The sequence below is a fragment of the Vicia villosa genome, linkage group LG5, assembly GCF_029867415.1.
Source record: "Vicia villosa cultivar HV-30 ecotype Madison, WI linkage group LG5, Vvil1.0, whole genome shotgun sequence".
NCBI classification, from domain to species: domain Eukaryota; kingdom Viridiplantae; phylum Streptophyta; class Magnoliopsida; order Fabales; family Fabaceae; genus Vicia; species Vicia villosa.
In genome coordinates, this window is record NC_081184.1 from 11,169,245 (window position 1) to 11,241,333 (window position 72,089).

Genomic DNA, 72,089 nt, shown 5'->3' on the forward strand with positions numbered 1-72,089 from the left:
GTTATTTTCAAGTTCCTCAAAATAAAAATTAGAAAAGTTTGTCAATGTAACATTATTGAACGAAAAATAGCTTTGTTTATAGACATTAACAAGCTTATTTGTTACAAAGTAAAAATAGTTTAGGTCGGAAAAAAATCATTTTTGAACATAAAACATTAGTGGTTAAGCTTCAAATCATATGTTATGATGACATTAAAGGTCTTTCTTAGGCCTATAATTTTTTTGTTGTCTACTTATCACAACATAGAAATCGGGAGCCATACAACCAAGGGCATCGTCAAACTCCATGTAAATCATTACAACCTTCGTCTACAACTTTAAAATCGCTTATCTAACTTATTTATTGAAATTGTTAGAGCTGCATGGTCAAAAAATGTTTACTCTCTTAAACTTTCATGTTTCTTTAGTATTTCAATAATCAACCAAGACATCAAAAATAATTTAGATCATCAATTACTTCATATTCATGTGCATACAAAGCAGGGTCGGTCCTGGCTTTTTAGAGACCCGGGGCTAATAATAAAAATAGACCATAAACAATTAACCTTGAATTCTAGTCATATAATTATTTTTAAATATTTTATTGTAAAAATAAATATTATCTAAAATTTACATTAAAGGTTAATGATTAAAAAATAATTATATATATATATATATATATATATATATATATATATATATATATATATATATATATATATAAAAGCTCATAGGAAGAAATTTCTACCATTTATAAAAAAAAATAGTTATTTGAATATTTTCTGTAATGTTAAAAAAAATGTTGTAATTAATAAATAAAATTTAAGTCATAAAATAATTAAACCTCGCGACCATTTGTTTTTATAAATTACACAAATTATAAGTGTAATTATAACTGTGTGTCAATTTATATTGATAAAGTAATATAAATATTAAAATATTTATATTATGCAAATATACTTTAAATTATAAGACCCTCAAAATTTTGAGACATTGTGATAATAGTCTCGAAATTATCTAAAGTTTAAAGTAGTATAAAAAATTGAATTAATTAAAAAAATTATAAAACTTTTATAAATAATATTATGTTAATTTTATTTATTATATATTTAATCATAAATATTCTATTAAAATAAACACTATATTATCTCTCTTCTATAGTTAAAATTTTAATATTACTATATTAAAATTAAACAATATATCTTTTTATTTAAAAATAATAGATAAAACCATATGTAATAAGGTGTTATATTTAATCATAAATTTTTTAAACATTAATTTAAAAAATTTAATATTTTTAAAATTTACTAAAAAAAGAAAATAAAGTTGAATAAGTTAAAAATATATTATTTAACAATAAAATATTTGATGATTAAAAATTTGGTGCATGTATTATAAACTAACTTTCATTGCCTGCAATTAATTTTGACCGTTTTTGAAATGCATTTGCATGATTATTTCTAACCATTTTTTAAAAGAAAAAAGGCTGCTATTAATTTTGACCGTTTTTTAAATGCATTTGCATGATTATTTCTAACCATTTTTGAAAAGAAAAAAACTAATATGAATAAAACATAAAATAATACATGACATCAGGATTCGAACACACAAAGCTGCTATTCCAAAATAAACAAGTTGTCGTTGCGCTTCAGTTGAAATTGTTAGTATTTTCAATATATGAAATATATATAATAATTTTATATTTAATTTATAAAATCCACACATTAAAAATATGAGGCCCCCATAGTTTTGAGGCCCTGGGCTGTGGGCCTGCTTGCCTTGGCCCAGGGCCGGCCCTGATACAAAGCAACATAATGTAGATCAATTACTTTTATTTATTTAAATAATTGATATATTGATTTTTATTGTTGGACAACTTTTAGGATGTTTAAATGAACTTAATACTTTTACAGCTTAACTAAACGAGTCGTTATTTTATAACCTCAATAAGAAACAATTGGAGGGTAGAAGTTTTTTATATGTTTTGTTTCTAAAGAACAAACATATAGTCTTATTGTATTCTAACACTACTAAACAAGCATATAAGAGTCTATAATATTGTCTCTGAAAAATAATCATATTGTCTACTTGCATCTTAAGACCAAGTAGTCAATGTTGAAATATTTTACTTATTGGTTTATTAAATAAAACATTCATTAATATTTGTGGGTGTGTGTATAAATTAATTATATAGATATTTAGAGAGTCTTAATTGTTTTAGGGGTCAAATTATGCAATAAGCCCAAATATATTTGTATTTGGATTGTTTATTATTTATTCAGTTAATTGATAAGGCCCAAAAATATAGACGGATGTTTGATGGCTTATTTTGAGATAACTGGAATCGTAGGGTCATCACCTATATATAAGTTATGGTTTCCAATACACGGGTATCATAATCAATTCACTTTTCCATCTAAATAGGATTAAAGCATCAAGAGTATTCGTTGATCAACCGTCAAAAGCTGACTAGTGTTCATTATTCGATGCTAACTAGTGTTCATTATTCGATTGCATCTCTCTTTTTATTTTAGGATTAGTGCTTGAGACTTTTAGCAGTGGATCTAGTTATTCCTTAATTCCTCTCTTTCAATCTTTGATAGATCAACATGTTGTACATCCTAAACTCACATGCATCGCCACACTAAATAGTTATTATGTTAATTCTTCTGAGTGGTATCTGAGTGGATATTCATGTTTGGTTTATTGGGATTGATAATACTTAACGTGAAAATTAGGCAATTTGTTTATGTTCGATTTGATGAAAGGGATGAGGCACGACTTGACTTTTTTTACTGCACAAAATCATTATAATTCTGGTGAAATCAATTTTTAATTCATTATAATCTTGAATGTTTCATTTGTTCACGAGTTTGTAGGAAAAACATTAAATTTAAATAGAAATAAAGTTTCATTTTGAATTTAAATATTTGCAATATATATTTGTTTAATTTGATCTTATTTAAATTCATTATTCATGTATATGTGAATGAGTAGCAACTTGAATGTTATAATTATAATATTTCAATCATGCAACTTGAATAAATGCATGCAATACTATGTAAGTTTGATCATTCAATAATATATTGTTGTTTTTAATCATACATTTTTGATAAACTCATGCAATATTATGCTTTGTTTGTAAGTTTAATCATGCTTGAATAAATTCATGCAATACTGTATTTTGTTTGTAAGTTTAATCATGCAATTTGAATATATTCATACAATACTATATTTTTGTGTAAGTTTAATATATGCAATTTGGATAAATTCATGCAATAGTATGTTTTGCTTGTAAGTTTGTTCATGCAATTGTATTTATATGTAGTGCCTTTTAAATTGCATATTCATATTAATAATGATTCTTCAGTTGCTTCCGTATTATTTATTTAAACATTGTGACACCATAAAAAAATGTATATATTATGGCGGTTAAGAAAGTACTATTAGGCGGTTTTAACCGTCATAATTGATGAAAATGTCTTTTTTTTTATTGTATATAATAGTGTTTTTAACGGCCACAAGTTTCATCTTCTATTAAAAACAAATAAATTTTGAAAGTTAAAATTGCCACAATTTACATTTTTATTAAAAAAACAAAACAAAACAATATTTTTTTCCCTTTTTACACATTAACTCCCATTTTTTAGCATTATAATAAATAGAATAACTAGGCTCCGATAAATTGAACTAAATATATAAAAGTTAAGCATTGACCAAATCAACCTACCTAAGGAAAAACATACCGGAAGAAAAGAAAAATAGAAGCTATTGCTACTAAAAAATTAGTAGTAGTGTGCAAAAAGCTTATGAAAAAACCAATCTCTGCTCCATACACCTAAAGCCAACGAGATAGAAGACACAAACTATGTTCAATAGAGTAGCTACTACTTCTAAAAAAAATAGCAATATAATGATATAAAACAAAGAAGAAAGCTTTTAAATAAAACATGTCTCGCGTCCACAACCTATGAAACTTTCGTTAGTGTTGGTTGGAGGAGCTTTCGGATATGCTATTTCAAAAGGGGTTACATTATACAAAATTTATACACCTCGTCTGGTATTAATTTCCCAAAAATAATTTATTTTTGGTAAATTAAATACATCCAACAACTTACATGCAATATTAATCGATATCTAATATCTTGTTAATACTAATAGTAGCTGGAAAACTTTTTAAAATATCATAAATGATAAAAATAATAATAAAGAGGAATTTTAGAAATCACTTCTTAAATCGGTTTAACAAGATAATCTTCTACATTTCTTAGCATTCATTTGTATTCTCTATTAGTCGGATATTGGGGTGACATCACTAAAAAAACTATGAAAAAAACACAAGTTTTAGTTAAACTATTAATTAAATGGAAATCGTATAAGAAATAGAAAATGTACATGCTTATTACAGTGACACTTTTCTATATATCATGTTCCATAATTACTGTGAGAAGTGACGAGTGAAAAAAGGTTTAATTAGGTAGTAATTATTAGATTTACATATAAAATTATCCATCACAAGTTATATTGTCTCTGTCATAAGTGGTTGTACCGTATGGAGATATTGAATAATGATGAAATCTAGTATTTCAAACACATGACAGACTAAATTGGTGAAAAAATATTAAACAACTATAGACCATGGTAACTAAACTATCACAAAGTCCTATCTAACTATTTGTTTTTGCTCTCTACAAAATAGAGATGTCCTAACATTATTGGTCACTATTTATCTTAAGATATTCAAATAGGATTTTTATCCCAAGTGATACATGCATTTGACTATTTCTAATAAAAAGAAAATTAGGCTCTACTTCTCTTGCCCTCTATCATTGAAGTTAATTTTGTAGCTTATTATACATTTAAAGAAAATGTACTTTTCTACTTTTAATACATTTAAAAATTTTAATGACATTGTTACCCACGTTGAAAGTTTAAAAGTACCTATTAGACATTTTTTTTATCAAGATGTAACTACGCTTTATTATGACTTATTACACGTTTTTGCATCAAGTTAAACAAGTCATTTTAGTGGTTAAATAGACCGGTCCATGGATTCTAATCCATACATCCACCTTTATGAATACCATGTATATTTGAACTTTAATCAAATACTTTTTGATCTTGCAAAATATGAAAAGCGTGGAGAGATGGTACAATATCAATTATAATTAAGTTCACGAAGAAGAGTCAGACCCTAGTTTCCTCTAATTCACTATACCAATATCCTTTTTTTAATGATGGAGGGCCTAAGCCCCCCAAAAAAAGAAACTACAAAACAACCACTCTGGTAGTATCACTACTACACAGGTCTTTTTGGAGATACGATTTTAAGAACTCAGGAGCCTCTGCAAAGTACTTGAGGCCATTCTTTGACTTCGTCCCTAGCTTTTCTTGATATTCTGCAATAGTGTTTGTATCTCTGACGACTTGCACAATCTCCACAATCTAATGCTTAGCCATTAACAGACTAATTTACTGAATCAAAGCCAACTCAGAGCGATTATTCTTTTCTTTAAGATTGATGACATCAACAACTCGCTTGAAGTTAATATTAATAACAACCTTCACAAAACCTCTTGAAGACGAAAGTGTGAGACCTTCGAAAACTCCCCAAACTTCTGCCAAAAAGACACTGCACCTACCTATGAATTTGGAGAAACCACAATTCCAATTACCATGGTTATCACGAATGACCCCATCGCAACTAGCAAGGTTCCCGTTACCACAAGCACCATCCACATTTAGCTTAACAAAATCGTCTTTGGGAGGGGACCATTTCACTAACTCAACAGACTGCTTCCTCCCCATAGATACATTATGCAAAATAGTTGAATTAGCATATTCTTTCACTCTATCCGTGATATTATTTCCAGGTTTAAAAGGCCTTCCAAATTATTCCACATGAATCTCTTTATTCCTCCACGTCCAGTTAGCGTGACATCTTGTAGCCCATGTGTTTCCCCACTCGAATTCATAACCATGCACATTCAAGTTCATGTTAATCCATTCCTGCAAGTTTACAATAAAAAACTGCTAAGAATCTGGGTTGGAATAAGCTTTTCCCAAGCTTTCTTTACCCTAGGGTAATCTCTAATAGCATGAAGAGTACTTTCAGACACACTCCCACACAACTGGAAAGAAGCCTCACCTATACCACACAATTTTTCCTCATGTTAGTCATCAACCTATCATGTTTAAGAAGCCAAATAAAAGTTTTCACATGTTCCATAACCTACAACCTCCACACGTGTTTCCACATTTCATCCCTATCAACATCCACTTCCACATGCAGAACAGGAGGTAGGAAAACTTCCATGGAGAAACGAAGGTTATCCGAAATTCCGCTCTCTATTAAAGACCAATTCCGGTCGCCCTCCTCATCCATCACATTACACACTCTTGCATTTAGGATCTTACTAGGAATATTCAAGTTATACTCAGCAATATCCTTTTTATGATTGTGAAGAAAATATATTTTTCTACTTTTAATACATTTAAATAGTTTAATGACATTGGCACCCACATTCAAAGTTTAAAATGACTTATTAGGAATACAAAAAAAAAAAGACTTATTAGAATTTTAGTACCAAGATGTAAACGCGCTCTATTATGACTTATTACCATTTTTGTATCAAGAGTCCTATATGAATGTCAAACTTATTAGGCTAATCAACTTGATTTCTTAACACTAACATTGTGATAACTATATTCTGGAGGCATTGATAAACATGTTGGCAAGGATATTGTAGAATTTTACTATCAAAATTCTAACAGAGTGTAGTAAATAAGAAACACATAAATTTCATGCAAAATTGACGAATCCTATGTGTTGAATTCATTAAATTGAAAATGTAGGCACATAGTTGTTATTTCTATGAAATTATGATTGACATGAACTTTGGTAAAACTAACTTGGTAGCAACATGTTGAAAAAGATATTGCAACTTCCAGACTGAACATCTCGAATGCGATGTCCTAACCAGAAGTATATAACATCTGGTCTGTTACAGTTTACAGTTTGGATGCAGTTGCTTATTTACAGATTATTGAATACTCTATGAATATTACATAATAGATCCTATGTGGTGTCCAAGATTGATGAATCGAAGAACTTGTTGGTTTGTTTTATTTTCTAAATGTTGAGACATTTTAGGAAACATGTGAGTTTGTTCATAATTTTATGCAGAAAATTCTGTAGATTTTGTGCAAAAGTCCAGGTTGGATCTGTTGTGCTTTTTAAGCCTAATCCCATGTTATTCTAAGACTATTTAAAGGAAGACTCTCAACCTAAGAAGGGTACGGGACGCATATGTAAAAGTGTCAATTATTAAGGCTTCGCCTGTTCTTTGTTTATTGTGAGCCGCTCTTGCATCGGTTGATGCTAGGGCTGGACTATTAGTTGAGTTGTAATTGTGAATCACTCATAAGCTTTTAAGCAATAAGGGATTGTGTGTCCTTGAAGTGTGTCTTCTAAATTATTTGAAATGATAATTACGGTTGTGATTGATGGGGATTGAGTAGGGTCTCATACCTAGGTGAGTCTTAGGTAGAAGTATAACACGGGTAGTGATTAAGTGAGAAGGCAGTAAACCATAAGTTGTTTACATAGGACTTTGAATTGATACTATCATAGTGGACTTATCCCTGACTTAGTAGCCTCTAGATGTAGGTGTTGTATACACCAAAATGGGTGAACAAATTTATGTGTTCATTTACTTTTCAGCACCTTTAAATTGTATTTACCTTGTCATTGTATGTTGTTCAGAGATCAGTATTTCGACATCTCTTAACACATATGAGATATGAATTCCAGAATTTCAATTGGTATTAGAGTAGGCATACTGCTCTGTAATTGGGTGAGATTGAGAGAAGATACTTTCTGGTATAATGGACATGGAAGGAGGATTTTGCTACTACTAAGGGGGAGAACCTTCTGATTTTTTTTAGGTTTATCTTAGTAGATTTTGAGGGGGAGTTCCTGTTCAAGAACTTTTGCTGTAGTGAGAAGAGATGTCAGGCAAGATGTCTTGATATAAATCTGTTTGAGAATTTACTTTTCTCTGTGTTGTTATGTTGAGTAGCTGCCACTAACTATTACTCTGATTTTATTCCTGCTGTTGATATCTCTGATGATGAGTTTTTGTTGTCGTGCCTTTTATGTGTGTGTTTGATTTTTTTTCAAACCTTTGATTATGACGTTTTAGTGCAAAAGTGTTTTAGTTTGTTTTAATCAAAATTTTCTAAAGGGGAGATTGTTATTTCTCTGAAATTATGATTTGCATGAATTTAGGTAAAACTAACTTGGTAGCAACATGTTGAAAAAGATATTTCAACATGCAGACTCAACATGTTGAATACGATCTCCTAACCAGAAGTATAGAACATCTGGTATGTTATAGTTTACAGTTTGGATGCAGTTGCTTATTCACGGATGATTGAATATTCTATGAATATTAATATATCCTATGTGGCGTCCAAGACTAATGAATCAGATACCTTGTTGGTTTATGCTATTTTCTAAATGTTGGGACATTTTAGGAAACACGTGAGTTTGTTCCTAATTTTATGAAGAAAGTTTTGTAGATTTTGTGCAACAGTCCAGATTGGATCTGCTGCGTTTTTGAAGCCTAAGCGCATGCTATTCTAAGGCTATTTAAAGGAATACTCTAAACCTAATAAGGATACGAGCCACATATGTAAAAGTGTCAATTATTAGGGCTTCGTCTGTTCTTTGTTTATTGTAAGCCACTCTTGTATCGGTTGATGCTAGGGTTGGATTGTTAGTTGAGTTGTAATTATGAATCACTCATAAGCTTTTAAGCAAGAGTGAATTGTGTGTCCTTGTAGCGTGTCTTCTAAAGTATTTGAACTGATAAGAGAATATAAAAATAAAAATAAAATAAAATAAAACCCAAAAGAAGATAATGTCTTGCAATCTTCAATCTTCTTTAGATAGAAACCAAAAAAAAAAAAATGAAAGCTCACAAATCCAATGCTTAAGTTCTTATCATCTTCATAACATCACAACATGGCAACCCAATTGAACAATTCATTCAGAACTTCAATTCTATATCACAAAGATCACCCTTTCACTACAACCACACATAAAGCCACAAGATTTCATGTTATCACCAATGCTACATCCAAAACCAACAGTTTCAAAGAACTCATAGAATCTGGCACAGTTAGAACTGTACTACCAAAAGATGCTTCAACAGTTATGAACTCAGAAGGGTTCATTCTCCTTGATGTTAGACCCAATTGGGAGAGAGAGAAAGCACACGTGAGAGGCTCTTTGCACGTGCCAATGTTTGTTGAAGATAAGGATAATGGTCCTTTAACTTTGCTTAAGAAATGGGTGCATTTTGGTTATATTGGTGCTTGGACTGGTCAATATCTTACTACTTTTAACTCAGAGTTTGTTAGTCAAGTTGAGGATGTTGTTCCTGGTAAAGACACTAAGGTTCTTGTGGCATGTGGAGAAGGATTAAGGTAAGAATAAAAATGTTTTTTTGTTACAAAATTTAGTTGTTTAGTATATGTTTTGTTCCCCTTTTAGTTCTTAAAATCTATGTAATATCTAGTCAGGCAACAAAATCCATATCCGCGGTATCCACCCGAATCCGCCTCGAAATTAACGGAAAAAACCCACTTTGACTAGATTTAGATTATGATTTGAGTTTTTATAGATTATAAAATATAGGGACGAGTCGGGTAATATAGAAACTAGTATATATCTACCCCGTTTATTTCATTATGTATTTTCTTATTAATTTTTGATAATTTAGAGTATTAAATAAGTGGATTTTGATATTTTGATTTGTATTTATTATTTAAATTTTTTTAAATGTATGTATGAAATTGTTTTATTTTATTATTTATAATATAATTTGATTTTGAAAAAATAAATATTTTTATTAAAAAAAATTTGATTTCACTAAATAGATGGTGGCGGAGCGGAGATACCCGGACTCATTTGGGTTGAGTTTGGGTATTAAATCTCCATCTTCGTTTGGGTTTGAAGTGGAGAACGGGGATTGTTTGGAAACTTGAGTTTGGATTTGGGGAGGTAATAACCGTCCCCGGCCCGCCCTGCCATCCCTATTAGTATTCACGTCTCGAAAAAAAATGCGTGTTCATTTCCTTGTTAGTGTCAGACACTAGACAATAATACTGATATGACACCAACACTTGTGATTTAGGATTGGTGTCTTGTCATATGTCTATGTTTGTGTCTGGCGTGTTTATGTCCATGTTAGTGTCAAATATTGATACTGACATTATTGGTATTGGTGTCTCATCGGATGTGTCTGTGTTCGTGTTTGATAGGTTAAAATTGATTTTATGGTGTTTTTTTTGGTGAGTGACTTATTAGGTCAATGACAGCAACTTCAAAGCTGTATAAGGGAGGTTATAGAAATCTTGGATGGTTGGTTGGAGGGTTTAATCGTTCACAAGACAAAGATTTCTTAGATGTTGAAGGAAAAGAGAAGTTGAAGTATGCTACAATTGGAGGAGCTTCTTATATTTTTCTGCAGTTGCTCATTCTTCTACAAACCGTTAGTAAATAAAAAGTCATGAGTGTGTGTATCTATCTTATTGAACATGTAATGGTCTTGTTAGAGAACATTGATTGCTTAATTTTTTTTTTTTATATTTAATTTGAGTTTGCAATTTTGTACTAGTTATTTCTTGAACTTGTTATTTCCAAAAATAGTGTAACAAGCCCCACGAACACTAATTGAGCCACTCACAATGGAACTTCTAGAAACACATACACTAAGTACAGCGACGCACAGAATCTTCTAACAAACAAATCGAAAGCATTACTATTCAATTTGTTACAATGAACAAAAAATCATGCATTGTATATGACAAACTTAATTCGAGGTATAGCAAAGCAAATTAAGTAGAATTTGTGTCATTCTAAAGAGAAACATTTTTTAATAGAGATTATTGGTGCATTATCAAAATATGTCGAATTCAAGGTCTTATGCTATTCTTAGATGTGATTCAAAGGAAAATGAAAATAAGAAAATATGGAGATTATCAAAATGATTTTTAAGCAAGATTGGATGGATGTTTGTAGGTTGTAAGGGAGTATTTTACAAGATTTGAATTCACCTCCACTTTTAGATTGTTACAAAACTAGATTCATTTCCAATTCAACCTCTCTTTTAAGTAGGCCTTAGAGCTAGAAGATGGTGTAAGAAGTGAAGGGTCTTAACATTAGGGAAAACATGGCAAGAGTTTGAAGAAGGAAGCATTAGTTGAGTTGGAAGACAGATGGATAAGATCAAACACTACAAGACAAACATGCAAAAGCTGTTGGACGCTGAAGTTTACGTGATGCTTATCTATCTGCGCATCAGGCTTGTCACAAGACGTGTAGTCCATTGCACGCTGAAATGTACTACCTAGTACTTATACGAGAGGACAAGAAGAAGGAATATGTCGATTTTTATGGGCTAAATCAATGGATAATCACAAAGCACATGATCCAATGATTAAAGAAAATCCTAAAAGCTATGAGGATATAAAGAACCACCTTGAAGAAATGAAAGAAGGTTCAAAAATTGAGAGGCTTGAGAAATAACTTAGAAAAATATCTCATTTGGAGAACAAAAAGTCTTAAGCAGAAGTGAAGAGATTCTTTCATCCCCTTCTCTTCTCTTGAGGAAATGTTGAGCTGTTAAACATGACAGAACTCACCTCTTATTAATTGAAAGATTGCAAAGATTAGAAATATTATACTTAGGTTTTCATTTTCTTTTCATTTATGTTTAGAAATGTTAATTTTGAGAAGTTGTGTTGCCCCATTTCTTTTTCTCACCATGAGCTAAACACTTTATGTTGAGGAATGTGAAATTTAGTAAAAAAAAATATTATTTTGTGTTAAATAATGTGATTTTAAGTGATGCATTTTATCTTGTAAAATAATGTTATACATCTGTTCCTCTACTTGATCACCTTAGAAATAGGTAAAAGCTGGTTGATGATTGAGATATCTATTAGTTAGTGGAACTCATGGTAAATATGATTGAAAATACTAGGATAAACATATCCACTAGATTAGTCACTTTAGACATAAAGGAATATAATAATAGGGGAAATCATAAGTTATGCAAGATATGTTTTAATGCTATTACGAGATCTAGAGATTTGCTTCCGTAACTTAATTCATATGCATTGATGTTGTAGACATACACCACTAGATCACTTTCAGTCCCATTTGGCATGACATATCTCATCAGACACCCACAATATATGAAACTCATTATATGAATCATTGCCTAACACGTCTCTCGCTATTGACTTAACTTGTTTATTCTTAAGAATCACTAGTCAACCTAAATTTGTGACAACCAACAATTATTATTATCTTTTGATCACGACTATTCATAAAGTTGTACACTGAGAATCAACTTAAATTATTACAATCTCTGTGGGATCAATACTCTTACTTTTACATCACTTGCTACTATTTGATTGTGTATTACTTTCACATATAAATGACTCATCAAATATTATTTCTATCTTCTAATAATTTAGTATACTCTTTAAAATCAACAATTTTATTCTCCAATTTATCATTAAATTTACTGAGCTTAATATTAAGCTTAAACACTTGATCATAAGTTGAAGAAGTTATCTCAATGTTGTCTTCTCTTGAAGCTTTGCAGCACTTATGATTTTCTTTATCAAAGTCTCTTCTTTGAGAATATGCTTTATAAGATCTTTCCCATGTATCGTCAGGTATATCTCTAAATACATTTGAAACTTTTGATATTAATCTTATTGATTTTTCATCTTCTTTCTGTGATAATGAATCTCCAAGTTTTTCTTCTTATGTTGATCTTTTAAAAATTATTCTTGTTGAGGCTTCTTCCAGTATTCTACTTGATGAAGCTTCTCCCTTAAAGATTCATCTAGATGAGGTTTCTTTATCATTTCCATTAGACGATGATTCTTTGAATGATCGTTTATCTATTGAGATCATTTGTTCAAAAGCTTCTACTAACATTGATCTTTCACTTTCATCTTTGAGTATTCCTTTTTCTGATAATAATGATGATGATGATGATGATGATGAGAAGGAGAAGGATGAAGATCTTTCAAGCGTGTTTGATCTTTCTTCTTCCTTGAGTAAATGAATAAACTCCTTACGTTTCCTAATGATTTCATTCTTTCCATATTCTTCCCGAAACTCAACAAATGCACTACAATCTTTTGAATGGAGGATTATATCAAATTTCTGTTTCATACTCTTGATTCTTAGATAGTTGTTAGATACAAAATTCCAATATAACCTGAAAGAGTTCCAATGGTTGAATACCATTTGTTAGAATTTCTCTCATATTCATTTGGCATTCCAACTGCATAAATTTGTATGTTCATTATCTATTGTTTGATGTTTGGAGAAACTTCGTGAATTACCTCAAGAGTGTCTCATAATTCCTTTGCCGAATCACAATTAAAGACATAACAAAATTCTTAGAATTTAAAGCACTTATTTAAGGACGTTACCAAGATTTACTTTATCACCATAATAAAAAGTAAGAATAAATTGACCATTGATTAAAACATGCCACATTTCAAAATCATTTTCATTTATAAAAACTTCAAATATCGCTTTCCACGATTCGAACCTTTCACCGTCAAATGTTAGAGGTGTGTCCCAGAAAAGACCTTTTATTAAAAGTATAAGACCTTTATTAAAAACAAAAATCTTTTAGATATGACTTTGAAGATAGACATCAAAAAAGCCTTTGATACTTTAGATTTCCAATATCTTATTAAAATTCTTGTTCAATCTGTCTTTTATCAAAAGTTTTGTGATTGAATTCTTACCATTCTCCATTCAGCCAGACTATTAATCACGATAAATGAAAAATATGGAAGATTTTTTCTTGCCCTAAAGGAGTGAGGCAAAGAGATCATCTATCTCCCTTGCTCTTATACATTATTGAAGAGACACTTAGTAGACAGTTATCAATGTTAGTGGATCAAAGTAAATTGACATGCATATCAATTGCCTTGTCGACATCAAATATCGACCTCCTCTTGCACTTAAAATCACACAAGTTAACTTGCACTTTCCTAGTCATAACTGAATTAATTGCAACACAAATGGATCTTCAAAAGAAAATGTTGAAATATCAACTTGTGGTGACATATTTAAGGATAATTTAAGAACATTCATGGAAGATTTCTTAGTTAAGATTGAAATTTGCATCTCATTTAAAGCCGAATTGCATGGAGTCATGCTTGTTATCGAATATGCTAACATAAATAATTGGAGAAATCTTAGACTTGAAATTGACTTAATGCCGACCATTCGTGCATTTTCTAATGTAAATATTACCCCTAGGCACCTTTTAATTTACACATTACTCACTCTTTTAGAGTCAAAATATCTCACATTTTCAAAGAGAAAAATGAATGGACATATAGATTAGTCAATACAATTTTTTTTGTTAATTATAACACTTGATGAGATTCAATTTTTATTTATGCTTTTCAATTTTTTTGAAGGATAAATTGAACATGTGCAACTATCATTTTTTTCCCGCTATTTGATGAGTTAGATTTCATGTCTCTCATCCTTTTTATTTATTTTTTATTATTCAATAATTTATCTTTATTAAAAAAATATTATATTTCTTAAAAAATATTGTAAGAGAAAAAGAAATGACTTAAACATTATTAAAAATGTTTAATAAACATTTTTATTAAACAGCATAATGGATAAGGAAAGCTAATAAACACTAACACAAACCAGGAAACAGTTTATACAACACATATCTCACATAAACACGTCTTGAGGTTGTTATTGCCAAAAATAGAATAAAACCCCAACAATCACTAATTGAACCATAATACACAATAGAACTTCTAGAAACACGTACACTAAATACAGCAACACGTAGAATCTTGTAACAAACAAATGCAAAACATTAATATACAATTTGTTATAAACAAAAAATCATGCATTATATATGACAAACTTAATTTGAGGTATAGATCAAAGCAAATTAAGAAGAATTTGTGTCATTCTAAAGAGAAACAATAATTAATAGAGATTATTGGTGCATTATCAAAAAATGTCGAATTCAATGTCTTATGCTATTCTAAGATGTGATTCAAAGGAAAATGATAATAAGAAAATATGGAGACTATTGAGCCTAAGATTTTTAAGCAAGATTGGATGGATGTTTGTAGGGTATTGTAAGAGAGTATGGTACAAGATTCGAATTCACTTCCACTTTTAAATTGCTACAAAACCAGATTCATCGTATGATTAATTCTGGATTCTGATGTATTTATTTATTCTATTCTATTCATTTATTTATTTATATATAATTTATTATTCATTTTAGTACTTTGTACCAATTTATTTATTCCAATATGATCTTTACATGTTCAATCATCTCCAAATGTGATACCATTTTCTTACCATAAACCAAATTGAATATGAGAATGGGGAATTAGGAGAAAAGGTGATTAGTTTTTCAACATTTGATTGATAAAATGGACATAAACATTCATTCAAGTTAAGGATAATATCCTCTATGATGCATTGTCTCCCTTAATAATAATAAGTCGTCTCTTGAAAATGAAAGGTATAGTTGGAAAATGGAATAATAGACTAAAAATTGGTAAGAAATAACATGAGTAAGAGATAGTGTTTGAAAATATAAATTTAAAAAAAGTTTCTTAAAGTTCTATATTAGAGGATATAATATAGGTACACAATTTTGTGAAGGAGATAGAATGCACCACCATAAACCATCACACACGCGCCAACCAGTTCTGTTGGGGATTGAGTGATCTATTATTTTTAGTATTCAGAACGGAAAATATTAATAAATAATGTTACTTTTTTAAATGTGTTTATCAACGTTTATTGTTTTTGGCAACACTTTTTAATGCAACAAGTAAGAATTGTTGCCTAAAAATAATTTCTGGCAACGTTTTATACTTGATGCCAATAATATTTTTGCAACAATGTATAAGTGTTCCCTAAAATATGAATGGGGACGATTTTAATGCGTAACACATGCTTAGCTTTAGCAATATTTAATAAATGACCCCTTAGATACTTGTGGGGACAATTTTTAATTGTTAGTTTTTAAGTGTTGCGTCAAAGAAACCTTGCCTTAAACATACAAAATCATTTATTATATTTATTAATTTTTTTAAAAATTGTTTGATTAATAATTTAAGTATTTCATAATAATTTATATCAGCAATACATATTAAATTCTATGCACTAACTGTGCAAAAAATTAAACGTGCATTCAATTATAAATTATGTTAAAAATATTTATTAAATATTTTTGAAATTAATCTTAAAAAATTATTATAAAGTGATTACATACAAACGTAGAAAAAAATTACACTTTTAATATATATAAATATTAATGTCAATTACTATTATATCAATTTTATTTAACAAAATATTTCAAATAAAATCATGCTATCTTTATTGAGATATTTTTTAAGCTAATCTTAATAAGTGATAGGTGAATTTATTTAATTAGATGAAATTATAAAAAAAAATCACACTTTTTAATTTATTTAAAATTCTTGAACAAAACACCGTTGAAATAATAAAATTGAATTTTTTTATTTTAAAAAATATTTTTTTACAACAAACTATAAGAAATATATCCTAATTTTTTTCCCTATATATGCACGGCAGTAATCAATTTATTTTCCTTATTTTTTACTAAAATCCTTTTTTAAAAGAAAAACCCCAAAAACTCTGCGTCTCTCTGGTTTCATTATTTTCCCTTTCCCTTTTGTCTAAAACCCTAATCCCTGATTGTCTCTCTCGTTTTGTTCATTACGGCTTCTTATTTGCTGATGTTTCTTCTTTTCTAGTTGTTCTCCAATTCTCTCTTCTCACTGTTTCTAGATTCGATAACACAAAGAAGACGAAGCCAACAATGATCTTGTCTTCTATCTGTACGAAAATGATTCCACATGATTCAGGTAATTTCTCTATTAACGTCTTTGCTCTCATTTTTATTCAATTTGTTGATGCTGAAACTGTTTCGGAATCACAGGAAATCTTCAACAGTCTACGTAGAGCCATTGCATAGAGATAAAGAATCATGAAGTTTCTATTGGAAGCCAAAACAGGGAAGAAAACTTTAGATTTGTATCTTCTTCTAATTCTTTTTTATATGTTTTTGGCTATGAATATTCCTGAAATTGATCTAAATCAAATTTTGAAACTTAGTAGTAGTGAATGATGCAAATGATGTTGAACTCATGTACTGTTTATGCAGCTTAATTGTGTAATTTATTAAATTTGTAAGTTTCTATTGTAAAAGAATATGTTACATTATTTCAGGTGACAATTGGATGGAATTAGGTTTTAAGACATGTTGAAATAGATCCAAAATATATAGTTATTGAGGTAATATTCTAATTGTTCAAATCCTTCTTAAATATGTTGTTGTCATATTTACAATCCTAATTATTGAATGTTGTTAAATCATGGAATCCTCCTAAAAAAGAGGTTAAAATGGAGGTTAACGAGTATGGTGAGTTTAGCTTTTATTGTATCTCAATCAAATGGTTAGCATAATTTTCATTACTCGAACACTGAACTCAAAACACATATACTGATTTAGTGTTATTTCAATTTCCATATGGTTAATTATAGTAAGGTGATTAGGATGATTTTTTTATAGAATTTGTTGTTTATGATGGTAAACTCAATTTTACATATAATGATGTTAAGTTTATGTGGAATTTATCTTGTTAGTTTAGGTGGAATTTATCTTCTTAGTTTATGTTAATCAAATTTTATTTTTCATTACTAAGAAAGTTGAAAAAAAATTCATGAAACAGAGATGAGTTGTTTTTGTGAAAATATGGGCTGGTAGTGATGAAATTGAGGAAGAAAAGTGAAATGACTTTTTCTGAAATTTTCTTGTTTGTAGTTCATTTTTATTTTTATTTTCTTGTTGATTTTTATGTGTAGGATTTTTTTTTATAAGCAATAGAATATATTTCATTTCAGAGTACTATGGGTACTCTAACCCGATGTACAAAAATCACCGATTCACCATCTCAGCCTATGCCGCCAATATTACAAAAAATCCAACGGGTATTTACACCATTCATAGAAATTACAATGTAGTCTATTGGTATCTATTTGGAGCCACCACCAAGAATACATCTTGATTTTTTGGTTTGAACCAATAATATTTATGACTTGTGAAATTTTGTTTTGATTTTTTATGTAGAGTGATATCTCAACCAAGAAGATGAAAATGATGATGTAGAGGATTATTTATTTTCTGAGGATGACTTCGACGATGAATTTTGAGATTACAATGTTGGACATGAATCTCATGGGAAAGACATATATGTTGATGAATTACAAGACAAACTTAAATGAGTTGGTTGGAAGGCTTTTATTGGCAAATTCTTTTGTAGGATTGTATTCAACATTAAAGTTTCAAAAAATTATATATTTTATCATTTAATTTAGAAATATGTATTTCAATTAATGTATAAATTTAACTCTATTAGTAAAACTTTTGTAATAAAATTTTTATTTGATTATAATTGATTATATTACAAAATAAAAAATAGTGGCTATATTATATAAGTATAGTAAAATATTTGTATATACATAAATGTTAAAAAAAGAACATGCTAAAAAAGATTTCTATACAGAAACATTTTTAATTTTTGCTTTAAAAGTTGGATAATTATAGACAACGTTTAGTGATTGTCCCTAAATATAACAACAATTAAAAAGCGTTGCCTTAAATACAATACAAAATCGTCCCCTTTTCTTCTTATTTTAGGCGACGCTTGTTAATAGTGTGCCCAAAAAGCAAAATAAGCGTTGCTTCTGACAATAGGCAACGCTCGCATAAAAGACACTTGAAAAACGTTCCCTATTTTTTTAGGCAACACTTTTTGCATTTTTGGCTACAATTTTCGAGTGTTCCCAGAAGCAATAAATGTTGTAGAGCCACCTTCAATTGTTACTTGGAAGAATTAGTCGGTTCAACTCCGCCCCCATCTCATTTTCTCCACTCCAGATTTTTACATTAATCAAAATCTTTCTCCCCTCTCTCGTCTCCGCTTCATCTCTATACTTTTCTTTTTTGTTTAATTTTCAAGTCGTTGCTTTGCGCCATATATGATTGTTATTCATATCAATAGTCATTAATGTTTCATCTGAGGGTGTATTTCGTTTTATTACCTACCGTGTAGTAGTAATCATACAATTAAGAACTAAAATATTTTATTTTAGAAATGTCGTGGTTTATTGTGTATCTGTGTGCCTTGCAATTTTTTTTTTTGGACAGTGCTGCAAAATATCTTAAAGGGAGCGACATAGTCCGTGACTCGATCCAACAATTTCTTTTGTGGCATATTTTAAAAAACTGTAGCATAACAATTTTTGGATGTTTCAAAATGCCAAGACTACTAAAAAAATTATTATTACTTTTGTTGCTTTCTCTGACAATCTGTTCAACTTAGAGGGAAGTCATTTTAAACATTGGCAATAAAAATTGAAAATTTTCTTAACCTTAAAAAGGATTGCCAATTTTTTGATTGATAACATTTATATTGTTCCTTTTGATCAAACAAGCAAAATAACGATAATAAATCTTTGGAATTAGATAGAATGGTTAATTATGATGAATCTGAATCTGCTGCACATTAAAGAAAATGATTTACAGTTGAGGAAAGAATTCACCTTATGAAAAGTAAATGATTATTTATAAAAGAAAATCATATTTTAAATGACCTTGTGGATGATCTACTTGGTTATTATAGTAGTTGTAATACTGCAAAACAAGTTTGAGAAGCTTTAAAAAAGAAGTATGACATCGAAGCGGCTAGAGCAAATAAGTATGTTGTTAGTCGTTACTTGAGTATCAGAGGGAAGATAAAAGGTAAGTAGAGGTTCAATGTCATGAACTTCAAAAGATTTCTCACGAGATAATCATTGAGAGTATTCCCTTAGATGAACAATTTCAAGTTGCTATTATTATTGACATACTGCCCATAGTTGGAAAGATGTCAAAACCCACTTTGCCACAAGACAAAAAAAAGTCTCAACCTGAGAGTTTGATTACTCGCCTTCGAATTGAAGAAGAATCTCGGAGAAAATACCAGAAAGATGAAATATTAGTTGTTTCAAACAACAAAATAAACTCGGTGCAGTTCTGAAGTCATCCGATGGTTGGTGGATAGAAACGATATGGGAAAAACCTATGCCAGTTGTATTGATCCATTGTGATAGTACCACGACTATTGCAAAATTGAGAATATTTATTATAATGGTAATAGACGTCAAATAAGAATAAAGCACAACATTGTTATAGAATATATATCTAAAGGAGATATAAAAGTATATCATGCAAGCAATGGTGAAAACTTAGCAGATATTTTGAAGAAATGGCTAGCTAAAGAGAAAGTCCATAATACATCCAATACGATGAGACTAATGCCTATAGATAAGTGAGTTTCTTATGATGGTATCCCGACCTAAAAGACAAGATATCCCAAGAATTACCTTAAAAGGGTAATAACAAGTTGTGAGAAATACGAGATGATCATACTAGTATAAATAAGAGACGCATGAATCCTGAAGGAATAAGAGGATGAGATAATAGAAAATGTTAATAAAATATGTACTATGTATAAGTGGAATACCAAGCAATAAGAGTAATCTTGATAGACTCACTCGTGTGACCGTGGAACTTAGGCTAATTTCTATGTAATTTCGAGATAGAATTTCTAGAGCCTTCACTAAATTGAAATAGAAGTGCATAGCCATTAAAGCATGTACTTATAGAATACACCCTCAACAAGGTTTGTGTGGAGGTTTGATATCTGAAATAGAGTTCAAGACAATGCATCACTCTTGTTGAATCAAAATCCTACTTGTTATGCAAAGGTTCAAGCCTTAGACACAATTGTTTATGCATAATTTTAGAACCAATTGATGTTACTCATGAAACATTTTTTTTTATAAAAAATTTAAGCGGGGGATTGTTTGAAATGGAAGGTATATTTGATAAATGGAAGGAATAGTTGGATTGAAGTAATAAATAAGCATGAGTAAGAGCTAATGTATGAAAATGTGAATTTGAAAAAAAGTTTCTTAAAGTCCCACATTGGAGGGATACCACACTTTGGTACTACTTATATAATGCAGGTTGACCTTTTGGGATATGCCCTAGAGATACTCAATTTTGTGAAAAGGAGAGAACACGCCACCATAATCCATCACAAGAGCGCCCACCGTCGTCTGTCCGTCCAGTTTGGTTCGATCGGGCCGGACTTGGGATTAGGTTATCCATTATATTTTGGTACCTGAAATGAAAAATTTAATTAATATTATTTTTTAAATGTGTTATTCTTAAATGTTTTTGCTGACCAAGTGTTTCCATGTCTTTCTTGTTGACCAAGCATTCCTATATTTTCTTTGCTGACCAATCCACCTTCAACGGTTATTTGAAAGAATTGGTCACTTCCACTATGTCCCACTTTTTTTCTCTTTTTTTCAGGTTGATAATTCATCTATAAATAGAGGTTTTTGTAACTCATTTTCTCTACTCCAGATTTATGCATTAACCAAAATTTTCACCTTCCTTTCGTCTCTGTGGTGGTGTTGTCGGGCAGGTGGGAGGTCTAGTCTAGGCGGTTCTTGGGTATCAAATACTATAAGATACTCTAAATTACAAAGAGATACTCTAAGATACAAAAATTAATATAAAAGAATATTATAAGATTTTTATAATTTTTTTATTCTAAAAATTAATGGATTGTGTTTTGGTTGTGTTAAGGATCTGTCAAATTTCAACAATTATAAACATGTATCTCTATCAATTTGGTCTTAAAAATCTATAGAATATGGTATGAAATATAGAGGGAGGAAACTTCAACCCTAGGGAAACTTAGAGAGACATGAGTATAAATTTCTATGGTTATGTTCCGTGAGTTTGAGTAATATTTGAAAGTATCTAAGAGGATTGGGAAAAAACAATTTGAATGTTAACACCTATACGGACAAATTTGGGGTATGATAATTGGTAGCGAAGAGATTTTTGCAACGTGAAGGTATAAACTTTGAGGAAGTGTTTGCACCTGTGGCTAGGCTTGAGACCATCCGATTAGGTGTTGGTATTGCTAACAACAACGATTGGGGGATTTATCAAATGGACGTCAAATTTACGTTTTTAAACGGTCTACTCGATGGAGAGGTTTATGTAGAGCAGCCCCAGATTTGTAGTGAAGAATCAAGAGATGAGGTACTACTAATGGCCTAAAGCATTATATGGTTTGAAACAAGCTCCAAGGGCTTGGAACAAACACATTGATGGTTTCTTATTGATATTGATTTCAAGTGGCGTGTGTCCGAACATGGTATTTATGTGAGACCAGATATAAATGATGGTGTGATAATTTTTTTGCCTATATGTAGATGATATTTTGATTATCGACAACTGTGAGAAGACTATCTCAAGGTCAAGAGTGAACTCATGAATGATTTCAAGATGAAGGACTTGGGATCATGACATATTTCCTTGGCATAGAGTTTCAAAGGTAAGAAACGGGACTGCTCATGCACCAAAGGAGGTATGCACTTGAAGTCTTAAAGAGGTGTGAAATGGAGTATTGCAATGTGGCCACTATACCGTGTGAAGTAATGCTATAGGTGTCTAAGAGTGAAGATGAGCAAGATATGGATCCAACTCAATATCGAAGATTGATTGGATCATTGCAGTATTTGTACAATACGCGACTGGAGTTGGTGTTTAGTGTCGGTATTGCTAGTAGGTTCATGGAGAGACTGAAGGTGTCTAACTTGACGGAGGTCAAGAGGATCCTTAGATATGTCAAAGAAACTCCTGGGTGTGGAATTCTTTTTCCGGCATCAGATACGGGCCAAAAACGTGATTTACTTGGTTTCACCGATTCCAATTGGTGTGGGGATAAGGATGATAGAAAGTCAACGACTAGATACATCTTTATGTTTGGTAGGACACCAATCTCTTGGTATTTGGGAACCGGTGGTAGCACTATCGTCTTGTGAGGCCGAGTATATTGCGGTGTCGTTGTGTGCATGTCAAGCCATGTGGCTCATGAATCTATTGAAGGAGTTGGGTAGCAATGAGGGTGAGGCTACTACTTTTTTTATTGATAATGTTGCCGCGATTAACCTTGCGAAGAATCCGATTGCACACGGAAGGAGCAAGCATATAGAGATGCAGTTTCATTATTTAAGGGAGCTTGTGAGTGATGGAAAGTTACGATTAGGGTATTGTCGAAGAGAGTATCAAGTAGTGGATTTGTTGACCAATGAGGTAACAAATAAGGTGTTCAAGAGGTTGAAGATGAGCTTGAGCATGCTCGATTTGGACCAACGGAAATGAGGTGGTGTGTTAAAAAGTAATTTTTTACCATTTCAGTTGGTGTAACCAGTTACTGGGTATGGGGTAACAAGTTACCCTATTTTACACAGAAACAGAAGCGAAATTGGTTTGGGTGTAACCGATTACCCTATATGCGGTAACAAGTTACAGTTGTTAATTTCAATTTTTTTGGTTCAATTTTAATTTGTGTTTAGCTTCTTAATCACTTTGTAACTTGATGTATATAAGGTATTCAATACTTTCTATTGTTGTTAATGTCAATTTTAATTCTCATCATCTCTCAATTCTCAAAATTTCATCTTCTCGAATTGAACCAAATTCTCTACTGATTCACCTTAATTGATTTTGTATGTTGTAACAAGTGCTCAACTAAAATCTAATTTATGATATATTAGTATAATATTGCCATAATTTGCCACAACAAATATTTGCAACATATGTTTTCTACATAACACACGTTTTTTTTATCGACTTATATAATTTATCCTCACTCAAACTCATCCCAGAAGTCCTCGAATTCAAGTATATTTAATCAAGAACAAGTCCTCCAAATCAATAATATTTAATTAAGAACTTCTTATGTTTTGAACTATGTAAAAAACACAAGCATCTTATAATATAAGTAATATCAATTAACTATTTAAAGTTAACCATTATGTCTCTTTGTTTAGAAACATGCCAAGAGCCACTAATTAAACATTACTTGTACCCAACAATCTCTCCACCCCTTGTCATTCTGAGATGTCACAATACCCCCTTCTCATCTTCTCTATAATTATCTTATGAAAAATGTTTTTTTTTTTAATTTAAAATTTAAAATAGTGACTTTTCACATAAATTAGTTTTACAAAAACATCTAATTTTGAAACAAAAAGTGTACATGATTCACCTACCTAATTAATATACAAACTACATTCATGTTAGGCTGAGAAGTCATGAAATAAACGAAATTAAAGGCTAACCATAGAAACAAAAACCCTATGAGGACTTGGTCAAACATGTGTCATAATAGGTTAGAATTATCAACCATGCAAAACACCATATAAATACAACATGTAGCATTCATATATCAATGCTGCTCATTAATCAATAAGCTGCACCTGCTTGACAAAAAAAAAATCTCCCTTGAATTCATCTTTTGAATTCAAGAAAATGGGAGATTTTGGAGTAAAAGTAAAGGTGACGGCAAAGAAAGCTACTGTTAAGGCAAAGAAAGCCAAGACATCCATTGTTAAACATAGTGTGAAGGCTGCTGGTGCATGCAAGAAAGGTTGGGCCAAACTTGTGAGAAGCATTAAGGATTACAAGGAAAAGAATAAGAGAACCGAATATTTAGGCGATCGCCATTAGATCGAATTCAAATGTTCTTGATGATGTTTATGTATGCGATTATTCTCGAGGCTTGATCTCTAATCTTAATTTGGCTATGTATTGATTATTATATTATGCAGCTTGCATGTATGGTTGTATTAATGTTTCATTCCTATAGACTAATTCAATGGGAAAATTGAAATTTTATTATATGCGATTTTATTAAAATTAATACAAACACAGAACGATATTAAATTCTCTTTACGAAGAACTTTGTTGTTTACATTTTTTAAATGAGTTTCTATTAATTTTTTTATTGAGAGTTTTACCATTTATTGTAATTATTTTGTTTATGTAATAAGTATTTACAATTACACGCATAGAATATTTAGTTTATATAAAAAATATAAGAACGCTTAAAATCCGTTACAAAAATCCCAATATTTAAAGATAAATTTTAACAAACAAACAAGCATTATCATCTATCTTAATTATGGTCAGAACATAAAACATCCTTTTAATTTGATTTGATACTAAAGAAAAAAATTCAAGTGGCTCTTGATTTTTATTTTTGATCTTAACCTATCAATTTTCAAGAGAATTAAATAAGAGCTTATAATACATTATTTTATTTTGAGAGGCATGTAAATTTTAGCTAATGATTTTAGCTAATGAGTTAATAACATTATTTTCTTTGAAGAATTTCAATGTATTGTAAATACAGTTGTAATTTTTTTTTACGAACAACAAAAATGATAAAAAATGTGTAAGTGAGTAAATAACAATAAATATATAGAAAATAGTCCCACGTAGACAGTGGTATCCACATTGAAAGTCTTTATAAATAGTTAAAGTTATTAACTCAGCAAATGAGGTAAAGAGGATAAAGTGCCACATGAACAAAGTGTGATGGTCTCAAGTATTGTGCCATTTGTCTCATTCAAACACCCTCTCGCCGATGACACCGCCTCCGGGTCTAAGAGCGTGGGAGTAGAGGCACTGTGGCGGCTTGTAGGCGACACTTGAGAACTTATGCACGACGCATCGGAGCAATTAGGCTAATAGTAGCGCCGATGGGTGCTCTGACCACCATGTGACAGCAAGCCGCCACATATGGCTACTAGTCGTTGCTCTTGTTTGAATTTTGAATCTGAAAATACACTACACTTTGTGAAGTGTTGTAGAATGAAAATAGGCAATGTTTGAAAAGTGTTGCTATAGGCGAAACAATACAACTTACGGTAAATATGTTACTCAAAGGGTGTTATTTCATCATGAGTTGCAACCTTGTGAAACAACACTAGTTTGACCTATAAATTAGTCATTTCAAATTCAAAAATCATATAGCAAAAACCTGCATCCTCTTCACTAAAATTACAGATTCTCTTCCGTACATTCGGGTTTTTATCAGTCTTGTGCAAACTTGATTATAGGTTGAATTATAAGCACTGCACAATGCTCTTGTCAAACCTTTTTCTTTCACCTCTAAAGTTGGCTTGACCACCATTTTTGTTGCAGTTGCTCTCACCCTTGTGATAAGTCGAATTCTTGAAATTTTGGGATTCTCTTTCACCAAAATTTTGAAAAATCCCTCTACTTTTTAAGGACCATTTTCCCTTCGACTTCTTGTCTTTCTCATTGAAACGAGCTTGCAAATCGATCTCCGCCTTTTCCTTGTAAGATTTTCTCTCTTCCATTCTTTGTTCACGTGCCTCAAGAGAGCTTTGAAACTCGTCTTTGCTCATGGTCTTAAGATCTTTCGAATATTCAATCGCAATGATCATGGTATCAAATCTTGGCGTTAAAGAATGCAAGATTTTTGCAACACCATACTACTCTGTTATCGTTTCTCCACATTCCTTTACTTGGTTTACAAACTGAGTAATTCTCGCTGTGAAATCGTTGATGGTCTCATTCTCCTCCACTTGAATCAACTCAAGATTTCTTTTGTGAGTTTTTAACCTCACAACCTTCGCCTTATCAGCCCCTGTATGCGCCTTTGCAAGAATTCCCATGCTTGCTTGGATGATTCACAATCATCCACTTTTTTAAAATTATCCACATTAACGCATTGGTGGATTAAAAATAGTATTGTGTAACCTTTCTTCTTTTCTTCTTTATGTGTTGCTTGTTATGCATCTGTTGCACCTTCGACAAGAGGAGTAACACTGATATTGATCAGTTAAAGATCATCTTGATAGCTAAACAACACATTCGTTTGCTTGCACCATTTGTCGTAATTTTTTGCATCAAGAATGTGTAAATTTGCAAGAATTCTTTCATTGGAGACTGAATTCATGTTGCACAGTGGGTGTTTGATGGATCGAACTAGGATCTTGATGTCAAATGTTAGAACTTGGAATCACAAGGTTGATAAAAATGGAGAAAAATTGAATGTGGAGAGGGAGAGAGGATAGAGATTAAATGAGAGTATAATTAAGGGTGAAAATGCACAATGTCATTAACTTTGATTAGGGTACCACTAAGGTACTTATACATCAAGTGGATTAGGACACATAGTTACAACATTCAAATAATAGAAACACAAAATTCTCGGAACTGTAACCCTGGTTACAACTCTGCTAAAAACAGAAAAATAACAAATAAATGTAATTGGTTATTGCAAATACGTAACCGGCTATACCAAATCCATAATCACTTATTTCCAGCTTATTTAATATTTTGGCATGTCTGTAACCGGTTACGTCTCTGTGTTAACCAGATACACACTTGAATTATTGGATTATCATGTACCTGGAAAAGCAGCATCGGAAAAGGATTTAACAAATTTAAGAACTAACCAACTTGTTCTATGCTCCGTCACTGTGTGTAATTAGGGTTAGGCTAAAGCTACCACACTGATGTCTTATCTATCACTATTGTTGCCACACCCGCGGCCTACATTCACGATCAAACTGGTTTCTTCCATTTTAATCAACAAATTAATACGAGAGGTATTCTTCACTTTCGTCCATGTATTTTCATTTTGGGGAATGTCCTAACATTAAAACAAACAAAAGACTTTTTATATTTTTAAAATCCGAAAACCTAATAGTTCGAAAACCTAATAGTCGAAGAAAGTTAAAATCCCTTCACATTTAGCATCCTTTGCTTATCAAAAAAAAAAGTTAAATCTGACAAACAAACCAAATGTAAAAAACTGAAACCCATAGAAAAAAACTTAATTTTGTGAAGCCTATAAAAAACAAACAAAATTAACAATAGAAGGCATTTGGCACATTGATAGTTTTCGACAATTTTCATGAATTTTGATTAATTTATTTTAATTTTCGACAATTATGTATTTATTAATATCAACTATATTAATATCCGCGTCATTTAAATATCAGTCGTTCTGCTTCCCGCTCTCGTTCTTTCATTTTAAAAGATAGTTGCGCTATCCGTGATTGATAAGACAGGAATTTATCAAGAGGTTGTTGTATTGTCACAACCAAAGGACTTGTGACAGTGTGTTTGGCATCAAACCAAACTATACAATAACGTAAGAATATTAACAGTAAAGTTAATAAAATTGGAGAAATAAAAAAATGAAATGTATTTCTCCAATTTTTTCTGTGTCTTCATACAAAATTATAATTGGCAAACAAGTAATATATGAAAAATGATCCAAACTCCACTTCATAATTTTTCTGCAAACCTAAAAAATAAATAGGAGTAACATGGTGAACAAAGTTTACTCAAAGAAAGAACAATCTACTTCATATTTCAGGATGTATAAAACACCAACCAAAGACACTGCCCACTTTTCTAGGATTCGGAGGCACAATGCATTTCTCCGATTTTTTATCCCAATCATAAACCGTACAATTGGGATTTTTGATACGGACAGAATTATAGACTTTATACACAGAGTTGCTCTCATAGCCCCATTTGTTCGGGTTAATCAATGCCTTACAGCTTCTAAAGGCAACATAAAATAACGCAATGTCCCCCAAAGTTTCGAGTTCTACATAAGTCATGGTTGACAAGTCTATCTTGTAAGCTTTTCTCTCTGGCGGAGGGTCACCACGCATAATCAGAGGATGGAGGCTTGGATTTAATCGAACCAGTAAAAGTTCTTCATCACATTTAACCAAGTTAAAGAATGATAAGTTAGAATCTAAGCCAGGAGAATTGTTCATTCGGAAATATTCAATTTTTGGTGAATCCAAACGGAGTACCCCTATCTTGGGCTCGTCGGTAACAACATATATTATATTGTTCAAAGCTGCAAAGTCAACAACGGCATCGTCATCGTCCTCGGTGCAATATGTAACCCAACCATTATTTCGATAGACATGCAAACCGTTACAGTCACTGAATAAAAATAAGGGTTAAATACGTTTTTAGTCCCTATAAATATGCGACTCTGCATTTTTAGTCCCTATAAATATTTCCTTCAATGAATGGTCCTTATAAAATTATTATGCACCTAGTTTCCGTCCCTATTGTCAAACCAATGTCTATTTTAGAATGATTATTTTGCAGACATGTTCATAATGTTTTAAAAAGTTCTTGGAAAAAAAAGAAACTCAAAATTTAATTTCTAAGTTGAGATTTTCATTACTTTTATCATTATTTTTTGAAATTTGAAAAATTCATATTTAATTTTTCTCGTTTCAAAAAATTGTATAACTTGGTAAATATACATTTTACAGTATTCTAAACATATATAAAAAAAATTTAAAGGGTAATTAAACAGTTTTTAAAATTTTAGAAAATAGGGACTGAAATTGCATGCATACAAATTTTAGAAGGACCATTTATTGAAGGAAAATTTTATAGGGACTAAAACTGCAGGGTCGCATATTTATAGGGACTAAAAACGTATTTAACCCTAAAAATAATAATACAAATTCATCTGAACATTTGTCAAAAGTAAGTAACGCCCGGTATGTATGTTGAGAGGAGGAACTAAATTCAAAGGTGGACGGACAGATTACCTCTTCTTTTTTCGTGTAAATGGATTGATGAGCAGAAACGAAGAACTATCCGCAATCATAACGAAATAACCACTCGAATAGGTAACATAGATAGGGAAGGAGCGATCGGAAGAACTCCACAGGTTCATCATCATCTTCTTCAAGGGATAAACTTTTTGATTGGGTAGGCTAGTAAAGGAATATGGCATCTTATAAGGAAAAATCAGAAACTCGAGGAGTAGTGGTTCTTTGGATGTCAAGAATTTAGATTTATCTATTGATTTATGAAAAACTCTCCAGTTCGTGCAGACACGAGAAAATTGAAAGAGGTCGGCGAAATCGAGCTTTCGGGAAATAACATCAAGCACATCAAAAGGAAGGTCATCCCAACGAGGAAGTGTGACGTGAATCTTTCTTTTCCCGTAACCATCATAATCGTTGTCTTGTAAAACAACTTTTACTGCTTTAGAAGACTCTGATGGTTTTATTTCCCTTACAAATCCTAATGCCTCAGGGTGCTTCATGGTGGGTGAAAATCGGTCGTAGAAACTGTTGGTAAAGCCCTAGCTGGTGAGTGAGAGAAGCGATCAAAGATATTTATATATATAGGTTAGAGAAGAACTGGATATGGACACAACTTTTTTTTTTTTTATTGGGCTTTTATTTTTGATAAATTCTTTTGTGTAATTCTGAAGCTTATTAATTACACTTATGCATTACTATTCAAAGGTTATAGTTATAACTTATAAATTACGTATTATTACTGTACAATTTTACCACGTAACTATTGTGATTATAAATTATTAATTTAGTTTTTTTATTTTTAATAAACAAATGAATTCATTCAATGAGAGCACAAGAGGTACTCACACCCGTCAAAACAAACACTAAAAGAACACCTTAATAAGGCGATAACAAATGCACATAGTACCATTCAAAATAATTACTACAATAAGGAGAAGAAAATCTACCCAAATTGATCCATTTCCAAGAGGAGAATTTGATTAAAGAGAGACATTCTTCAAAGTTGATATCCTTTTCTTTAAAGATCACAGCATTCATAAGTAACCATATGAACCAAGAAACTGTCAACCAAATGACATATACCACCTCTCTAACATCCTTCTTCTTGATGTTATGAAAACAATTAGGAAAATCCACCAAGTCGTTCATCGTAATCTGCTGTAAACTACCCAACCACAGATGGACAACTGACCAAATTCTTCTGCTAATCCTCCTTCTTCCTTCGGCTTACATGCGTTCCAGCTAATCCAATGGATTGATCGAGTACTTTCATTTCCCTTCCACAAAAAGCCGCTTTGAGTACTTCTTAACTCTTTCAATACCTTGATCGGCATTTTATAAAAGGAAAGAGCATAGAGCGGGATAGCATTCAAAACTGAGTTGATCAACACTACCCTTCCGCCCAATAAAGAAATCTACCTCTCCAAGCAGCAAGCTTCCTCCTACAATTTCTAATTATGTCTTTCCACATACAACATATACTAGGACTATCACCCGCCATCACGCCTATAAATTTAAAAGGCAGCTTTCTTATATTGCACGACATAAAGGATGAAGCCACTTCTAGATTCCACTCACCCATATAATTACAAATAATTGAAATGTAAACGAGTAAATAAAGTATTTAAGTAAGGAGAAAATTTAGCTACAATTTCTTAGGTGTGGTTTATATTATTTGTCAATGAAAATATAACAAGTGTATTTTAACATCATTTAAAAAATAAAAATAGGGGGAAATTGTATATGTGTAACAGAAAATTATTCTATGATTCTCATTCTCTTTTAACCTCATCATTATTCTCATTCTCATTTTTTTCACCTTCAATCACCACTTTCTTTTTACGAAAAAATCCCTTCACTTTGTTCTTTTTATCTTATTATTGGTCACTCATCATAATAATGTCATGCAAAAAAATGTTACAAAATCCAAGAAGAAAAAGATAACTAGAAGACATGACAATTTATATTCTAATAAAATCTAATCATTGGGTTGTAAATGTCACTACAAAGAAATGATACAATTATTATGGAGAAAAATTCGCTTATGGATGAGGCTATACAATTTTTTTGATGATATATACCGGGGGATGAATACAAGTTCCTATATTATATTTATGTCAAGATGTTGAAAAATGACTATCATGAGATGGAAGAGCATTAAAAAGTACTTAAATTGCCTCAAGAAAGTGAGATTCATAATTCTCAAACAGCTACAAATTTAGCGAATAATCAAGAAATGGAAAAAATAGAGGGAAAAAAAATACAATAGTACAATTAAAGTTGTTTATAATTGGTCTAACCTTAAAAATAAGAGGTGTGTGTCGCGGGTCAAAAAATCATCGCCACGAAATTTGTATCGAACAGAGTCGCCACCAAATTTTATTTATTCCAATGGGAAAGGGAAAATATTGATAAAACCCACAAATTAAATGTAATGGACAAAGATGGTCATCGCAACCAAATTTGGGTTCGGGAGTCGGTTAAGCAAGGGGAAGGTATTAGCACCCCTTACCTCCATCGTACTCGATGGGACCCATTTAGTTAATCTTGTGATTGATTGTTAGCTTATTATCTACTTGCGTTCTAATTATTATATGGACAAGAAAGAAACGGGATTTGGGTTTTTTATTATTGTGCTCGCCAAGACATTTGAGTCTTGTGCCTACATATCTTCAATGGAAGAATCAGAGCGAATGTAGTTCGGAAGAACTACGAGTTTGTTGATTGATTTTAATGGGTCTAATCGCACTTGGGCGGGAAGACGAGTTTTTGAATGTGGTTCGCACTTGGGCGAGATTTGCACTTGGGCAAAGAAAAGATGAGTTTGGAATAGGTGTTTTATGAAAAAGGTGGAATTCAAACATTCAAACAATGGCTTAACGGCCATCGCCTAAAATACTTGAAAGAGCATTTGCTAAATTAAGCTTGATGAAGTCTTTAATGGGAAACAAGCATTCAAACAAAGGCTTAACGGCCATCGCCTAAATGCTTGGAAGAGCAACTTGTACAAGTACGTACAAACCCCTCTTAGGTGATGAAAGAGATTGAAACAACTCGAGTTTTTGAGGAGTCCTCAATGAGATACAAACATTCAAACAAAGGCTTAACGGCCATCGCCTAAATGTTTTAGAAAAAACTTGTACAAGTACGTACAAACCCTTCTAATTTCATCCATTGTGGACTCAACTCAATTCTATTGTAAAAAGAATTTTGATTGAAAAAAAAAGAAGACGAACTTGGTATAGACCAAGGTTTGTTATGAAAATATTCGCACTTGGGCGATGAAAGGGATGATTTGATGAATTGAAATTATTTTTAGTGTTTTTGTAAAAGATATAGGCGAATCGAGTTTGAATGAGTCCTTCATGGAATCTAAGCATTCAAACAAAGGCTTAACGGCCATCGCCTAAATGCTTTAGAACAACTTGTACAAATACGTACAAATCCTTCTTTTCATCCATTATTGACAAAATTCAATTTAATTATTAAAAGCATTTTTGAAGTTTTTGATTGTGACAAAAGAAGTTTGAAAAAGATACTTGGTATTGACCAAGATTTATTGTGAAATTATTTGAAGTGGACTCGACGTTGGATCGAGAAGTTTATTTGAATGAAAATCATATAAAAAAAGATTGATTTTGTTATGGTATTATCTTAACTAACCAATTGAAATTATGTTTGTTTAAATTAATTAAAACCAACTAACATTATTAATTAACTTAATTAACAATATAATTAAAAAAATAACTAAGAATAATAATTAACTAATTAGCGAAAGAAAGAAAAAATGAGTATGCATAATTTTTGTGGAAAAAGAATTCTAATGGGCCAAGGGGTGAAATCCGGATGGGGTAAGGCCCATAAAGAAGGATTGTAAAACAAAAGAGATGGATTAATGGGCTGGACCGGATACGACCCGGATCCGTAGCCCTCCTAATTTTTCTAAACCGGGTTCCACAAAAAAGAACCCTAACAAAGTCCAGCGCTTCTTTCGCTCACTCGTTTCTCTCGCATACGCTTCTTCACCATGACAACAACAACAACGAAAGTCACTCTCTGATTTCTCTCAATCTCTCAGCTCCTTCACGATACTCATCACTCTGCTATGAAAAAGAAGAAAATGAAACCAAACAACAAAGAATCGAACGACCTCATCTCTCTCGGTTATGGCTTCCCTCTCGCGATGTTCTCGCTTCTCTCACGCTCATACTCTTTCAATCGCAGAAAACAAATCGCAAATACCAAATACCCTATCCCCAACATGAACCCTTAAAACCCCAATCCAATGATTCTGAGATTTACATGGTGAAAGAAACAGACAAGATAACAATGGAAAACGAAATACACAAGATGAAAGTATAGCATAAAAACCAGGTATGTTCTTTTGAATCTCAGGCACTTGCTTTTTTATTCCGACTCTCTTTGCTCCGGTCTCTGAGTTTTCTTCTAATCCTTCTTTATGCGAACTCTTCTGCCCTGTTATTTTTATTGTTGTTCTGCTGGTCTGAGTTGTGGATGAGTGATTGAAGGGAGTATGGATTTGTGGTCAGTGATTGTGTTTGGTCTGAGTGTATGGCTGTGTTATGTTGGGCATGAGAGTGGTTCGATTGACTCAGTTTATGAGGTTGAGTTTTCAGATGTTTGTTATTGTGAGGGAGTTGACCGAATAGGGTTAGTATGTCAGGAGAGGTTTTGAAGAAGTGAGGTTGAAGGTTGTTAGGTTAGAGTCAGAGGTTTTTGTTGTGAAAATCGTTTGGTATTTATGAGGGTTGAGGGAAATTGAGCAGAGGTTCAGTAGAGTGATTGTTGTTTCTTTTTTCCCCCCCTTTTTCAATCGTGAAAGCATGCTCTTTATAGGTGAACTGAGAGATGTTTTGGGGGGAAAATCAAAGGGTTTTGAACATTTGTGGTAGTCTGATTATTGCTTTTCTGATGCAGGTTTATGGTATGGCCATATTGATGCAAGGTTTGGACAGATTGGAACAGGGTCTGATTGCAGGGGTTTGTTGCTTTGTGCAAGGCTAGTGGAGCAGCAACAGCAAATGGCAGCAACTTTGGACAGATGTGTTTGGAGCTGTATGAAGATGGCACCCATTATTTGTTTTAATTTGTACAGGGACCGTTATTTACCATTAACAAATGAAAAGAAAAACTGTTTTTTTTTTATCATATATTCTATGTCTTTTTTTTTTTTGTTTTTAGTGGTATATATAAAAAGACAATAAGAAAAAGACTGGTTTTTTTTGTAACAACAAAATTTAAAACAAGTTTAATTATTAATTAAATACCAATCATAATTAATAATCAAATTTAATTTTAACATTCAATTATTAATAAAAGATTATATTTATTAACAATTAACTAAAAGATAAAAATAAAAATAAAAATAAAAATAAAGAAATATGAACTTAAAAAGTGAAAAAAGATGCAAAATATGATTAAGACTTTAATGCAAAAAACTTATTCAATGACTAATGCGTCATGCTAACAAATGAGATAGTATCTTTCAAAGTACAAATGATTAATACAAAAGTCTATTTTATTTTAGGTGTAGATGATGCAAAGAACATGATTCAAATTATAATCTAAGAAATGAATAAAAATAAAAAAAAAACTAGGGGCAAAATTAGGGTATGACAGTGTGCTATCTGTACACTATATTACGTACATCGTATCTGTACACCGTAATTTTTTTCAAACATTTCAGAAGTGGCACGGAAACCTAGGCAATGAAAAAATAATTAAAAAGCAAAAAGTATATGAAATAGTATATAGTTACGGTGTAGTGTCATTTTAAGGTGTAACTCTATCATTTCTCTAAAAATAATTAAGTGTTAATTAGCATATATTGTTAAAGTTGTTTCAATTGTGATGATATGCAATTTCTGTTAGTGTGCGTGTTCTAGAAATGTTTTAGTTATTCCAGTAATCATTTGATACAACATGTATGATACATCATGTTTACCAAAAATAGAAAAAAAGAATACTAACCAACACTAATGGAACATCTCGAAACTAATACATTAAAAACAGCAACACGTAGAATACTCCAACAAACAGATCATCAAGAACAATATTACAATTCTATCTCTTACATACAATCATGCATCATAAAAGACAAACTTATAATTGGATTTAGAGCAGAGCAAATTAAGAAGAATTTGTGTTATTTCCACCAAGTTAAGGAGAAAAAAAATATTTAAATCACGGTCTGCAACTGCAATTTTACATCAACAAGATATATCAAATAGCGCCGGCCGCACAATGCCGGAGACATTGTCAAATGATGTTGTTAGATGTGATTCAAAGGAAAAGGAAGATAAAAATATGAGATCTAAAGTCATAAGATGTTTGATCAAGAATGGATGGACGTTTGTAGGGTGTTGTAAGAGAGGATGGTACAAAATCAGAGTGCATGTTCCACTTTAGCTAAAATTAGCTATAGAAAACTAGATTCAGAAGATTTCTGGATTTTGATCAAATTATGTATATATTATGTATATTCTTATATTCAAAATAATCAAAGTTATGCTATCAACTTTTTGGGTGTAAATTTTTGTTTAGATAAAGTTTGGGTTGAGATATTGCATGTTTGAATTTGGCATAAAACATTGATTTTTCATGTTTGAATTTGACATAAAACTGGCTTTTGCATTATTTATTTTTGTTTTTTATTTTTTATTTTTTGCATATTTGATCATGTGTTTCAATGCTTCAAATTAATTCAATATTTAATACTATTTCTTAATTATTCTTGTTTCTTCGGCTAAATAGACAATACAATCTTTTTATTGGTCAAGAATTATTTTGTTTGAAAAACACTGTATATTTCAGTTTGTTTAGATTTACTTTTATAAATTCTTCAATATAGTTATAAACATAACTTATTGCATATATATTTATATATATATATATATATATATATATATATATATAAAAGAATAATTAAAATTTATTTTATCATTTATTATAAAAATAGTTTATGCAAGTTTATTCACAAGCATTTATTTATTTTAATCAAGATATAATATAGATAGAACCAAAAGTTCTAGAACAAGATTACAAAAGGGCGAGACAAAACTCGAAAAGAAAGAAAATCACACTCCAAATACAACCTAAGATAAATAAAACAAAGAGGATTTGTTAAATTCATAAAAGTTATAGTTGGTATGGAAATTTTCCCTATGAACGACCAACACCAAACAAGCGCCTTAATGCTCCAAACAGTATCGATGATATTTCACGAATCATTTCAAAACCGTTCCTAAGCTTCCAAATAGTCCAACAAATTGCCAACCATATACTCCATTCCCTACCCGATTTCACCTTGTTAAATTTTCAAAAAAAGTTCCATCTCAAATAACTACACATGATGCAATCGGATTCATCTGCAACAATATATAAAGAGGATAGGTGTTTTTGGTCTGCCCATTTTTTCTTTCAAAATTACCCTTGCAATAACTTGCAATTTTTCCTTTAAAAAATTGAACTAGAACAAAACAGTTAAGTACTTATTTCATCCTTTTACTAAAAGAAAACCAAAAGAATTATTAATGGTGGTTAAAAAATGTCGAGTATAAAAATTAGAATAAATTGGAGAACAGTTACACGTACATAGCTGTTAAATAAGTAGAAGGTTTATAAGCAGTTAAGAAGCCACTTCCAATTTATTCTTTTTCTATAGGCAATGAAACAATCAAGAGAGTAAAAGGGATATTTCACCCAGAACAAAAATGGAAAGCCCCTACGTCCTAAAACAAAGGAGCGGTAGGATATTCCAAGTGAAAAAGTTACAAGAGTTTTGAATCTTACAATTAGAATTTAGCCACATCCACACATTACCAACTATCTCTGACGAACAATCATCAAAGCTAAATGGCTCACCTTTAAAAATGACCGCGTTACGCTTCAACCAAATACTCCACGCCGTCGATAACCAAATAACCGCCACAATCGATCTTTTAGAAAAAACACTTCTCCTTATCGCAATGAAAAAAGAAACTTTCGAATTCCGTCAACGATAGCTCCTTGATCGATCCTATCCATTAGAAAACTTTCCTCCAAAACGACACTATCGAATAAAGACCCCAAAGACGCGGAACAGATTCCTCCTCTGTCAAACACAACACACAAGATAAATCAATACTATCCAACAAAATACCCCTCTTCTTTAATTGATCCTTTCTCGCGATTCTATTGACAATAATTCTCCAACCGAAGACATGCCATTTGGGCGGCACTTTTTCCTTCCATAAGTGATTCGCTGCAGTAACAGTTTCCGCCGGAAGCAAAGGAACGGCTAAAAAAGTACTGAACTAGCGGAAGCACGACTGCAGCGTGAAATACCGTCCAAACATCTCGACCACGAGAAATTGTCGAGCACACCTTCTCCATTCATAATAGTATCCGAAACCATGACAGAAAAGTCATCCCACAGCTGCGCCTGAATTCTGCTGCGATTGGTAACTAGAGCCGTTAAATTCCAGGACCACCCTTGTTTTGACCCTGAGCCCGCGGCTCCTATTCTAGACTGAGCTTGTGGCTGGCCCACCGTCGGGAAGGGCACAATCTAGCGAAGCTACTATGAAGATACAACGGAACGATCCACATGATTATAACCGTTGGGAGCTTCACATCCACGTGCCCCTCTAAGAGCACATGGTCAACTTCCCACTGAAAGAATCAACCCTCCTCCTCCTAGTCCCACAGGCAGTTTTTCAAGGATGAGGGTTATGTGTTGACCTTGCCCTACAACGTAGGATCTTGACAGTCTCCTATTTTGGGCCTGCACAATTCAGCCCAAAACAACAGACTTTGGCCCATTTGGAGCACTATAAATACCCTTTTTCATAAGGGTCAGGTAATGCACTTTCATTCTACTACATACTTGCTTTCTCACTTTGAACCTTACTTTGGCATCGGAGTGTGTTGCAGGTACTTCCTCCTCTTCTTTGGATCGACCAGAATCAAGTTCACAGGCCACGATGATCGTCTGGTCCTAGTAAGATAAAGGATAATAATAGTTTTGTTATATATGGATAATTTTATTTATATTAAAAATAATATAATTATTTAATTTAATAAAATAAAATAAATTGTAGGAAAATAAATATTTACTTACATAAATATAAAGTAGATTCAAATGAATTCCAAAAATAATTCTTCGGATTTATATATATTGTCACCAATATACAAAGTTTCTAGGTTCGTCCCTGTCTATATCGAAGGAATGATCCAAGGGCTTTGGATCCACATGATGGATACGCCCTATAATCTTATTAGATCGAGGTTGGCTAAGCATGTTTGGACAATTAGATCAAGTATATGGATAAACAAATGTCAAGCCTATAAGGCACATGACAACAAAAAAGGTTCTAATACTATGTCGTGTTGAGATTCACATGCACTAAAAGTACACTTGATCAAAGCGAGCACAACTCTAAAGATTGTGAAATCGTACTTCTATGGATCCTCATACACATGTGCTCCAAGAGAGGCATATCAAACGAAAGACCCTAAGTAATTGAAAATCATTGGACCGGTAATCATTGGAATTGGAACTTAGGGGTTGTTTGTGATTTAGCAGATCCGTCGAACCAACCTTTTATCAACGATATGCTGGATTTGCTGTCAGATTTTAACATGTGTAGGAACACTAAAGATTGCTTTGAATGGTCGTTGACGAAAGATGGCGGCTACTCGGTTCAATCTTGTTATGACAAGCTGTTGTCTGTGGAAAACTCGGGCCATGTGTGTCATGTGGGGACTGTGAAGGCGCTGAGTTTCCTGTGGAAGGTTGAGGCTCCACCAAACTTGCTTTTCTTTGGTTGGAAAGTCCTTCTTAATAGGATAGCTACTAGAGACCATTTGCTCAAATGCAACATTATATTGGATCAAAACGGTTCTCTTTGTGTTTTCTGTATGGGTTATGAAGAATCTGTTGATCATTTATTCGATTCTTGTTCCTTTACGGACAAGATATGGCGGAGAGTGCTATGTTGGTTAGGACCTTCTCAAGTGTTGTCCTTGGAATAGCTCAAATCTTTTTTCTATAATGTGGAGAAAGTGAAGAATGTGTTGAATAGAAAAATCTTAGCAGTAATTTGGCTTGTTTTGATTTGGAGTATTTGGCTCTTGAGGAATGATGTCATTTTTAACCAAAAGGTTCCTAATTTCGATGATTGTATGACAGCTATCGTCTTTAGATCATGGACATGGCTCTCTTATTCTTGTTCTCTTTTAGACGGTTGTAACTTTTATTCTTGGCATACTCTCCCTCTTCTCTCTATTAGGAGATAGAGTTTGTCATCTTTGTTCTTTGGTTGAGTACCCTTCTACCACTACTAGAAATACACGTATTTCCTGCGGAATTACCTGCGGATTTTTGTTAAATTTCCGCAGGAAACGTGTTTCCTGCGGATTTATGTCCCCAGCTAAAACCTTCGTGGGTAATATTTTTCGCAGGTAATTCCGCAGGTAAATCCGCAGGAAACAGTTCGCAGGTAAATCCGCAGGTAAATCCGCATCAAATTCCGCAGGTAAATCCGCAGGAAATGTCTATCCGCAGGTAAATTCGCAGGAAATTTCTTTTGAAATTAAATAATTTTTTTATTTTAATAAACTTTTGAACCATTATATATATTTAACTATAATATAAAATAAAACTATAATTTTCAATTTAAATTAAACTTGAATTCATAGAACATAATTGGTAAGTACTTACATTGTCATTACTAAAAATATTCAAAAAATCAAGTTCTTACTAATCATTTGTTTGACAAGTTCAAAAGATAATACAATCCAAAAACTAAGTCAAAATGAAAAAAAGTACAAATCAAAATTCATTACTAAGGTCTTCTTCATCTGTTTCATCGACGACATCTTCATTTGCGTGATCACTTTCATTAGTGGGTTGTGGTGGATGAGAAGAAGAACCAACAAATCCTAAATGATTCATTAAAAATGAAATTTTATTATTCGCTTCGGCCATCTTTTCTTCTTGTCGATGCAATTGTTGCCTCATCACCATCTTCTCTTGTTCTTGTCTTTGCAACGATGCATTTAAGGCGTGGACTTGACTTCTCAAAACATCAACCTCTTGAGAGTCACTTGAAAGACTTGAGGGTTTCTTTGATACAGAAACCAAAGTCTTAGATGCGGTTCCAAGACCAAATACCCTATTCCCTTTCTTCTTTCCAACCGACTCTACCCATATATCCAAATCAGGTGGAATTTCATTAGTTGGTTGACTATCAGCTTCGTCCTCTCCTGGAATAGTTGGATTCTGAGAAGAAATCTCCAACTTTTTCTGTTCAAATTTATCCTAAAAGAAAATTGAAAAAATAGTAAGGAATTAAATTCAATAAAAGTGATATTTTCCAAAAGACTTGTGTGCAGATTTGAAATTCAATCAAATTAACACTTCCCGAAATACTTACATATGCAGATTCAGCATGAACTCCAACCCAACTTTGATCCTTTTTCCGATGTGTGCGAAAATAGAACTCGGTCAATGATGGATCTGCACCCTTTTCCTTTCTCTACAAATTACAAAAGAAATAGAACTCAATAATTTTATCTATCAAAGTATATGATATTGGTATAGTGAGACTTAACATGTGAAACTATGATGATGTCAAATTAAGGAAGTCAACAAACAATATTGGCCTTCAAACTATTCTGACAACACTAGTGTTTAATCAATGACACAGGCCAGACTCATAAAATAAGCCCAGAATTTATTAAGGAATTGACAGCACTGGACATTCTTCAAAAGATTAAACATTTGAAGTAAAATAGCCATGGACTTTGCATTATAAAACAAAAGGACATGTACAGCTCACTTAGAAAAACTTTAATAGTTTCTAACATACAAATACATTTGATTTGCAAAACAAAATAGTTGATGTTAAGTTTGTATAACATAACTTACCAACAATATTGGCCTTCAAACTATTCTGACAACACTAGTGTTTAATCAATGAATTGAAGTAAATTAAAATAACACCACTATAAAATAGTGATGCTATATGGTGAACCAAAGAAGAGAAGTAATGAAAAACATAATGAACTTCAAAACATAATGAAAAACATATAATATATACCATTCTTTTCCAATGCAAACGATGAGGAATAGACCCTCCAGTGTGAAGAGATGCGCCATCCATAGAAGACCGGTTTCTTTTATTCGTCTCAGATGTTTTTTTAAACTTTAACGAATTCCAATGTTCCAATAATTGCTGCCACACATCAGCTCCCATCCAACCCGGTCTATACTCCAAGTCTTTGCGAACATCTTGTAGTAGCTGAGACATCTTTGCTGCACCTCTTCTTTCAAAGTTACGTCGCACCGTAACCTTGTGTTCCGGTGGCCATGAAAACTTTTTCTGTATTAAAAAAACCATGTATTGTGAGCATTGTTTTTGTTTAGTGATCATTCTTATAATTTTTATCAAACCTTGTTCATTGCGTTTATCATCAGATACAGAGACAGAAAACCATAAAAGAATCTTATAGAACTTATGTGAGAGTGTTTGCAGCTGATACTCATGGACAAATCTCAAGACAAACATAATCCACAAAAACTTCAAATAATTTTGCTAGCTGAAAGTATAACAATAACCTATGGAAAGATGATTAACCATCACCCGATCAGTAAAACTGAGCCATTAAACCCTGCTTCCTCCACAAAAACAGAATTCAAAACGGACATGGAATTACCAAGACCAATCTGCACTAATCTATTTTCAAGCAAAGTTGTTCCAGCATTATGAATACAAAGTTCTCAAAAAAAATTCTCGATAGATAAACATCTTCCGTAAAATAGAAAGTTTCACAGATGGATAAAATAAGACACTACCATGAATTGTGGTGAAAGTAAAATTTTCAAACCATGAATGGTATCAGAATTTTTTTGCAGCTTTACATTTTCACCTTTATTCTACAATGTAGAACAAGTTTAAATAAACTCAAGCAACGAGTCAACGACCATAACAAGGCATAGTCGTAAATAAGTGTTTAAATCCAAATAACCAAGGTCGATGAATGTTGATGACAGTTTAAAACAAACATACTATAATTTATGAACATATAACAGAATCAATAGCAAACATGTAAAATTAGATACAAAATATAGCTGAACAATAAACTCATCTTCATTGAAACAAGTAGTTACATCACATAACAATCATGAAAAGTAAACTACCTATCACATAATAAACAAAATACAACAATACTTCTAATCATACCCTGAAAAACACCACCTACAATCCAACCCAAATACCATGCCAAACTTATGTGAAAACCATAAATCTATCACATACCTCATTTGCTGCATATATCATCAATTAGTTAGACTTTATTATATGTGAAAATTAATAGATTTTAGACTCATTTTCTAAATTAATGCTAACATCAACAATCATGATGATACTCTTGAACAAACTCTTTCATTCTGTATAATCTTTTTTTAGGCAATGAACAAGGTTTAGGCAATGTTTAGGCAATCCTAACCTAACTCAAATGTTTCTTATTAAGAGATTAATCAATCCTAACCTAACTCAAATGTTTAGGCAATGTTTAGATTACCTGAAATAAGTCAAAGAAAGAATCTCTTTGATTAGATGATAATTTCTTCCATGATGGTTTTCCCTCACTCAAATGAGTGCGTATGATGTGGGAAATTTCTGCAACTACCAATTTATGATGATCAAACCTGAAAAAAAGACATTTTAAGCACGAATATTGACTTAAAGTGGTGAAAATAATGCGAGTGAGAGACTCACCCATCACCTTCCGGAAGTATTGGGATTTTAGTTCCAACGGTGTCTCCACTAACATGGCTAGATGAAGATGGGGCTTCAATGACCATAATTTGAGAAGGGATGGGTCGAGATGGATGTTGAGAATGAGGTTGAGGTTGAGAAGGGATAGCTCGAGATTGATGTTGACTAGGATGTGGTTGAGAAGGGATAGCTCGAGATTGATGTTGACTAGGATGTGGTTGAGAAGGGATAGGTCGAGATTGATGTTGACTAGAATGTGGTTGAGAAGGGATAGGTCGAGATTGAGAATTTTATATTAAACATGAAGAATTTGAAGAAATTTAGCTTAAGATCTATAAACATATTCAACTATCAAATAATAAAAAAGAACAATCTATAAACACAGACAACAGTTTAACATACCACAACCTTTAATAATGTCAAATCAAAGTTCCTACAAAAGAAACTAAACACTTCAATTCTACATAATGTAAGTATATTATTGTTAGGATTCAAATGGGCTTCAACAGAAACGTGTAACATGTCAGCTGAGTACGGGTTCAATTCATCATGCTAGAGTTATTATCAATTTCTCATCTTATAAGTAACATAAGCACTAAAATTTCCATTTATAGTCACTAGCCATCTAAAATAAGTATAGAGCTTGTTTGATTCATTTCATGAAACCTGGTTTTTAAAAACTCAAAAATTGAAAAGCTTATTAGATTAACTTCTTACTAAAACTGTTTTACAAAACAAATCATTTAAAAAAAATGGAACCTCTAGCATAGTATAGACACCTAAAGATTGATTTTAAACCTTTGTTAACAGGGTACTATGGTTTCCAAAACAACCTTAATGAAGGCCAAAGAAAAATTCAAGAATAGTTATAGAGAATAGACATCGGTATTTCACAGGCAGCATCTAAGTTGTTCACCCATGAAAAAGAGATTATCAATGTTCCTTGTCCTTGTATATCGACATCGGATTATAATAAAAAACCACAGACAGTTATGGTTAAAAGTTAACAATGTTAATTTCAATCATTCTTTCTTTCCGAAATATTATATCAAAGGTAACGAAACGACAGAGAATCACTTCTGTACCCTTTACATTTACAATGGGGTACACCTTGGACTAAGGCATATTTTCACATATAGGTATCTAAGAGAGACTCATTTAGATTTGAGTCAATTTAATTGAATCAGACAGGTTTTTTTCATATGTATTGCAGAGGATGCTTTGCCTGGACCCAAACAAGAGGATATCAGCAGAAGCTGCTCTAAAGCACCCTTACTTTTATGACTTGGTTCAGGTATACCTTCTATATATTTCGGTTTATTAGTGCTGCAGGGTGTAAGACCAATGCAATGTAACAGACATAAAAAGCAGTGTTAAGATACTGATTACTACCTCATTCCCTAAATATAGGAAAAACCTTATTGGTACTCTCATGAACTCATTGCTTATAATAGAAAGCCTGAAGCTGTTATATGCCATTCATAAGATAGTCGACTCGAATTCAGTTTAACCATGATGATAGTGGTTCCCTAAAATATTTTGTAGCACATAACATCTTTGATGCATTATCTAAAATGCTTCAATTGGAGTAGGGTACTATAAGAAACTAATTTGTGTCCTTAAGTATGGAGATTTATGGTTTAATTGTTCAATTTAATAGTCTTAGACTGTCCACCACACTTATGAACACACTCTCACCTATGTGAAACGTTTTTAATTTTCAATATCTCCCCTCAAATCTAAATGAGTCTCTCTTTGATTCTTAATAAAGGTGTGGTTACTGTTTAGTCTTTCTAGAACATCAAAATAAAACCAAAACCAATTCAAAGTTCACTCCTTTCTTATGTAAACCCAATAACTTCGATTAACACTCATGTTAAGGACTTACAATTCGGATAAACAATGGTAAAAGATATCATGTTAAGGATCTACAATTAGAATGAACGGTGGAAAAAGATATCATGTTAAGGATCTACAATTAGGATAAATGGTTACCTGGAGTCTGATGATAGTCAAATAAATGTACTCTGTGCTCTCTTCATTTGCATGAGAAACAGACCACACAAGCTCCTAGAACACACAACATTAAACACTGAGTTTTGTTAACTGAGTTTTCACAAGCTCCTATTAACTGAGTTTTCACAAAAAGTATAAGGAAATAGTTATGGATTCTTATTTCACAAAAATGCATACATTAAACACTGCTTATTGTTACAGTAGTGTAAAATGGGACTCTATAAACCTCGAACACCCTTCAACACTTGAAACCCTAGCTATGGAAACTGAAACTCTTATAACATTCACGATTTCAATTGATTTTTAGGTTAAACCATAACTTGAGAGAGGACCAATCTGAAGATTTCTATAATGAGGAAGAAGTGTATCTAATGTCGAGAGAATACCTGGGTTGAAATGTGAAGATGAAGAAGACGACGGCGAAATCGTGCTCCGGCGAGGTTGCGGCAACAAAACACCGGCGAAAATGCGGTGATGGGCCGGCTACGACTATGGCGAGGTTGCGGCGAAGAACGTTGAGTTTTGAGGTTTAGGTTTTTGAGTTTTACGTTTTTGAACAGTAACAAGGTTTTGAGTCATAACGTTTTTTAGTCTTAGTTTTCATCAATTATAATTTCTTTCCAATTTTTTTTAGTTTTTAATTTTATTTTTAAAAAACTTTGATACCTATTGTTTTTATATAGTTTTTTTTATTTTATTTTTTAAAAACTATTATACATATTATTAAAAATTTGCATACCATTTATATATTTTATTAAAAATTAAGATTAAAATTAAGATTAAAATTAAAATTAAAAATTAACTAAAATACATTATAAAAATAATCAATAACATAGAAAAAATTATGATTAAAAATAAAAATTAAACTAAATAAAAAAATACCATAAAAATAATTAATAAAAGAGAAAAAATAATAATTAATTTTTTTATAAATTAAAATATTGAAATATGTTAAATCCGCAGGTAAATTCGCAGGAACATTTTCTGCGGATTTACCTGCGGATTTTGTGTTACAGTTGCGTTTTATTAAAATTGATATTCGCAGGAAATTCCGCAGGTAACTTTCCTGCGAAATTACCTGCGGAATTTATATTTTTGTTAGATATTTTGTTTAAAATATATATTTCGCAGGAAAATCCGCAGGTATACCTGCGGAATTTGCTGCCAATGCTGGATCCGCAGGAAACTTCTTTTATTTAGGAAAATCCCAGAAAATTCCGCAGGTATACCTGCGGAATATTTTCCGCAGGAAATTCCGCAGGTAATACGTGTATTTCTAGTAGTGTACTCCCTTTAATAGATCTCTTGCCTATTAAAAAAAATTGAAAATCATATTTTATACTATAAAAGTCATAAGAAGAATCATTCTCAAGTACACATTATAATAACATAAAATTTCACACTTATGTTTATCGCTGACTTGAGTATCGAGTGTTTGCAGATACACCCATACCTTCATATCCGAATAAATCACCATAACAAAGTTTATCGTTAGACACGCATACCTTCATATCCGAATAAATCACCATAACAAAGTTTATCGTTAGATCTTCGTCTGTCAACTACCCATAAAAAAGAAGTTCCATTCCAAATAAAAAATGGTCAAGCACACTTAAAGTATAAATTTTTATGCTTTGGGCTACTAAGATATGATATTAAATTTTTATGTTTTGGGCTACTAAGATATTATTTGTATGTATGATATAATTCTTCATATGTAGTGTTTATTTAATGTCTTTTGAGTTTTTATTTAATTTAGTTATTGTATGCTTTTAGATAATTTTAGTACTTTTGTTTGTGATGGTGTACACTTTATTTTTTCTGCTATTCCAGGCAATATTATTTTTAAAGAATTCCAGTCAACTTTCAATACAGCAAGCATGCCACATGAACACGTGCTATACTTGTTATTTACAAAAATAGAGAAGAAAACCACCAAACACTAAATAAAACAAAAAGGAACCTCTACAAACACGTACAAACGCATGTAACAAACAGATTATTTGTTAGATCAACAAGAAGAATATGACAATTCAATTTGTTACAATGGATACAATCATGCATTATAAAAGACAAACTTAACTTTTGTCATTTATATATGCAATTAGGGTTCCAGACGATATTCAATCAAAATATAGTCTGCAACCCTAATTGCGTTGTCAAGTTTTCTAAAACTATGTAATACTGCCTCACAATTGTAATTGCAGATACATCTCCAACATTTGTCTGTAATAGTTTTTTGTCATATCAATATTATTGATTGAGAAATCATCCGTGCCGTAACCTCTTGATGTCGAATCTAACTTTGTATGATATGCTTAGATGTGATTCAAAGTATCCAATGTTGAATGATATCCTTAGATGTGATTCAAAGAGAAGAGATTATAAGCAAGCGAGGAGGATACAAAACACAAGATTTTTCAACATTATTGGATGGATGTTGGTAGGGTGCTGTAAGAAAGTGTGGTACAAGATTCGAATGCACCTTCACATTTAGTTAAATTAGCTATAGAAAATCAGATTCAGAAGATTTCTGGAATCTGGATTTTTTTCTTATAGTATTTTAATTTTATATACATATCTTTATGATTGAAAAATCATCAAAGTTATGCTATCAATTTTTTGAGTGGTGTGTTAAAGTTTTGGTTGATCTATTGCATGTTTGAATTTGCCACAAAACATGGCTTTTCCATGTTTGAAGAATGGCATATTTTCATCGTGTGCTCCAATGCTTCAAATTAATTAATTAAAACTATAGCTTAACTGGTCTTGTTTTGAAATATTTGCTTTTATTACGATAGACAACAATTTTTTTATTATTTATTTATTTATTTTTTAATAGACAAATCTATTAGAAGGAAGCATAAAGGATACTCCATCTAAGAAAACAACAAAACTTTACCCTCTTAAGCAAAGGAGAGGATTAGAGTTCCAAAAGAAAAAATTACAAACCGAAATTTTACAATAAAAGGACATCCACTTCTAAGATCTCAAAACAATAGTTGTCTTGCAATCTTCAAAGTTGAACTTGAAATTGTTGAATATAACATCTTTCCAAATTGGCCACAAACTCGACACTGTGACAAGCCAAATTACCGCCACGGTTATTCTAATTGACTTGCTTCCCACTTTGGACCAATATATTGAGGAAGAAGTTCTTAAACTCCATCAGAGATAACTTCAACTCATTGTCCAACCAACTATAAATGTTCCTCCAAACACCGTCCAAAATGACGCACCCCTCGAACAAATGCAACACAATCAAGTATTCAATGATAACTATTGACAGCTCAAAATATGTGCCAAGAATAGCACAAAATATGTGCCAAGAATAGAAAGATAAATGTAGACAAAATACAACCAAAGACCATTATTACCCTATACGAGCGGTTCAATTAAATAATCTTTTAGATGGATTGAACGCCGAATAGGTAGACCCTATCTAGAAAGCCATGTATTGGATTTCATTTGTTTGTCTATGACCAACCTCTAATATCACTGACTTGGGCATTTGATAGCTAAATTTGCAGATACACTTCACTCCACCACATGGGAGACTCGTACCTCCGAATTGGAATAACTTTTTACTTTTACCTCATCGATCTCTTGTTCCACATCAGAATAGTGGTGCCTTCTATAGGAATTAACTTCTGATTTTAACAAAATTCTATGGAATCCATAAGTTCTTTCATTGCGTCGTCGTAACCATTCCAATCTCCATTAAATCTTCACTGAGGATGGTAAAGTCAGCGTGATAGGTGAACATCACAATGTCAATACGACAGTTGAAGTCGTTGCACCACTCCTCGCTCCCACGAAGGAGATCCCACCTCCTCCCGCAGGAGAAGTCGGTCCAGTCCTTGTAACTTTTCTAATCGTCTAACTTCCCTTTACTACAATCCCCCACCTATTGTCCAAAGAAATTTTCATATCTTACTAACCTTCCAACCTTTCCAACAGATGCTTCTCGACCATATCTCTAAACAACCTCAACCGCAAGCATAAATTCATGAACAAAAGATGTTCTAAAGCCTCCAACAACTCGAGGCCACCATAGGAATGCAAGGAGAAAATTAACTTATCGCCATCATTTACAATTTTGTACAACAACAGCATGCACGCCTCCAAGTTGAAAGGTTCCTATGAGTGGAAGGGAATCAACAAATTGATCAGCCTCAAGGTCACACACGGCGAGAAGGAGCATCAAGCATTAACCTAATAGTTATACCTTAGGTGGTTCTACAAATATTTTTTAATTTTTAGACTTTAGTCTTTTAATCTTCTAATCTAGTACACCCCATCAATTATTTTTTAATGAAATAAAATTGGAGATTTTAAGCAGGCTTCTTTTAAATCGAAAGAAAGATAGTTGTTTTACTAAGTTTCACTAGAACGAATAACATTTTTTATGACGGAACTTTTATCTCGAGCATGCTAAAAACCAAGAGAATTTGTCTTGGGAGCGTCTCGTTTGATTTTTTTAATAAAATTAACAACATTTTACTTCGGTGTTATAATAAAAAACCAAGGTAACAAAGCTATAAGTGAGCACCATTTTTCATACATAAAAAAAATAATAAACCTATTCTCTAGGTTTTTTAGGGAGACGAGGTAATATATCTACAAGGTATCTCGCTTCGAATCCTCATTATCATATTTAAATTTTTTTCAATGATTTATCACTTGACGTCTTTTCTAGATTCCATGTTTTTATTTGTTAATTAGTAATTCTCAAAATCTTTGTTATCAATAAACAAGAATAGACAATAATAAAAAAAGAAAATATTTCATTGATAATAAAAAAACAAGACAATAAAAGAAAAATATACCTAACTTATTCAAACTTATTCCATGTATTCAAACTTCTCAGTCCACTCAACTTGAATATTATAATTCCAAACTATCCCTAACTTAGAGAAAAGTTCATAAATAACTCTTTCATATGGTCTGAAGAAAGTCAATTTTGTTAGACGTTTGGCTTACGTATCTAGAGGGGGGGTGAATAGATACTTCAGAATTTATTCGGATTTTTCTTAAAAAATATGGCGAAAGCGTTTAGGGATCGACTCGCGTCTATTCTGAACCGCTACAGGAAGGATAAGATTTGTTCAGGCAGTTTGTCAATCGTCCTCGCTACGACTACATCTGCCCCCAATTCCAAACGGGAATTGGGATGTCTTTCATTATGATTGAAAAGAGTTTATACAAGAAGATAACAAAGCAATAACGATAAACCGAATATGTTGATTCTTTGTATCTTCTTCCCCTTGATCTTGAGCCAGATCAAGTATCTTCCAAGAGCTTGTCGTTGATTCCCTATCTGCAGCGTTGTGAATTGATCGAACCTTTGTTCTTCAACTTCTACACTTAGCTGAATCGTTGATTAAGCCTCTTGACAAAAACCCCCAAAATTCACCAATCTTGGAGGACAAAATCTGCAGATTTTATTCACCAATAACCCCACAAATCTTCACCCACTTGGAACCTTCAATTCCTTTCCATGGACGTTATCAATCTTGATCACAAACCCTCACCACAAGAATTGTTATGTGTAATTATGTTGGAGTTGAGAAGAAGATAGAAGATGAGAAGACTTTGTGTATCTTTTAGTTGTTGGTGTTAACTTCAATAATTAGCTGAAAATGATATATATAGGTGCTAGCAGAGTTGGCTGAAGGCAGACACATAATTTTGAAAATATTGGTGGGATAGGTCGACCTACTCGATGCTTTGGGTCGACCTACTCGATGCTTTGGGTCGACCTAAATGGAACAGATCCAACAGTTTGATAATTTTCCCCAGTTACGTCGATCTGATGGGACTCTGGGTCGACCTAAATCAGCTGACTTTTGTTCTTTTGATTTTTCATCAGTTTTAGGTCGACCTAGGCAGTTTGGTGAGTCGACCTAAATGGAGCAGAAGTGAGCCCTTTTTGTTTCCTTCAGTTTACGTCGACCTGTGCGTATGGTGGGTCGACCTAAATGATCCAAATGTCTCCACAAGGTTGTTGCAGTAGTTTAGGTCAACCTAGGCTAGTGGTGAGTCGACCTAAGATGTCCAAATGTGCCAAAAGCTTGCTTTCTCTTATATCATTCACCTGTAGCTTGGTATTTGTTCAATGAAGACGTTTGCCATGAATAAAAAACTATTGATGAGTATGTGCTTGCACTTACAAATTTCTTCCGAGAAATGCTTATCATTTCCTTCAAGATGTTGAAAATGGTAAAAGAAAGATTAAATCTGACGTTGTAGGTGAGGAAGTACAAGAGATGCTTGTCATACCAAGTAAGTGTTTCCATTTGTTTCTCTCTTGAGCGGAGTTTTGCCACTAGAAGTTGAAACTAAAATTTTGCAATAGGCCTTAAAGAAGCAGGACTGGTAGGCTTATCTTGGTTGTCATAAATTCAGTGAAGTTGAGTTAAGTAGAAATTGTTGAATTGATAATGTTCAACACGATTAACTGTCTCTTGACAGTTGATTGTCATAGAAATTAGTGATGGAGTAATGAAGAAATGTGAGCCATTGACATAAGACTGGTCATTGATAACGAACAAAAGATTTGCATCTATTTTTGAGAGACCGACATTTCTTGTTTTAACTGGATACTATTATGTTTAATCTTTCGTTTGTATTGATTTTGTGAATGCACGAAAGTGATCAAGGCACTTGTTTGATTTTGAGCACAACTACCATAGCTAAATATCAATTCACCTTGTGAGTGTGTGAGCATTAGTAACCCCCTTTGATCCTTTTTGTCAATATCCATATTGTTTTTGCTTAATGCTTGTCTATGAGCGTTTGGTTTTCAATTGTGTTTGGATGTTGATTCTTTGTTTCTTGAACCCTCATCTATGATGTTTAGTTGTATTTTTACCTTGCCTTAGAAAGTAGGGAGTATTCAATGTATATTGTGGTTGGATTCAAGTTGGGGAGATGATGTTTGCCTCTTTATGATGTGGTTCGTATATGGTTGTGAAAATAAAAGAAAAAGAAAAAAAAATTGTGAAAAAGAAAGAAAAGAAAAAGAAAGAAAAAAGAAAAAAAATTGGAAAAAGAAAAAGAACAAAAAGAGTTTGGAATAAGATTTGTGTTAATAAGTATTGTATTTGGTGTGAAACATGTGAGAAAGAAGAAGTTTGATTGAAATTCCTTTGTTTGAAACTTTGTGGAAGTAATTACTCCCTTAGATTTAGGCAAGTTTTTGTTTTGATTAGCTTTAGGAATTATCACTTGTTTGTTAACTGAGCCACATTACAACCTTCAAAGCCCTTGTGATTCGTGTCGTTGCATTTTCGATACTATTTTTGGATGAATGCATAATTTTGTCTTTTGTTTGCATGTTGTCGGCTGAGTGTCATTAGTCCTCACCTTTCGGTGTTTTTCATCTACCGATGAATTTTTGCTAGGCGTGATTTTTGATTGAGCTTGTTTTGTTTTAGAATGTTTTGTATGATTTTTGTACTTAGGATCCGTTTCATTTTCATGTTGCCGTTGTAGAATTGTGGTAAGTATTTACTTTGTTGGTACGTTTTTGTTTGAACCGTACAATTGTTTCGTTTTTCTAAACTTTGTTGATTCTTGATTCTTTGGATTTTTACTTTTGCGATTTGAGTGATTGGCCTTGTTTCAGGACAAACAAATTCAAGTTGGGGAGAGTTGTTAAGTGCCAAAATGTAGTTATTTTGTGTTTGTAAATAGTGGCACTTATCGATACTTTTTGTTAATACCGTTTGAATAATTCCCCGTTTTTGTGTATATTTGTATCGTTTGTGTTTTGTTACGTTTTCGTGTAAATATATACCGTTTGATAGTTTTGTTGTCTTTTTGTAGGTATTTATGCGTGTTCGATGCTTTGAGGAATAAAGTGTTGAAGACACGGCGGCGAGCACGCGATTTTACCAATTCATCGGAGGAAAATGCTCAAAACAAATATGAGAAAAATCATCAGTTTCAATGATATTTATTCATTTTTAGATAGAGCATGGAATAAGCTTTCCAACGCTTCAAACCGGGCGCAAATCGGAGTTACGGTTCTCAAGATATGGCCAAAATAAGATTTCATTTTTCTGTTGAGCGGGCTAAGCGGGCTTGACCGCGCTAAGCGCGGTCTGGGAGCATTTTTGACACGTTTGGCAGAAAGTTTGGCGCTTAGCGCGGGTTTTTGGCGCTAAGCGCGGTCTGACGGTTTAAGACCAATAAAAAACAGCCCGCTTAGCGCGGTGGGCGCGCTTAGCGCGGTCTGCGACTTCAGTTTTTGTATATATGTTCTAAAATCAGATTTTTTAGGTTTTTTATCATCTCTTCTTGACAAGTTGAGCTCTGATCCATTTTTGGTAGTTTAGAGGTTGAGGAAACACCATTGGGTGCGACGTCATGTGGATTGATCATGGATCTGTCTTGATTTCATTGTACCGGTGAGATCTTTCCGGTTCATCTTCTCTCTTCCCTTTGTTTTATTCCAATGGTGGGTGTTGTATGTATATTTCTACTCTTATTGTATGTATATTTGTCGATCTTGGGATCGTTTATATATTCGCTTTACAAATCATCATTGTTGTTGTTCTTGATCTTTTTGCTTAAATGCTCTAGATTTGTGTTGTTGCAGACATGGACACCATATATCTTGATTAGGAATGATAAATGTTAGTTTCTGGATTGCAGTCATGGATTTAGGACTGACAATCGTAATGATCGTACCTGATCAGAAGAATCGTCAAGGCGTAATGTCTGGCTTGAAGAGCAAGATGGGGGGGTACCTGCAAGGTTCTCCGATGCTTAAGTCAGTAGCTATCAGAGAATGAGGTTTAGAGTTGAGAATAGAATACCTGACCCTCTAGTGAAAGAGGGTATTTATAGCCCCCAGCGCTGGGCCAAGGTTCCCTAATTGGGCCAAATCCAACTGGAGGCCCACGTGCTAGGGAACTGCCAGAACGTCCCATGCTAGGGCTGAGTCAGCAGGAGACTCACGTTCTGGATGCACATAGCGTAGGGTTCGGAGATGGTTGACCGAATCCTTCGCTGAGACGTGACGCGTGGTCTTCATGCGTGGATAACTCCTTGACGGTTATCTAGCAAATGGGCCCAAAGGTTTGGGCCTGCTCGGCCAGGGTCCTCGCGACGGGCAGCCCCTATCTGTTGTCCAGTAATTGGGCCCAAGGGAAGTGGGCCTGCTCGGCTGGTCATCAAAGGTTGGGCCTGCTCGGCCCAGACCAGAACAGGAGCCCCCCAAGTCATTAGCCTAATAAGGGTGATGACTTTAACGAGGAGGTTTAGCCGAGCACGGGCAACGGTTCCAAATCATGGGCTCCTCGAGGGCTTAGGTCGGTCGCCAGTTGTCTTTGGTTTTTAACCTCATTGGTTGTCATCCATCAGCGTGATTGACAGGTGTCAGCTGTACAGGCTGTAATCATCATTGCGCCGTTTCTAGGGATGAAAGTAGATGGCGTCTCTCGGGGTTCTCAAGATCTTTGGGACGCGTGGCAACCTTTCGTGGAGGGAGCCGTCTTTGGGGTGTAGGCAATGATGGCGTCTCCTAGGCTGCCTAGGCCATCATGACACCTTTTGGCCTTCTTTCCCTATATAAGGAGTGAGGAGGTCACTCATTTAGTACTTAACATTTCCCAAGCCTTCAGGATCCGCTCACTGCTCTTCTCCTCGTTTCGTTCATATCTTCTTCGCCTCCTCCAAGTAAGTTCTTCGTCTCCTTCATGTTTTTATTTAAGTTTTATGCATTAATTTTGAGTGAGGCGAGCATGGTTGACGAGCGTGACGAGGAAGGTTTATTAATTAGCCGAGTAAGCCAAGAAGATACACCGTTTTTCTCGTGCGTTTGCCGAGTGAGTTTTGAGTGAGCGGGGCTAGAACGATTGAATGAGACGTCCAGCTTTTAGGATTACTAGCGAGTGGTATGAAGGCCACGAGCAGTGGAGGTTGCACGTCTTGGTGAGGGCATGAATTTGCCGACCTCCGTTGCGTGCGGCGTATATATTCGGAGAACCCTTTAGCTCGTCGGCCATTTGATGATTGGGGGAGTTCTCCTCGTCCCTTTTCCTCGCCCTTTCACTTGACTTGCGGTGGAAGGGTGGATTTGACCAGTCGAATTCACGGTTTCCTCTGCTTTTCAGGTAAATGGCCGACGAGAACAAGGATGATGTCGTCTTCGACATTTCAGATGGGGAGGAAGCTGTTGGCGCGCAAGATGACGTTCCCGTCGTAGAGACTTCCCCTAGGGCACTTGAAGAATGGGTGGCAGTAGAGCCGAGGACGATTGCATCGCGCTTCACGAGTCACCCCAAAGAAGCCTTTAACGTCATCGAGGACCTTGACGAAGATGAGGAGCCTTCTTGGGGGGCCTTTGTGCCCAAGTCTCACCAGAGGGTCTGCTCGCGATTTCCCGGCCCCCGTTTCGCGATGTATGAGTTCGTCTTTAAGGAGGCTGGTCTTCGTCTCCCGTTCACTCATTTGCAACGGAGTGTCTTCAGTTGGTTGCGGCTCTGCCCGTCTCAGCTTCATCCCAACGCTTTGGCGTTCTTAAGGGCCTTTGAGATCGTGTGCGGGTATTTGGAGGTCGAAGCAACTCTGCCCCTTTTCTTTAGAATTTTTCATTTGCAGAGGTTGCGTGATCGGGACGACGGCAAGTGGAGTTGGGTGTCGTTTAAGCAGCCGAAGAAGCTGTTCGCTATTTACCAGGACTCTGTCAAGCACTTCAAGAACCGGTATTTTATAGTTAAGCCGCTCACTCCTGATGCCGAGAGTCATTTGTTCGAGGAGCGCGAGTATATTGAGGATGGGGTGAGGAGAGTGGGCCCAGCTGCTCGGTTCCCGTTAGAGTGGCAACCTGACCATTTCGAGCGTGGGACTGACTATTACACTTTCCGGGACGAGGATCTCAACGAGCGCGATACAGGGGGGTATCAGCGGCTCGCTTCTTTTGTGGACGGGTTTAGACCGGCAATATGTACATATCCAAACGGGGATCCCCTATTCGAGGAGGACGGAGGCCCTATGCTGGAGTCTCGGCACATCAACACCAAAGCTGTCCTCGAGTGCGGAAGTTACGGGGACGCTATGATTTTGTTAGGTGAGATAACTATTATTTGCTCAAACAACACCTTTTTGGTTCTAACTCTTTATTTTGCAGGAAAAATGGCCGACTTGCACGACAAAGTCACGAAGATGCGGGCCAAGAATAAGGGGGCCGCCAAAGTGTCTGGGAAGCGATCGCGGGTCGAGGAGGTCAAGGCGGCTGCCGCGAGTGTCCCCGACAGTGGCTCTCCCTTGTCAGTCGGGACGAGCTCGCGTGGTTCTCCGGCCGGAAAGAAACAAAAGAATGACGGGACCGGGGAGTTTCGCCCTCTTATCATCGACAACCCCTCCGAGGAGGACATTGTGCTGCCTTCTTGTACCCTGCATAGGGGGATCTTCTCAAAGAAACATGTTCTCCTCGAGCGGGAGGAGGTGAGGCACATCGTCAAGCGGGACAGGGTGACTCGAGACAAGGATTTGTCCGAGGACCTCGAAGGGATGATGAGGGTGGCCGCTTTGGCCTTGGCTCTTAACGCTCAGAATGTCTGTCCTCAGAAGGACTACGATGCTCTTCAGATCAAGTACGATGGGCTGGAGCACGAGTTCGAACAGTATAGGGACAAGTATGAGGTCCAGAGCGGGATAGTGGAGGATCTCGTCAAAGAGCGCAACAAGGTTGCGGACTTGGAGGCCGAGGGAAAAAGGCTCCGCGAGAGAGTTGCCGAGTTGGAGAGGGCTCATCTCCCTGCTGCCGAGGAAGATGAGGACGAGAAAGCCTTGGTGACGCGTTCCCAGCTTCTGGGCAAGGTGAGGGAGCTGGAGGTCGACTGTGTAGCTACCTTGGGGGTCGGTTTTAAAGCTGCGGTGGATCAGCTGAAGGTCCTCAACCCGCGTTTGGTGACGAAGGGCATTGGTCCATATCATAAGGTCGTGGATGGGCGAATTGAACCGAACCCGGAGTTCGAGGACTGGGAAGATGAGGATGAACCCCAGGGTGAGGACGAGGGTGCCGAGGACGAAGATGGGGATGTTTGACCAGTCTTTCATTGTTATGGCCTGCGTGCCGATGTTTTGTGGCCTGCGTGCCAGTATTTTGTGGCCTGCGTGCCAGTATTTTGTGGCCTGCGTGCCAAGGTAGCTAGTTGGGTGATGCCCGGATAATTTTTTGTAATATTTGGATATCTCCGGCCAATTTGGTCGGTTTTTAATAGTTTTATGCTCCAATTTTTATTTGTGCTTATCTGATGTAATGTTTATGCTTGATTTACGTTTGTGCTCGACCGAGGTTTATGGCCCGGGCGTGTGGGGAACGGTCCGGGTGCGCAGAGCGGGTGTGCGCTATAAGCGAGCGCGAGGCCGCGGTCGGGGCCAGGTGCTCGCGGCGTGAACGGTCCCATCGCGAGTTGGGGTTCTGCCGTGCAGGTACTTCCGCGGAGGGTCTGTGTGTAAGGCCCGCCGTGTAGTCGGCTTTGCCTCCTAGTAGGGTTATCCGACTGAAGCTGTCGTGGAGCGTACGCGCTTGTACCGTGGCGCGAGTCCTCGCCCGTATCTTCCCCGTGTTCGTCACGAGCGGCCGGGCAGTGTTAGGTTTCTAACTGTAGTAGCGTCTGAGTTTTTCAGCATTCCAAGGTCGAGCTAGTTTTTCGCCGAGAAGGTTCTCGAGGTAATACGCACCGTTTTCGGTTTTATCGTACACTCGGTACGGACCTTCCCAGTTTGGGGCTAGTTTGCCTTCGCGTGAATCTTTCATGTTCCTACGGAGCACTAAGTCTCCGACCTCGAAGGAGCGTTTGACGACTTTGGTGTCATGTCTTAACGCTATTTGTTGTTTCAATTTCGCTTCTCGCAGGGAGGATCCTGTTCGGATCTCCTCGACCATGTCGAGCTCTTCTCTCATGGCTTCGTCGTTGAGCTCTTCCTCTAGAGGTGACTCAGTCCGACGAGACGGTTCTCGGATTTCCACGGGGATCACGGCCTCTGTGCCATAGGTTAGCCTGAACGGTGTTTCGCCCGTGGTTGAATGCGGGGTCGTCCTGTATGCCCAGAGGACGCTGTGTAGCTCTTCGACCCAAGCTTTCTTCTCCTCGCCCAGCCTTCTCTTCAATCCACGGAGGATGACCCGGTTGGCGGCTTCGGCCTGTCCGTTGGTTTGGGGGTGCTCGACTGAAGTGAAGTGCTGCTTTGTCCCGAGTTTGGCCACGAATTCCTGGAATTTTCTGTCCGTGAACTGGGTGCCGTTGTCGGTTATTATCGCCTGTGGTACCCCGAATCGAGCGAGTATGTTCCTCTTGTAGAATCGGAGTACGTTTTGGGATGTGATTTTAGCGAGTGCTTCAGCCTCTATCCATTTTGTGAAGTAATCTACTGCGACCACCAGGTATTTGTTTTGGTAGGAGCCGACCGGGAAAGGTCCGAGGAGGTCCATTCCCCACGTAGAGAAAGGCCAAGGTGAGGAGAGAGATTTGAGCTCGTTCGGGGGTGCCAGGTGCATGTCGGCGTGACGCTGGCATTTGTCGCATTTCTTGACGTACTCTTTGGCGTCCTGCTGCATGGTCGGCCAATAATAGCCGGCTCTGAGGGCTTTCCTAGCTAGTGATCGTCCCCCGAGGTGCTGGCCGTTGATTCCATCATGGAGTTCCTGGAGTACCTCTAATGCTTGCGAGGCGTCGATGCATTTAAGGAGGGGGATGGAGAAACCTCGTCGGTATAGCTTGCTCTCGAGGATAGTGTATGAGCACGCTCGTCTCTTAATTGTTGAGGCTTCTTTCGCGTCCGCGGGGAGCTCGTCTTTTGTGAGGAAGTTGTACACTGGGGTCATCCAGCATTGGTCGTCCCCGATGGCGAATATCTGTGGAGCTCGCGCGTTTTCGCCCACACTTGGCCTGGGCAGAATTTCTTGGATAACGGATTTGTTTCCCCCTTTCTTTCTCGTGCTCGCAAGTTTGGACAGTATGTCGGCGCGCGAATTGTGTTCTCGGGGAATATGCTCAACTTCCGCTTTGGCGAATTTTTTCATCTTATCTTTGACGAGCGTGAGATATTCGGCGAGTACGTCGTTTTTGGCTTGGTACTCGCCGCTGATATGAGATGCGACGAGTTGGGAATCAGTGTAGATCTTGACTTCTCGTGCTCCTATGTCCTCTGCGAGTCGCAGTCCAGCGAGGAGGGCTTCATACTCGGCCTGGTTGTTTGACGTGTTGAAGGAGAGGACTAAGGATACTTCTATGATAAGACCCTCGCCGTTTTCCAAGATAATGCCAGCCCCGCTGCCCGAGCTGCTTGAGGCGCCATCTACGTAGATGGTCCACTTGTCTTTAGTTGCGTAGGGTGAGTCGGTGATAGAAGTCATTTCGGCTACGAAGTCCGCCAGCGCCTGAGCTTTCAACGCCTTCCTGCTCTCATACTGTACGTCGAATTCCGAAAGCTCGAGGGACCATCTTAACATTCTGCCGGCCATGTCTGGTCGGCTGAGGAGTTGTTTGATGGGTTGATCCGTCCGAACGAAGATTGTGTGAGCGAGGAAGTAGTATCGTAGCCTCCTGGCCGCTATTACTAGGGCCATGGCGACTTTCTCGATCTGTTGGTATCGTACCTCGGGTCCCTGTAGGGCCTTGCTGGTAAAATACACAGGTTTTTGCCCGTCTACGGTTTCTCGGATCAAAGCCGCGCTGACTGCCTCGTTTGAGACGGCCAGGTAAAGGTACAGAGGTTCGTTGTCGTCGGGTCGAGAAAGGACGGGCGGTGAGGAAAGTACTTGTTTGAGGTGTGCTAGTGCTTGCTCGCACTCTTCGGACCACTCAAAGGCTGCTTCTTTGCGTAGCAGTTTAAAGAAAGGGAGGGCGTGCTGGGCGGATTTCGCGACGAAACGTGATAGCGCAGTGAGCATCCCGTTTAATACTTGGATGAATTTTTTATTGTTGGGGGTAGGGAGCTCGGAGAATGCTCGACATTTATCCGGGTTGGCTTCTATTCCCCGTTCGGTCAGATAGAAACCGAAGAATTTTCCTGCTCGGACGCCGAATGTGCATTTTTCCGGGTTGAAGCGCATCTTGCAGGATCTGGCCCGCTCGAATACGCGCTCGAGATGGGAGGTGTGGTCGGCGTCCCCTCGAGACTTGACGATCATATCGTCCATGTATACCTCGAGGGTGTCGCCGATCTCCCCTTGGAACACTTTGTTCATCATCCGTTGATACGTGGAGCCCGCGTTTTTGAGACCGAAGGGCATTACGTTGTAGTAGTAATTGCCTGACTCGGTCATGAACGCCGTGTACTGCTTGTCGCTCCTCGCCATCGGGATCTGGTTGTAACCTGAATAAGCATCCATAAAAGATAATAATTTATAGCCGGCCGAGTTGTCGACCAGTCTATCAATGTTTGGTAACGGATAGGCGTCTTTTGGACATGCCCGGTTAACATCAGTATAATCAACACAAATTCTCCATTTTCCATTAGATTTCTTAACAAGTACAACGTTTGAGAGCCAAGTTGAATACTTGGCCTCGGAAATAAAATTTGCCTCTAAGAGGTCTTTTACAGCTTTCTCGGCAGCCTCCGCTTTCTCGGGAGACTGCCGACGCCTACGTTGAACTACGGCCTTTGCGGCTGGATTGATGGAGAGGTGGTGGCAGGCGACCTCAGGGTCGAGTCCGGGCATTTCTGCGGCGCTCCAAGCGAACAGATCAGCATTGGCTCGAAGACAGGCTATGAGCTGCTTCCTCGGAAGGTCTGGGATCCCCTTGCCGATTTTCACTGCTTTGTCAGGGTTTTCGCCCAAGGGGACCAGCTCGAAATCTCCGTCCGGAACTGGTCGGAAGGGGTGAGGTGATTTAGATCTCGACTCTTCCCCAGTCTTCTGTTCCTCTTCTGCAAACCGGGCGTCCAGGTCGACCGAGCTGACGTTGGTCGTCTGATGCTGATCTTCTCGAGGATGCTTGTCTTCGGCCCTTGGCTTTTTGTTGGAGCTGGTCGGCGGAGCGATCAGTTCTAATCCTTTGACGGAAGCGTCGAAGATTCTTCTGGCTGCTTCAATATCGGCGTTGATGGTGGCCACTCGTCCGGTCCTCGTGTAGAACTTCATCTTCAGGTGGACTGTGGAGGGTACGGCGGTCAGTTCGGCCAGAGTGGGGCGCCCGATGATGCAGTTGTATAGGGTTTTGCAGTCGATCACCAAGAACCTAGTTTTGACTTGCCTGGAAGCCTCCCCTTCTCCGAAAGTGACAATCAGCTCGACGTAGCCCCATGGTTTAGTGGTAGCTCCGTTGAAGCCTTGAAGGTCTGAACCCACGTAGGGAGTGAGGTGTGAGTCGTCCAGCTGGAGTGTCCGGAAGAGATGGGAGTACATGATGTCGACCGAGCTGCCTTCATCGACTAGGACCCGTCGAACATCGAAGTTCGCCATTCTTGCTCGGACGAGCAGAGGAATCGTGGCGTTTGGAGCTCCGCCGGGTAGTTCTTCCAGGTAGAAGGTGATTGGTTCAGATTTCCCTCGGAACTTTCTCAGAGTGGGGCCGAGGTCCGCGTTGGCACTGAGCAGCTCATCGAACTTTCTCTTCACGGAACTGATGGTGAGAGAGCCCGGATCTCCGCCGTTGGAGACGACCATGGCGAATGGGAATCCTTCCCATTTGCTGAGTGCAGCAGGTGCCCCGACCGATGGTATGAAATCTTCAGGTCGGGTTATTGACAGGGCTACCTGTAGGGGCCTGTTGTCCGGCGAATTCCCTTCGTCAGAGTTTCTGTGGTCGTCCCTTCGGGATGGTTCCCCTTTCTGTGTGTATTTTGAAAGGCGACCTTCCTTGATTAGTGTTTCAATAGCGTCCTTGAGGTGAATTCAATCCTCGGTCATGTGTCCATGGCTCCTGTGGTATTTGCAGTACTTGGACTTGTCGGTTCCTGGCCTCGCGGGGTTTGACTTCGGGGGTCTGATGTTCGACTTTTTGAAGTCAGTGTTTTGGCATTCGGCTAGGATCCTTTCCCGTGAGGCGTTCAGCGGGGTATATTCGTTGAAACGACCAGAAGGTCCCCGGCGTTCTTTGATGTCGAGAGACCTGTCGTCTTTCCTTCTCTCGTGCCCGCGCCTCGAAGCTGAGGGCTCATGGTTGGAACTGCGAGCGGCATCGTTGTCTCGTGACGCTCTCGTGGTCGCAGCCTCTGCTTCCTCATATCTGATGAAGGCCTGAGCCTTGCGAAGGAGGGCGTTCATGGAGTGGACCTCCTCAATCTTGATGGCTTTTTTGAAGTCGCTTCCGGGGAGGAGCCCTCGTTCGAGTAGGTACCTTTTCATGTAGTCCGCGGTCTGCACTTGGACAGCTTCTTTGTTGAACCTGTCGAGGTAGTCTCTCAAAGATTCGTTGGTACCTTGGATTACTGCCTCAAGGTTTGCTTCTGACTTCGGCTGCCGACGAGACGCGGTGAAGTGGCTTAGGAAAAGATCCTTCAGTTCGGTCCAGGAGTGGATGGAGTTAGGGGGCAGATTCCTGTACCAATTCATCGCGCCTTTCCTTAGTGTGGTCGGAAAGATGCGGCATTTGATGGATCCACGTACCACGTGGTAGTCCATGACAGCTTCGATGCTCCTTATATGGTCATCGGGGTCGGTGGTCCCGTCATAGTGGTCCAAGGCTGGTGGTTTTTCCATCCCCCGGGGGAGACGAACACGCCGGATTTGCTCGGACAAAGGACTGCGGAAATCCTCTTCGTCACTGGGTTCAGGGGAGTTTGAATGTCTGCCCCGCTGGGGCTTAGTGCGTGGTTTGCCCGAGGTTTTGCGGTTGTCTTTTGGAGAATGCTCGCGGACTTTCTGCACGGCTTTGGAGGGGCCTTGGCGCTCCTGCTCGGGTGAGAGATCATTGGCTTTAGTGGTTTCAGGTTTCTGATTCTTTCGCGTCTTCCGAGGAGGAGAGCGGGAATGAGACCGCTGGCGCCGGTTTCTCCTTGAGGGGGAGCGAGACCTAGATGGACTGCGCTTGCGACTTCTCCTCGGGGGAGACCGCGAAGAGGAATAAGAACGTGACCGATGGCGCCTCCGCTGGGGGGAGCGATATCGTCGCCTCCTTTCCAGGTCGTGGATGCGATCGCCCTGTTGGCGGATGAGGCGGTTGGTCTTCTGCAGCTCTTTGAGTAGGAGAATGGCAGTCGGATCAGCGCCCTCGGGAATGTTGATCTGTTCCTCCCCGTCCGGGCTATGGCTTCTTCGTCTGTCAGAGGTGTGGGTGAACGAGGAAGCGTGTTGCCCGTCTCGGGTATCAGTTTCATTCACCAATTGGAGCTGGTCTGGTTCAGTCTGGGGCCGGGTCTGCCCGTCTTCGCCGTTCTGAACCTGTCCTTCAGGACGGGTTTGTTCGACGTTCTGGACTTGTTGAAGGCCGTGGACATGTTGAATGTGCTGAGTCTGTTGCCTCTGTCCGGTAAAAGCACGTTCCTGCCGGCGGCGGTTTGTCAGTTCGCGGCTGGAATCTTCAATCAGTTGTTCCAGGACAAAGGGATCAGGACTGGGTGTGTTGTTGTTGGCCATGACGATGGTGGAAGGTTATGCTTTGATCTTTGTTAAAGAAGGGGGAGCAAGGTTCCCACAGACGGCGCCACTGATCGTACCTGATCAGAAGAATCGTCAAGGCGTAATGTCTGGCTTGAAGAGCAAGATGGGGGGGTACCTGCAAGGTTCTCCGATGCTTAAGTCAGTAGCTATCAGAGAATGAGGTTTAGAGTTGAGAATAGAATACCTGACCCTCTAGTGAAAGAGGGTATTTATAGCCCCCAGCGCTGGGCCAAGGTTCCCTAATTGGGCCAAATCCAACTGGAGGCCCACGTGCTAGGGAACTGCCAGAACGTCCCATGCTAGGGCTGAGTCAGCAGGAGACTCACGTTCTGGATGCACATAGCGTAGGGTTCGGAGATGGTTGACCGAATCCTTCGCTGAGACGTGACGCGTGGTCTTCATGCGTGGATAACTCCTTGACGGTTATCTAGCAAATGGGCCCAAAGGTTTGGGCCTGCTCGGCCAGGGTCCTCGCGACGGGCAGCCCCTATCTGTTGTCCAGTAATTGGGCCCAAGGGAAGTGGGCCTGCTCGGCTGGTCATCAAAGGTTGGGCCTGCTCGGCCCAGACCAGAACAGGTATCAAGTTTAATGCCTCCGTGTTGTTTGTGTCGGTGGAGACGTCGCTGATGTGAATAGATTGGTTGAGCTTTCGTCGGTGTTGCAGACATGGGCACCGATGTGGCGTCTCGATTGATGCCTGGTGATGTTGATGCGTATTGTGAGTGTCGAGCGATAGATCTTCGGATTTAAGTATTAGACGGGTAGAACGAAATATAATTCCATAACTCTTTCTCTTAGACTATTGAAAATGTTTATCTGCTTTTATTTACTTTTCCCGCATTTACCTTTCCGCACCCCAAATCATGAAACATAGAACGCGAGATAGTCGAACGGCAATTTTTCTCAACCAATCTCTGTGGACACGATAATTCCCGGATAAATATTTCCAAAACTTTTGTTGCTTGCCGCTTTACCGCTCCAACACATGGTTTGAAGACACAAAGAGTTGGAAATAAGACGTTTAAATAGCTCAAAAGCCTCCTTGAAAATTCAAAAGAGACGTTACGACTTGAATATAGATGATCATTGATATTCTAGTGATATAATTTTAATGCATCCGCGTCACGTATTAATTAGTTTTAAAAACAACATGTTACCTCAGATTTTTGCATAACACTATTCAAGCTATATTTTCAAACTCACCAAATAAACTTCAAAGAGAAAAGGAGAAAGAAAAATCTTAGAGAAATTGTACAAAACACTTCATTGTGAAAAATCTAATTTTTAAGAATTACTAGAACACAAAAGCTGTTGCTCATTAGATTTTGTTAACATTTGTGCTAAATTGTTTATATTTTAATCTACTTTTTAGAAGCAATATCTTGTAAACATTATCATTTTATAAATTTGTTGAGATTTGTATTCCTCAAGTGACTAGGTTGTTAGTCTGTATACTTGAAAGGGCTAAGGTGTCTTTCTAGACTCTTAGAGGTTGTTTGTAACCTTTTAAGATTAATAGATTAAGTTCTTTTCTAAGACGAAATCACCTTGGCGGATGGACATGATTAGTCTTTTCTAAGACGAAATCACCTTTAGCACATGCAACAAAGTCATATACACTTTAAAACAAAATCCAAGTTGGTTGGATGTTTTACTTTTCTCATTTTTTTAGATCTATTCATCTTGTCATTTTCAATGTATATGTTGAAGGAATGGATTAGAGAATGGCATGTGTGCAATGATAATGATAGTAGAGTCTCAGAGACAAGATAAAACAACAATCTTGAGAATGGATGGAATTGGTAAACAAGTGGTGAATTTCTAGGTTCATCTTTTTTTAGGGGAAGCTAGATAATGCTTCACTACATGATAGTAAAAATTCACCATAAGAAATCAGAATTTCTGTGAAGATAAGATAACACCAACATCTATTTTGTAGATTAAAATTCATGATCGCACCTCTTGCAGTGGAAATAATTCCCACTTCTACAATTATCACAATGAAATGGTGGTTGTTTCCCGTATCATCATCAAAGAATTTGTAGATGTCACAGAAATACCCCCCATTCTAATACCACAGTTAGAGCAAACTTGAGCAGCTGACCGCTCTGTGTCACAAACTGAACAAACAACTTGTTCAACATACTGTGCAAGCAATATCATGGTGTTCACTCGTTGCTTTGTGATAATGACACCATGAGTAAACTTCATTGCAACAAGGAGCACGAATCTTGCGCCTTCTTTTGTAATTCTTGCACCCATATTTCATTTTCCTGACATCAAGACGTTCAACTATAATATCCGGTTAACAAGAAATTAAAGTTGAACTTCTTGATGTCAGAAAAATGAAATATGGGTGCAAGCATTACAAAAGAAGGCGCAAGATTCGTGCTCCTTATTGCAATGAAGTTTACTCAGGATGTCATTGTCAGAGCGAGGCAACGAGTGATCGTCATGATGTTGCTTGTCAGGATGTTGAATTAGTTGTTTGTTCAGTTTGTGACACAGAGCGGCCAGTTACTCAAGTTTGCTCTAACTGTAGTATTAGAATGGGGGAGTATTTTTGTGACATCTACAATTTTTTTGATGACGATATAGGAAAACAACAACTGTTTTATTGTGATGATTGCGAGAGTGAGAATTATTTCCATTGCAAGAAGTGCGGGTCATGAATTTTAATCTACAAAACATATGTTGGTGTTATTTTCACAGAAATTTTGATTTTTTATAATGTAATTTTACTATCATGTGATTTTGCTCATTTTGATGTTGTACTTCTATGGAATGAAGTAGGTTGGAGACCTTATAGCTGCAGCAAGTGCTCCTTTTCACTGGGTTATATATATATATATATATATATATATATATATATATATATATATATATATATATATATATATATATATATATATATATATATATATATATATATATATATATATATATATATATATATAAAAGAGTGAGAGATGAATGTGAAATCACCATTTTATCTTATATTTGCTCTGTTTGCATCTTGCATTTTTCATCCCTCAAGCCAAATAAGTACAGCATTCCCTTTGTTGCTTTTTGGTTTAATTAACTTTTCTTATATTATTGTTATTATTTTGGTTTAAATCTCCTCATTGTTTTTTTTTTTTAAAATTTACTTTTCTTATTTTGTTTATTTACTTTTTACAAAGATACACATAAAAGACAAAAGAGAATAGAATTAAAAAGTTGATTGTTGTTATTACAATCATTTCCATTCACATAACATTTTTGTTTTTCTTTCTTTATTAATTTAACAAAAATATAGTTAAAAAAAAATAATGAATAAATAAAAATTCAAAAAATAATTTGATTTTGGATGGAACAGAGGAAACGTGTTCCTCTCTCTCAATCCTCTGTGTTGTTGCTTTCACATTTAGTTGTCAGTTAATGTAGTTCAGAGGCGGATGAAAAGATTTTGAAAAAATACAGTGGCTTTAGAGAATTGGGAGTTATTGGCAGAGTTGTCCGCATCAAAATTCTGGACGAGAATACGGAAGATATTTTAGAGGCTTATATTGAAAATTTATTTTCACTTCTTGTTTTGTTGTCACAATCTAATATTTCTTTCCCTTTTGTTTTTGATAATGAGTAAGGAAAAGGAAATGATTCAAATTGATAATGACTAATAAACTGTTATCCACTCATACTATTTTACTTCCCTTGAGAAATCACTGTTCCATCAATTCTATACATGATATTGGTGTTTTCATCACATCATTACATTAATTATATACATTTTGATGCCGATGCCATTGACTCGGTTAGTGCATTCATGAGCGCACAAATTAAACGATTGGAAGTTGCTGGTGATCTTAAATTTGACCCCGATACTGACACGGCGATACCGATAATAATTTTAAAAAAATTAATAAATTGAACGTACTCACAAGTATCGGTGCAGGTGTGATACCGATAATAATTTAAAAAAAATTAATAAATTGAACGTACTCACAAGTATCGGTGCAGGTGTCAAATATCGATACGGACACGGACACGCTTTTTTTCAGAGGTGTCGGTTATACATACTATATTATGCTACAGCAGATGCTGATAGATTAATAATTGCTTCAGTTCACTTAGATCATGATGTTGTTTCTTGGTATCAAATGCTTTAAAAAAACTGAGTCATTTAATTCAATGGTAGGCTTTTGCAAGAGCTCTAGAATTAGATTTTGGACCACCTGCTTATGACTGCTCTCGTGCTACCTTTTTTAGATTGAATCAATCTGCAACTGTTAATGAGTATTATATGCAGTTCACTACCATAATGAATAAGGTAGATGGATTAAGTGCATAAGTCATTTTGGATTGCAGGAAGAAATTAACAGGGATGTTAGAGCCATGGAACCCAAAACCTTAACCATTAACCAAAGCAGTGGCCTTAGCCAAACTGTTTGAAGAAAACTACACTCACCAAAACCAAAAACATTTTCAAACCTAGCCATAAATACTAGCACATACACTTCAGCCGCACCAAACACATTTTCTATCTTCTTTTAAAAAATTTGATTGTTCATTGCATGTTACATAATATACATAGCAATGTGGATTTGAAGTATACGAAAAAGTGTAATCGTTATGCATAAAATAGTATACCAACAGTGTTCATTATAATAGTCTTTATTATGATATTGATGACAATTGAAATATTTATAAGCATGCAGGGCTGGTGGTAAAACCGTGCAAAAAGGCCTATTACACAGGATCTCAGAGTTCATAGGACCTCATAATTCAGTAGTTATAACAGTCTTTATTATGATATTTTTTTAGTAGACAAATATTATAATAAACGAGAGTATAAAGAATATTCCGGTCATTACGACCGAACTATAAACCCTTACTTCCAAAACAAAAGAGAGGTAACATGTTCCACTCATAAAAATTACAAAATAAGAAAGGATTACAGAACAAACCCTTCCACACCTAGGATCTATAGATAATTCCAGACATACAGTCATCAAAATTAAAAACCCTCCTTTAAACAGACATCATTCCGCAACATCCAAATTCTCCAAACTGTGGTGAGCTAGATTACGGAAACCGTCAATCTAATGGACTTGTTCTTCAGCTTCTGACAATGGAAGAAAAAATCCACGAAATCACCTAAATTCAACACCGTACTTATACATATCCAATCGTAGACCTTTTTCCAAATCCTACAGTAAACTTACAAGCCTTAAACAAAGGAAATTTTGTTTCATCTCGCCTGAAACAGAAAACACAGTAAAAATTTCAACTATCCATTAATATTCGCCGCCTAAGGTCTTTGGTTGGATTCTTATTAATAATGTATCTCCGCCCGAAATGCAAAATGTTTGACTGAGCCTTAACTCCCATTAATTATTTAAAGCCATTTGCATTTCAACAGAATTCAACCTCTCGACAGAATTCTCGGTGAAAAAATTGAAACACGACCTTACTGTAAAGTTGCCACTGTCCTTCTTCGGGCACTTAAACTCATCTCTACAATTCTGCTCCAACATGACGTGATGCAACTGCACCATAGTCACATACTTCGTTGATCCCGCTAGAGAACCGCGAATTGGTTCGTGCGAACCGGTTCGCGGTACTTTTGTGAACCCGATTCATCACAATTCACTTGTAATTCCCAAAAACCAACAAACCAGCGTACCACTGCAATTGGTTTTAAAAATTTAAACTAATTCAATTGGAGTTACATTAGCTACTGTATGCATGCCACAAAACTCACAAATAAAAATTTATTAAACTATTACCTGTCCCCCAATTAATTGTACAGATACTTGTTAACGGAATATTAAGGGCAAAAGTGCAGCGTTCTATATTTATAACTATGCTGGCACTTAATATTAAGAACTTACTCGATGTGGGACTCACAGCAATATATAATGTTCAACAATTCTGATATTTCTCACTCATTTCTAACATTTAATTGTGGAATTAATAAAATGTATAAATTCAATTACTCATTCCATCTTAATCTCAAAATAATTAAAATATATTTTAACCATAACGTCCCGATTATTACATTTGAGCGTACCACGAACCCAAATAGCGTACCGACTATGTATACCCCTCGCGTACCTAATTCTTTGAGGGTTGCGTACCACGTACCCGAATTCGTATCACGTACCGAAGCGAATTGCGAACCGTGTGACTATGAGCTGCACTAGAAATTCCTACCAAAGAAAAGGATCCACCATATCTAAATTACCACCATCTCTTGGAGGTTCCAAGTCAAAATATTACCTTCCCATGTGACAATGCCAAACACAATGCTTTGATTTTCATAAACGCACACTACAAGCTTTGATTGCCCAACCAAACACAATGCCAAAAAGTTGTTCTGATGCCATTACAAACCCTGCACTCAACTAAGCCAGCAAAACCTGAAACAGAATTGGCTGAACAAAAATTAGAAAACGATCTCGCCACCAAACTGAATCACCGTTACATATGACATTCTTATCACTAACAAAAACTTTAATCTCTGGACTCTTGTATCTAGCTCTAAGCTCCGGGGTTGGTAAACAATAACATGATCAACAAAAGGGAAATCATCAACTCGGGGTTGGTAAACAACAAATATGAACAATCACTAGAGTAGTGACCATACTTTTGACAATTGAAACACTGAATGTGACTTTCGTCAAGTTTTCGACCACCGCCTCTTCCTCTGTTTGCAACACCACGTCTTTGGTTGCTTTGGTATGAGGGCTTTCTCTTATTCGACCAACTTTCTTCTTGGTGATTTCGACCAGTCAAATTGTTGTAGCCTCTTTTACCTTTGTTGTCATTCCAACTTACTTTTCCTATCTTTTATTTTGTTGATTGAGCCTGCAGAGTCGTATCGCTCTTCGACTTGCCTGCAGCTCTTTCAACCATTTTTTATTCATGAGATTCAAGCGTCCCTTGAAGTCATTCCTTTGTCAATGTCGACAAATCTTTCGACTCTTCTATGGCAACTACCACGTGGTCGAACTTTGGAGCCAATGACCTCAAGATCTTTGCAACGACAGATCTTGATGTCAATACTTCTCCATATACCTTGATTTGATTCACCAGTTTCGTAACCTAAGTGAAGAAATCAGTAATGCTTTCACTTTTCTCCATCTAAAGCAATTCATACACTCTTTTGTGAGTTTGTAACCTCGCCTCTTTAACCTTCTATGCGCCTCCAAATGATTTTTCCAGAATTTCTCATGCTTTTCTTTCGCTCATTCAACATCACTCAGCTTTTCAAAATTATTTGGATCAACACATTGATGAATTATAAAGAGGGCTTTATAATTCTTCTTTTTCAATTCTTTATGTGCAACTTTTTCTTCATCCGTTGTGTTTTCTATAGGCGGTGTTACTCCTTCTTTCACAAGATCTCAAAGATCTTGATAACACAAAACAACATTCATGTGTTTACACCAATTCTCGTCATTCTGACCCTTTAACATTAGGAGACTTGTCGGGAAATACCCATTCGAATGATTCATTACCATCGTGAATTTCTTTCGAGAATCGCTCAGTCAGTGTTCTAGATATCAGATGTTGGAATTACACCAAACTCTATATATGGAGAATTCTAAATCAATCTTGATGAACAAGATTCAATCAACCCGATTGAATTATCTCTTGTTCTTCACTCTTCACTCGAGTGAATCACCAAACTTGGTGCAAGATGATTATGCACATCAATTAACAATGGAGGGAGAAAAAAATGAATTGAGGAAGAAAGGTGAATTAGAATTTGGAAAAATTAAGAGGAGAAAGAAGAATATTTTCTGCAGAGTTTCTCTCGGCTTCCAAACTGAAAGTATTCATTGCAAACTGCAAGTATTCAATGTTATATAAAATAAGGGCTACTCCCTCTATTTCTAGTTTTGGTTGCTTTCTCCCTAAGACAAAGCCCAAAACTACAAAAGTTCAAAATACCTATTTTGGTCTAAGTTGAAATCTTGTGTCAAACAACATGCTTCGACACTTTGACATTTAATGCAACTCGACAAACATTAGACTATTTCGACACACCCTTGTTTCTGTCGAGCAACATACTGC

General features: G+C 35.5%; 5 protein-coding genes across 5 annotated transcripts; 2 read left to right on the top strand and 3 right to left on the bottom strand.

Annotated features, from left to right (window-relative positions):
* The first annotated feature begins 8,904 nt into the window (after positions 1–8,904).
* Positions 8,905–10,663, top strand: LOC131606264 (rhodanese-like domain-containing protein 10). The gene is made up of 2 exons (XM_058878516.1): positions 8,905–9,471; positions 10,355–10,663. The coding sequence occupies exons 1-2, from the start codon at positions 9,008–9,010 to the stop codon at positions 10,548–10,550; spliced, it is 660 nt and encodes a 219-aa protein (XP_058734499.1). The 5' UTR covers positions 8,905–9,007; the 3' UTR covers positions 10,551–10,663.
* A 17,772-nt stretch (positions 10,664–28,435) lies between these two features.
* Positions 28,436–30,162, bottom strand: LOC131604195 (uncharacterized). The gene is made up of 2 exons (XM_058876654.1): positions 29,660–30,162; positions 28,436–29,033 (listed from the first exon to the last, which is right to left on the bottom strand). Exons 1-2 carry the CDS (start codon positions 30,160–30,162, stop codon positions 28,436–28,438), a joined length of 1,101 nt encoding a protein of 366 aa, XP_058732637.1.
* A 10,319-nt stretch (positions 30,163–40,481) lies between these two features.
* LOC131606265 (uncharacterized) lies at positions 40,482–43,726 on the bottom strand. The gene is made up of 4 exons (XM_058878518.1): positions 43,447–43,726; positions 43,250–43,376; positions 41,101–41,202; positions 40,482–40,985 (listed from the first exon to the last, which is right to left on the bottom strand). The coding sequence occupies exons 1-4, from the start codon at positions 43,530–43,532 to the stop codon at positions 40,497–40,499; spliced, it is 804 nt and encodes a 267-aa protein (XP_058734501.1). The 5' UTR covers positions 43,533–43,726; the 3' UTR covers positions 40,482–40,496.
* Positions 43,727–62,320: 18,594 nt separating this feature from the next.
* On the bottom strand, positions 62,321–64,003 carry LOC131604196 (uncharacterized). Its single transcript, XM_058876656.1, has 2 exons — positions 63,035–64,003; positions 62,321–62,923 (listed from the first exon to the last, which is right to left on the bottom strand). Exons 1-2 carry the CDS (start codon positions 64,001–64,003, stop codon positions 62,321–62,323), a joined length of 1,572 nt encoding a protein of 523 aa, XP_058732639.1.
* Positions 64,004–66,373: 2,370 nt separating this feature from the next.
* On the top strand, positions 66,374–68,358 carry LOC131604197 (probable E3 ubiquitin-protein ligase RZFP34). Its single transcript, XM_058876657.1, has 3 exons — positions 66,374–66,553; positions 66,822–66,863; positions 68,206–68,358. Exons 1-3 carry the CDS (start codon positions 66,374–66,376, stop codon positions 68,356–68,358), a joined length of 375 nt encoding a protein of 124 aa, XP_058732640.1.
* Positions 68,359–72,089: the final 3,731 nt, after the last annotated feature.

Bases quoted from the DNA above. Each gene is read 5' to 3' on its own strand.
- LOC131604195 (XM_058876654.1), bottom strand. From the start codon at position 30,162: ATGAAGCACCCTGAGGCATTAGGATTTGTAAGGGAAATAAAACCATCA. The intron at 29,034-29,659 runs GTAATCTGTCCG...ATTTTTATTCAG, and splicing joins TTTACACGAAAAAAGAAGAG to TGACTGTAACGGTTTGCATG.
- LOC131604197 (XM_058876657.1), top strand. From the start codon at position 66,374: ATGAAATATGGGTGCAAGCATTACAAAAGAAGGCGCAAGATTCGTGCT. The intron at 66,554-66,821 runs GTTTGCTCTAAC...GGAATGAAGTAG, and splicing joins CAGAGCGGCCAGTTACTCAA to GTTGGAGACCTTATAGCTGC. The intron at 66,864-68,205 runs GTTATATATATA...ATTCAATGGTAG, and splicing joins CAAGTGCTCCTTTTCACTGG to GCTTTTGCAAGAGCTCTAGA.
- LOC131604196 (XM_058876656.1), bottom strand. From the start codon at position 64,003: ATGGCCAACAACAACACACCCAGTCCTGATCCCTTTGTCCTGGAACAA. The intron at 62,924-63,034 runs GTACGTGGATCC...ACCGAACTGAAG, and splicing joins CTGTCATGGACTACCACGTG to GATCTTTTCCTAAGCCACTT.
- LOC131606264 (XM_058878516.1), top strand. From the start codon at position 9,008: ATGGCAACCCAATTGAACAATTCATTCAGAACTTCAATTCTATATCAC. The intron at 9,472-10,354 runs GTAAGAATAAAA...GTGACTTATTAG, and splicing joins GCATGTGGAGAAGGATTAAG to GTCAATGACAGCAACTTCAA.
- LOC131606265 (XM_058878518.1), bottom strand. From the start codon at position 43,532: ATGGTCATTGAAGCCCCATCTTCATCTAGCCATGTTAGTGGAGACACC. The intron at 41,203-43,249 runs GTAATCTAAACA...TGTAATTTGTAG, and splicing joins CTTTCTTTGACTTATTTCAG to AGAAAGGAAAAGGGTGCAGA. The intron at 40,986-41,100 runs GTAAGTATTTCG...ATTTTCTTTTAG, and splicing joins TTCATGCTGAATCTGCATAT to GATAAATTTGAACAGAAAAA.